At 40.0% G+C, this 60,948-nt stretch overlaps 2 protein-coding genes across 2 annotated transcripts; both read left to right on the plus strand.

The window, feature by feature from the left end:
- The first annotated feature begins 21,394 nt into the window (after positions 1-21,394).
- dpp4 (dipeptidyl-peptidase 4) lies at positions 21,395-32,020 on the plus strand. Its single transcript, XM_042080131.1, has 26 exons — positions 21,395-21,609; positions 21,873-21,960; positions 22,119-22,211; positions 22,567-22,667; positions 22,780-22,854; positions 22,973-23,025; positions 23,179-23,245; positions 24,067-24,187; positions 24,711-24,865; positions 25,460-25,557; positions 25,871-26,000; positions 26,274-26,312; positions 26,495-26,593; positions 26,728-26,798; positions 26,915-26,962; positions 27,379-27,503; positions 27,844-27,888; positions 28,043-28,141; positions 28,239-28,308; positions 28,397-28,591; positions 29,657-29,711; positions 29,802-29,901; positions 30,029-30,087; positions 30,167-30,239; positions 30,832-30,905; positions 31,493-32,020. The coding sequence occupies exons 1-26, from the start codon at positions 21,607-21,609 to the stop codon at positions 31,583-31,585; spliced, it is 2,229 nt and encodes a 742-aa protein (XP_041936065.1). The 5' UTR covers positions 21,395-21,606; the 3' UTR covers positions 31,586-32,020.
- A 979-nt stretch (positions 32,021-32,999) lies between these two features.
- LOC121698228 (glucagon-2-like) lies at positions 33,000-36,775 on the plus strand. Its single transcript, XM_042080148.1, has 6 exons — positions 33,000-33,080; positions 33,302-33,404; positions 33,724-33,879; positions 35,378-35,494; positions 36,009-36,152; positions 36,365-36,775. Exons 2-6 carry the CDS (start codon positions 33,310-33,312, stop codon positions 36,387-36,389), a joined length of 537 nt encoding a protein of 178 aa, XP_041936082.1. The 5' UTR covers positions 33,000-33,080; positions 33,302-33,309; the 3' UTR covers positions 36,390-36,775.
- Positions 36,776-60,948: the final 24,173 nt, after the last annotated feature.

Genomic DNA, 60,948 nt, shown 5'->3' on the forward strand with positions numbered 1-60,948 from the left:
AAAGAATATACAAAAAAATACTGATAAACGTGAACAACATAGGCATAAAATAAAACAAGATAAAAATATCAGCAGTAGGAAATGTGTAACCCTTAGCTACCTCTGAGTGAGTGAGAGAGCTAACACAGTGAAACAGAACATATTTGTTTGTTAATATAGCCCTCAGCTGAGCAGTCGAGCCAGAGGCAGAACAACAGAGCCTACTGTGAGCCTTGCCCCATGGGTCGTGAGGCAGAGGAGCAAATGCCCACCATGGAGCAACATGTGACTGAGCAGCAGGTTCCACAAAGACGGAGAAAGAGAGAGAGAGAGGGAGAGGGAGTAAATAGAGGATGAGAGTACAGAGGAAGAAAAAAATGGGAAACTGGGAACGGAGAGAGAGAGAGGTAGAGGGAAGTTGACAGAAAATGGGAGAGAGAAAGATTATAGAGACAGAGGGAGAGAGAAAGAGGGAGGAGACGTAGAGAGAGAGTGTAAGTGAGGGAAGACAGAAGTGATCACTGTTCCACGTTTGTCCCCATATCTCATATTTATATTTGACAGATGTGGCTCTCCTTTGATAGAGCAAAGTGGGCTCAAATGATCAAGAGTTCGAGATTGCACTGATGAAACTGCCAGAAGAAGTGGGCATACTGTATATGTGTGTGTGTGTGACTGTGTGTGTATGTGCGTGTGTGTATGTGTGTGTAAGAGAGAGAGAGAGAGAGAGAGAGCAAGAAAGAGAGAGTGAGTGAGAGAGAGAGAGAGAGAGAGAGAGAGAGAGAGAGGATACCGACATGCCCAGCTGTACATTCTGACTCCTTCCATGACCCATCTGGGATGGCAGCTTTCCCGGTGTGTGTGTCGCCTTGCCCTGCGTGGAGCATACAAATGAGCAGCTAGCGCAGTGGAGGACCAGAGCTGGCATCCAGAGAACTCACAAGGCATGCTCCTATGCTCCCCAGGGCAGAGCCCACAGCAACATGAGTGGGAGTTGTTGTGGGCAGAGAAATAGGATCTGACTTAATGAGCTCAAGATGTTAATAATGCTATTGGTCTATTTCTAAATTTCTGTCCTGAAGATGAACACTGTTGTGTGAGTGAAAATGTGTTTGTATTTGTTTGTGTGTGTGTGTATACTGTATGCATATGTGCTAGTGTGTGTGTGTGTGTTTGCATGTACTGTACATACAGTAGGCTGGTCACTCGGGTTCTCAGGATAGTTGGATTAACAAAAGTGAAAGCAAAACAACTGGCTGAATACTGTTCAATTTCATCCATTATTAATTTATTATTTGGAGGAGGTGTTGTGTCTATCCATAACATCCGTTGGCTGCTTTGTTATTGTCAACAGAGTCCCATTTGTGTCCTTACTTAATATTTATTCTTGATTGTGGACACAAATAAATGAGTAAAAGGTTTGTAAATAGGTGCAATAAACATTAAAATTACTTTGATACATTTGTAATGCAATCTCCAACATGATAAATCTTAAAGGCAAACTATGCAGGTTTTTTAGCTTAATTTACCTTAACTTAACAGCTTCGGAGTCATTGGAATGGCTATATGACTTTTTTCTGGTTGAATGGTGCCCATCTTGCTTCCCCCTAGCGCCCGTGAGCGGAAAAAACACCCTTGCTTTGGGCCGGCGGGCCAGCGGCCTCAGTGTCAGGAAGTATAACGAGTGTAACAAATTGCTTTACTGCATTTAAATACACATACAAGCCAGGCACCGGCTAGAACAAGGTAGTGGTGGAGTTTCTCAGACATTCATCATGACAGAGCCAGCGAAAAAGAAGCAAAAACTGAGGAAAACAGCAAAGAAATTGCCAATACTGCAGTTTCTCTTTAATTTGTCATTAATAATAAATTCTTCACGGACCAGTTCTTTCGTTTTGTTTTATTTGCTTGACACTGCAAAGATTCAAAATATTCAGAAGTAATTGCAATACAACACCTGTGTTATTCTAAGGTGGCAAAGGTTTGACCACTTGGTGGCAGCACTTTCACCTTGCAAAAATGGATACTTGTTCACACTCATATGCACTGGATCACATTCCTGCAGTTACTCTCAGTCTCAGAGGTATATATGGGCAGTCACCAGTAGTGGGCCCCCAGTCCGGTCTCCAATAAGGCAGTAAGAGGGGCTAGAAACATGCAGATAAACACCTGACATTCCCACTGTGTACTGTGTAATTACCAGTGTAGTTATCAGTGCCACATGTTGGTGTTTTGAATATACTGAATGTACATTGAATATACATTGAATATACTGGGATGTTTTTTGCAATAATAATAACTGTTAACTTAAGCACTACCGTTTTTGTCCATTTCAATATTATTATTATTTATTAATATATACTGTATTTTCAAAAATATGCTGTAAGAAGTACATTATATGATGATACAATTTACTTAAACAGATTTACCCAAATTATATTAATCCAAGGACACTACAAACACTACAGATAGACACACATGAACTTAACCTAAAGAACCTACATACTGGAGGTGCTTCTTGCCACCATCCTGATCGTCATCTAGTGAAGTTTGCTTACGACACTGTTCTCTTTTCCCTTTATCTGGTTCTGTCCAAGGTAATGGGTCCTCAGTGTGTTTGTGGAATGATGTGATAGCTCCTTTTTGGATCTAAATGTTACAAAGACCAAGGAGATGTTGGAGAGATTGACTTCGCCAAGCATGGAGGATGCAGGATGCAGCAAAAACTGCAAAAGAAATCCAGTAAGCTTTAGGAAAATTTAAAACATAAGGCACCAGGTAGAGATGGATTTCCAGCTGAGTGGTATAATAAACTTAACCAAGAGCTAACTCCACTATTTATCATTACCTTCAACTGTATTTAAAAAAACAAAACATATTCCCCCATCATGGGAGGAAGCGATCATCACTGTGTTCCCCAAAAGCACAAAAGAATAAGGAATTATGTCACAATTATACAGTAGGCCAATATCTAGTTAACAGATTACAACAGATTATAAACAATTATTATGGGATTATAAGGATTGTCAAAGTTTTTCCTAAATAACTACCTGCCTACCTACCTACTATAATCACTCATTTGTGATTTGCACCCCTATCGCCCCTATCTTCAGTTAAGATGTTCAGAACTGCACCAAATTTTATGTGTATGATTGACCTGGCATTCTCTGGGGATATGCCAAGTTTCGTAGAATTTCATCCATGGGGGGGTCTAAAAAAATTAGGTTATGTGTACATTTAGTGACTGTACACTCATTGGCCTGTAGATGGCGGTGCACACACACACAGGCACCCACATACTATCGGTATTAGAACGGCCAATACATAATTACAAATTCAGTAGGATTAAAAGAAAGCCAAAATAAATATTCATCATCATCATCATGGCTGCATTTCCAGTATTGGCGATAAGTAGTCGTTTGTCCACTAGATGGCACATCGTTGCAGTGAGACATAATTTTGTTGGAAGTTAAAAGTGGGTTGGAAAAACAATGGACGCTTCCTACAAGGAGTGTAGTTTACCGCAGAGAACGTCTAATAAGGATAGGATGATGTTCACATGAAATGTAATTTCCATTTCTTCTTGAAGCCGAAATAAATCTGAGGATGTTTATCGGACATGCTTGGTTTTTACCAGGGCTTGAAAACAAAATAATTTTTCAAACGTTCCGTTCCGAACGGTTCAGGTAGGCCTATGTTTAACGTTTTCGTTCTTGCATGCGTTCCGCCACCAACATATCGGTCCTGAACCGGTTCGGAACGCAAAATATCGTTCGTTCTTAAAGTTCCGGCAGTGTTTGGCGGGCCTATCAAGTCTATTTTTGTGGACTTTAGAATAGACGTACTCATTATTTCCCCTTGATTTAGCCTATACCGTAGCTATGCCCAAAAATAATAAATCACAGGCGGCATCCAAAAACATTCAGATGGGCTATCCATCCCATAGCCTACAGACTTACTGTAGGCCTAACCTATGCCTATAAATCATTTCTTATCAAATAAAATATTTCTGGATACGTGCTAAACTCCTTACCTGGTTGTAGCCTAAGTTTTGCATATGGAGATCTTCAAAGGCTTGCGCTATAATTCCAACCCTGTTTATAAACGAACCTGTCTGTTGCTGACAAGGCCTATCTCAAATTTCCCGTTAATCCCGTTTGCATAGAATAGGCTATAATTGCGCAAACATTTCAAATCCCGACTTTAAAACGACAAGGCGTGGACAGGCAAAATAGGCTATTACGCATAGGCTACAAGCAATTTCCAAATCAGTTTCAGTAGCCTACGCTACGAGCTGGCCTAAGATCCGAAGTGGCAGACGGATAGGTTACATTACAACAGCAAGACAAAATATACACATTTGGACCAAATGTCCATTTATTTGGGGGGTTTTTTTCAAACTGCAGAAATCAAATGATTAGGCTGTTCGCCTACAATCAAACGAGTAGAACACTTAGGATATGCTTTTGTGAAATTTTATAAAATATATAGAGAACGAAAAAAAACATTATTAACCGGTTTTGTGGATTTCAGAATAACGTTTCTGTTCCGGAACAGTTGAAGACCATTTTGTTTTCGTTTCCGTTTCCGCTCCTCGTAAAATTCCGTAAAATTCCGTTCGTTTTCGGTTTTCGTTTTCGTTCCTTGAACCGGTTCGGAGCCCTGGTTTTTACTGCAGGTACGTTAATCTTATAATATCAATAAGGACCTAGGTATGTTACCGTTAGCGTTGGTTGAGTGATGGAGGCCAATTTGATTGATTGCATTTGTAGAAAACTATAAATGCGGTTATACCAAGCAAATGTATAGCAGCACTGTTTGTATCTTTCGACTGTCATTTATTCTTATTATTATTCATTATTATAAAAAACATTCTGTGCAATGGAAGATTTACCAACGTTACACCGGTCTGATACAGTTTTGCCTATACATGCGTGAGACTGAGACGCCTGTTTATTTTGTTTTAAGTGCGTGCAGGGTGTGAGAGGGGAATCGATGTGCTTTGATTCCAGCTTGGTAGTTGTAGTCTGTGAAATTAAAAAGCACGTGTGTGTGAAGTATCCAATGACACCTTCATTTCATTATGGCTGCTTTAGCAAGTATAGTGCTAGGCAAGGAGTGCGCTTTACTGTTTACTTTTTGGCGCAGTACTACTAACTGGAGCAAGTATAATTCCGCCGCTGCTAAGACACTAGTCCCTCAAAATGTAATGCGATCGTTGAAATGCAAGGATAGAATAATGTTAGAAATAAAACTATCAATACAGACATTTACATCGATAGTCTGGCGTTATAATTTATTTGCCTTGGGTGTACTTTGGAGTGGGTAAGACTGTTTTTAGTGGCAGGCTAGCACATACCGTTGACTTGCGCTAGCCTAGCACCTGCGAACTCTGCAATTAGAAGGACTGGATGAAACGTGTTGAAAACGGTCTCCACTGATAAATATCACACTTGCTTACTTGGAAATGAGGTCCTATGTCCAAAATCCTGAACCATCCCTTTAAGCTACTGTGTAGTGGGTCCCATTTAGAAGTGGCTACTTCATTCGCGCTTTCCTTGACTCATGGAGCTGCGTGAATTTTATTACAACTTTTCGCCACGATATGGCAGTTTAAGTCCGCTTGATACTGTAAGGCGTAAGCCATTGGTTTCCAAAGGAGAATTTATTTGTGTCGCCAGCATAGACTATTGACAATTTATGTTGTAAATAGGCCTACTTTATAAGCCTACCTGTAGCTTAGGGAAGCTAACAGCTTTCTATTAGGATCTAGTTTCTTAGTTACAGTTTTGTCATAACTCCCTGATGCATTTTTGCATTTAGAGTAGCCAGAGCGTGGATATCTCAATCGGAAAATTAAACAATATCGGGTGCCTATGGACTAGGCTGGGTGAACCCAGCCTGATCTGCCCGCTATTTATTTTTTGATTTCTTAAAAGATTGAGCTTGGTCTGGTGAAAGCCAGACTAGCCATGGACCTCAGTTACACAATGCAAGGGAACATGAATCAGCCTATATTTGCACGAACAATAACGGACAACAGCTCTTCAACTTTGGCCCGTTAAAATGTGTACAGTCTAGCGACGCATTTCATCAAGGCCCATTTGGACATGTCAGTTATTTGCACCACTGGTTAGATGTAAAACAGCATTTCGTTTCAGACTACTGTTACTTAATTTGTGCATTAACAATAACGTTTCAGACTACTGTTACTTAATTTGTGCATTGACAATAAAGTATTACATGAACTAAAGATGACTAAAATCTTATGTAGAAGAAGAAACATTCACAAAAAATCCATCCATCCAAAAATGACCTTTGTTTTTGATAGCTGTTGAAAACGGCATGGAACTGACAGAGATGTTTTTGTTTATAAATAAATAAATAAATAAATACATTATGCTGATACCTTTTGCTTTTCCCAAATACAATGTAGCCTACAGGTGTAAGTGACCTTTCATCAATCCAGTTGCAATGGATGAACTGTGATGAACTGCCCTACTTGTGATTGTTTAGAGATTTTAAAGGTTTTATAACAATGCTACATCTTCTTTGGCTATTCTACAATCTATTCACCTTTTCAGCACCAGTAGGCTACTTTCTGTGCAGCCGCACACACACACTCAGGCATGCCAAACAAGCATACACAAAAGTTTTAAGAGTGGGGGATAGAGTAAAATATGGAGACAAATTGAAGTGTGATTTATTTTCGCGGAACGAATGTACAGGACTGAGCGGCGGTCATATTTTGTACCGCTATGCGGTACATCTAGTACCTGATATTATTGATGAGAACCAAACATCTTTTGTTAGAGGATGTCAAATCCAAGACGTTATTAGAAGATTGTTGCTTATTACAAATAAAGTTCAAAAAAGCAAGACACTTACAGCATTGATTAGTCTAGATGCGGAAAAAGCAATTGATATGGTTAATTGGGATTTTTTATATATGACATTGCAAAAAATGTGGTTTTAAAAAGAAGACTATCTATTTACAATGAACATACAGCGAGTAAAAGTAAATGGTTCTCTTTCTGGCAAATTTATATTAGAGAGGAACTAGACAAGAATGCTGATTGAGTCTCATATATTGAGCCTTTGTTCTGGCACATTTACTTACACTTGTGTCTGCCCTGTTCTTTCTTATTGTCCTTCCTTGTATATTGTGTTATGCCTTATATGTCACTCTGTCTGCATGATGAAATTGCCCCTTGTAGGATAAATAATGTTTTTTTAATTGAATGCTGGATGGCACAGAACTTTCTTCACTTAAATGACAAGAAAACGTAAGTCATTTTTAGACCAGCCTCCAGTAGCATCCAGTGTCAGCCCTATTCTTGTCCGTCTGTCTGCTAATTTGCACAGTGAGGCTAAAACATTTACCATCTTAGAAATGTCTTGTGAAAGTAAAACCGCTTTTAAAAAATACCTGGAAGTAGTTATCCATGCTTTTACATTTATTAATTTAGCAGACGCTTTTTCCAAAGCAATATGCATATGTCAATTATATTACAAGAGTAACTCGGGGGCTAAGTGCCTTGATCAAGGGCAAAATGGTGGCAAAGCCGAGAATTGAAACCACAACTTTTCTGGCTACTGTATGCTAGCCAGCTTCTTAACCACTGCACTACCACTGCTTTTATTATCTTTAGGCTGGACTATTATAACTCTCTTTACCTGGGGTTGACCCAATTAACTATCTCGAGATTACAATTGGCTCAAAATGCAGTAGATAGACCTTTAACTGGAAATGATAGCTTCAGCGAAAGTTCTACTAGGAAGACTCGTAGTGTAGCTTACTCCTCCCATGCTTACACGGAGCCAATCTTAGCGTTGCCTACTTTCGGGAAAGCCCTGCAATCTGATCATTCACTCATTCAATCAGCGCTAGCCTATAGGAATTCAGTGGGCTCTTTAAATATGTACCACCTAACACTGCTTCTGCTTCTCAGTACGCTGACTTTGACGTCCCCTCCACCTCTGCCAGCAGTCCACGTCCATCGGGCACGGTCTGCCTACCACATCTTCCTTCAGCCACCGCCACCAGTTGGTCCCCGTCTCGTCGTGGGGGGTAGGCTCCCCGCCCCTGCCTTCATCCATCGGCAGGAGACGAGATCCTCTCATCGCTGGACGGATCCGAGACGGGGCCTACGCCAAAGACTGTTACCTATTCAGGACTCTATCATGCTTGCATCCAATCCGTTCCTTTACTAATTAAATTGTTAACTGATTCTATTCTGTCTACTGAGTCTTTCTGGTAGAACTAAGAAACAATCACAGCACATCACTCCACATCACCATTGATAGTTTTAAATCAAATTCAAAGACCCTCTTGGTTTCAGTTCAGTCTGAAGTTTTTTTTTAAATGGTCCACTCATATATTATTCTATCCTGTTCTGAGCTTATCATTTATTATTTGTATTTATTTTATTTAATTGTAACTAGTACAGTGCCCGCTCCTGTACCCATAACCCATAGCCCAATACATGTCTACAGGTAGGCCTGTTTTAAAAATAGAATGATATGGGGAAAACATCATTCCAGTTAAGCATTTAATAATGAATGTTGAATATGTTTATATTATATTATAATAAACATGCAGTAAGCAGAATTTAAGCATTGCTGCAAAATGACAAAGGCCTAACAGTAGGCCTAAAAGATGTTTTGAGTTAAGGCTATGTTTAGCCTAATTGAATAACTTGATGATAGAGAAGACACTATTTTGTGGAATGATGCATGGTCATATGAAATTTGCAACGGTGTGTCTAGCAAGAACAGTCTCTGATGCTCTGGCACTCTGTCTAGTGGGAGTGGCTAAAGTAGACTCCTTTACATGTGTGACATTCTGAAACTGTTCTTAAATCTGGGGTATCATGGGCTCGCAAAAGCAAAAAGTACACTAAGAGGCGCGTAACTGAAGTGTTCCGTTCGTGATGCGTAAAATCCATTTTTAGAAAAATGGTCTATTTTTTTAGAACGTACTGTATGCACCGCTATCACGTCTGGTGTAGCTACTTCCATTGATTATAGTGGAAGCTAATTGTTGCAGCAGACCCAACACGAACGGAACTCTTCAGTTACCTGCCTGATGCAGCTTCCCTGTAAGAACAACAACAGAAAAGTATACAAAAATGACAAGACAGGAAAAACAGAATACAATTTGACAAGTTCAGACATAGCAAACAATAGGATAAATACATTTACAGCTACATTTAACAAAAGATAAATACTTATATAGACAAAAGGGGACAAAAGGGTTATTGAAAACAGTTATCTGACTTAAGTAACTTAAGTAATTGTTTAAAATGTCCAAATGGAATAAAAATGGAGAGTTTTGTTTCTTTTTGTTGGAATTTCTAGCACCAGGGGGTAGAGTAGCAGAAAGCCATTTTTCCTAATTCTGTAGCAATGTGTGATATGTTAAGAGCCGGTGTTATTGAAAACGGAGATTGCATTTATTGTGATTCCAGATTAACAGGCTAGAAAGATACAAGGGAAGTTTACCACTGATAGCTTTATAGATAAAAATGTGCCAGTGAAACCATCTACGAAGACCAAGAGAACTATAACCAGTCACCTCGTAAAGACGGAAGTGACGAGTATGTGAATTGGCATTTGTGATGAAGCGTAATGCACCATGATACACAGTGAAGTGCTTGCAGTGCAGTTTTTTTTCTTATCCCTGCCATATATGACTACTTGCAAGTATCTCCTTGCTCCTCGGCTTTTGGCCGCGACTCTTATAGACTTGGAGTTAAGCTTTTGTTTGAGAAAAGAACAAAGAACGGCACTGAAGTCATTCCTAAAAAAGAAGGATGTATTTGGAGTTTTGCTGATTGGATACAGCAAAAGTTTGATCTACCAACTAGCTCCACTGGTGGGAAAACACATGGGACTCATGGGTTGTAGTGCTATCCTATTGTGTGCAGAGAGAATTTGAAAGACAACCGCCCCTTGGATTGAGTCCTGCCAATGGTGTGTTCCCAGACCCAACATCTTGATGTGGGTCTGGCTTGCCAGGCAAATTGTTATACATAAATATGCTATATCAATAAAATTACTTGACTTGACTTTATATATTTATATCAGATAATGTATTCAAATTACCCATTAACTATGCACAATACAAAAATGTCCCAAGCAGAAATGGATTCTACGTCAAACAATACAACAGGATCAACTGAGAAACATTTGGTCGTGGCCATTATCAAATTGTTTTTGGTTTTGCCCTGTCTATAACAGGACGCCTTGCTTCAGTAGTAGTAGTTTACATGTGCCCAACTATGAATGTCCAGTGGTTCAGACTTCACAGTTCAGTATTTGGATTACTGGTACAAAACTGTGTTGCTGAATCTGTTGCATGCTCCTTGGTTATTTTCTGTGTACTTCATCTTTTGACTGTAGAAGTATTTCAGGATTAATATCACCAGAGTGTGCAAAAGAGTCATGTAGGTATGGAACACAAGGAAAGAGGGTTCAACATTTAAAGGACTTGAATTAGTACTAAGATGATTGAAACAAACAGAAAATAAACAGAAATTTGCATAATAATGATAGAGCTGTAGTATTCCTCTTCAAACACAAACAAATGCCTATACACATTCCACTCTCTAGTGGGGTCAAAATCCTGTTAATCAAAAGCACCATATGTTGTCTCGAACTTCGTTGTCTCAAGACTGGAAGTGTGCAAACATCATCAATGCTACATTAACCAGACACATGAGAGACATGAGTGACCCTATCAGACATCAGAGAGCCTCATCGAATTTTGAGTATCTGAGTGAAAAAACAACACACTATCAGACAAATGGGTGTCAAACCATGCATTTTTTACACACACACACACACACGTACACACACATAAACACACACACACCACACACATTGTAGAGAAATAAAGGTTAGGGTTCTGCTTTTTTTCATATGTAACGGGCAAAACTTTACCCATTAAGGAACATTAACAATTTAGCATTTAGCCTACTGTTCTTACTCTATTCAGGGGGCAGGCTAGATAGCTATGTGGCCGTGTCAGTATTGTGTGAATGTGCACCTACCTTATAAATTCCCACCCTTCCACTCAAACCAAACAGACTAGGATATTAACTGGTTAAGTAGCGAATTTATTTGCACTTCACCCTCTAGTTGAATGAAAAATGAAAATAGAAAGTAATAAACAAAACAACAACAAAAATATATATATATGTATACTAATAATCACAAAAGAAAAGAGGCCTTTAGTGAGCCCCAAAATACCTGTAGCTTGCTCAGTATTAACTTGTAATTATTTACCCTGCTAATAATTACTCACACCGGTGGAGTGTTAGAGAATAAGTTTCAAAGTCACCATTCAAAGTGTCCCGGGAAAATAACCTTATCAATATTCAAAATAACTTTATATTGTTAACATTTTGAATGCATGACAAAAACATGACAAACAGCTTAAGGCTGCATTTATTGAAACAGGCTACTAAAATGTTGAAACTTAAAACCAGCCTGTAAACTCAACCCTTCCTTTTAGCACAGAAAATCTTAACAAACAAAATCAGTCCACCGTAATGCATATGACTGAGAAGGCTAGTTTCCCAGCATATATTCCGTAGTGTAGTTGCAAGGCAGTTTGTGTAGAAAAGTTTGTGTTTTTAAACGACAACAGCAATGTCCGTCTCACTTATTATACAAACACAAAAAGGAATGGATGTCAGAGCTGTGATTCTATGAAGATCTTTCATCAGCAAATTGCAGCAACAGAGGACCTTAGGGTTATGCAGAACACATCCAGACATTGGTATGCTGTACACAAGATAAAATGAAAATCCAACCCTTTTAAGGTCAGTTCCAAAAGCTGCATAAGTCACTTAGATCAGAAATTCCTTCCTACTGTATGCTATGATCTCAAACGATAAGGTGTTTTCTTTACAGAAAACCACAGCCTAAGCTTCCAGTCAGAGAAGCGTAAACAAAGAGAGTGTGAAAGCCACAGTACAGCCCTTATCATCTATTATGTTATCTCTTCGAAATGCCTCCAATAAAATACAGAATGTGCGCAGGGGTGACAACTGTACTCAATTTCATTAACAGCCCTTGCTGCTGGCTTGCCTAAAGGAAAATAAAATGGAGGAGTGGTCCATCTAATGTTGCGCACTACATGGCACATTAGGCATCAAAGAGTGATCTGACTGTTTGCTAAGGAAATCCGGACTGAGGGAGATGACATGATCCACACTGCTTGTTCACTGACCATAAAGAAAGGCCTGATATTTGTGAAGCTTTTAGCAGGCTTTTAGGGTTTTATCTCACTGGCTGGATCTCATTGAGTGTGTCTGCTCAGGTTTTCATTGACCAAATCCTGTGTATGTGACAATCGGCAGATGTTACTGTTAGATCAAAAGTCCTTGCAAAGCTATAATAAAAGACATGACATAAGACAAGTGTCTATTATCTCAGAAACAAGTGAGATGGATTCAGAGTCAGTCAAGTTTACAGAACCGGTATACCATTTTCTTGTAAGCCCATCAATCTTCAGCCATCATCAAAGTACAGATTTTACTACTATAATTCTATATGATTCTATGTAAGTAATTAACTGGTACACTTAATAGGTTTATTCCACTGTATCAAAGAGTAACAAGGTTGTAGCAGCACAGCTGTTACATGTACACTGAAGACAATAAGGCCTTGACTGGAGCTAAGAATGGTTTGTATATCAAATCTATCATGACCAGATTTACCCCATCCAGCAGGTCTCAGGTCAGCTATTTGCCTCTGATGAAAATGTAGGCAAATTGGCAAAGTTTTGTAAAAACACTCAGTATTACAATGTAACAACTATATGTAGGTACCCACAAATACATAAAGGAAGTACAATGATAGTACCTGATAGTACATGATGTTACACAGGTACACTGTACCTAATTAGGTAGGTACACTGTAACAGCGACACATTAAAACTAGAAAAGCATTTCCTGAAGGAAATACAGTGCATGAAAATGCAAAAATATGAGGTAAAATATCATACAGAGTAAAAACAAACTATGTTGGTTGCTAGGTAGATGAGGTTTAATATAGTTGGAATGACTGAACAGTTAAATAGGTGGATAGTTTAAATAGTTAAATTATTTAGGTAGATAGTTGACGATAACTGACAGTTGGAATGGCTCTAATGTTTGCTAGCAGTTATGTTAACTATGTTAACAAAGATAATAATGCTAACCAAGTTACTTAGTTAATTAAGCTAATATTTTCTAGCAGTTTTTTTAAAGGAACCGTATGTAAGAAATGTATTTCAATTAATCATAAAATGGCCCTGATATGTCACTAGACATTAAGTAATCATGTTCATTTCAAATACTTATATCACTGACAACAGTAGTCCGGCCAGGATATTGTCATTTAAAAAGTGAAGTTGCAGCCCTCAACTGATGTTGATGTTGTGTTTTGTCATGTCATGTTGTGTTTTGGCCTGATGCGCCACCCTCCACCTATCTACTAATCACAAAGTCGGTAGTGTTTCGGCATCTGGGTTGGCAACCTCGAGTCAGGGGGGAGGGGGAGGGGATACATCGCTCTACAGTAATTTGAAAGTGATTGCAGTACCAGTTTTGGCCACAATCTTACATATGGTTCCTTTAAAAATGCTAATGTTAATGCTGTTAACTATGCTAGCAATGCTAACTATGTGACTTAGCTAACTTAGCTAATAATTTATAGCAGTTGTGCTAAAATACTAAGAATGCTAACATGCTAACCATGTGACTTAGCTAACCTAGCTAATCATTTTTAGCAGTTTTGCTAAAAATGCTAAAAATGTTAGCAATGCTAACATGTTAACTATGCTAACCATGCTAACTAGCTACAGTGGGTAGGAGTCATACTTGATGACAAGTGTTGACATAGTTGATGACAAGTTAAAAGTTGTTGATAGACAGCTAGTTTAATAGATAGTTTAATAATAGTTTAAAAGTAGACTGTTTAAAAGTTGAATGTATATAGTTTAAAAGTTTAAAAGTTGAATGTAGATAGTTTAAAAGTTGTTGATAGACAGCTAGTTTAATAGATAGATAGTTTAATGATAGTTTAAAAGTAGACCGTTTAAAAGTTGAATGTAAAAAGTTCAGTAGTTTAATGGGTTACATTGTTTAACAGTGGATTATTGTAGTGAGGACTTTTATTTTAAAACAGTTTTGGGCAGAGGAAACAGTTGAATAGGATGTGTAGTCTTAATTGACCCAGATTGTATGCTTAAAGCCTGAGGCTAGTTTCAAAGTCGAAAAGTTGAAAAGACATAGCAGCTTGGTCCGTTTGAATACCTACGTTACAAAGTTTGAATGAAGTTTCTAAGTTAAACTGTTCAAGAGAAATTGCGTACGGAAAAAGTGGTAAGCGGAATAATAAGAAGAAGTTGTTGCCTAGGAAGAACTGTACAGTGCATTTTCATGCACTGTAATAAAGTGTTACCAAGTATAATTTGCCAAGCGTTTCCTAAAAATGTAATTGAGTAACCACTGTGGTAGCCGTGGGGAGAGAATGGGTCTGTCTTTTAATAGCCAAAAAAAGCATCTCTGTGCCAGGCGCATAGGTCATAGGGTTGTTGTAATGTTTTTTAATCAAATCATGTCTGTGTTTTGGGCGAAATATCTATCTTGACCAAAATAAAAGGGACTCAGTTCATTTTGTATTCACATTATGAGTTAATTTGAAATAATCTCTTTCTGGCGCACTTCGGCTCTGATAGGGCCTCAGTTTCCTTCCTGTTCACACTATACATTCTCCAGGGGTCTCAGACCTTAGGCGACTGCTTTAGATTATGAGCTATGTAGTTGCTCATTTCCATCATCATTCATTATCAGGTTGAAATAATTATTATAAACCATAATTGGTGTGGTGATTTTGTTTCATACATTCTTTTTTTTCTGAAAAATATATTTTAGGACTGTCAAACGAAAAAAAAAAAAAATGAACTAATTAATCTCATATTTTGGAATTAATTAATCTAGATTAATCACGATTAAAAAGTAAATTTTCTCCCTAAAGACTAAAGCTTCTTAAATGGCACCCACAATTTGGGGAATTAGGTTCATTTTCCACCTCCCCTCGAGTTAAACAATTGATTTTTACCTTTCTCCAGTTCATCTAGCTGAGTCTGGCGATACCACTTTTAGCTCAACCCTAGCATAGATCATTGAATCAGATTAGACCATGGATTCTGAAAATAGTCCCCGTAGGCCAGGGGTGGGCAAACTCCGGCCCGCCAAGCACTTTCATCCGCTCCGCCGAGCATTTCATTTAGTTATCAGGCTGCTCGCTATTTTTTTCCTGCGATAGAGACGACGTTGGTTAGCTTTACTGCAAACTGCTTTTCACTCTCCTTAGATAACGTTTATAATGTCAATTGCGGCCCGCCGGCCAATTTTCAAAACCCAATGTGGCCCTTGAGCCAAAAAGTTTGCCCACCCCTGCCGTAGGCTGTAACTTCCAGCAACAAGTTTGAGGTGCAGCAGATTATTACGCCGAAATGAGAGTATAGTTCCATGTCAAATCAGCCTAGAAAATCGCCACGTTTCATTTTCCGTTAGTCTTATTACACTTTCTAACTTGAGAAGAGACAAAGTTTTAAGTAGGAAAATTACCAGAATTCTTAGTCACTTTTTAGCGTGATGCTAGCAGGCGAGATGATAATGGTCTAATCCGATTTAATGATCTAGTCTGGAGCTAAATGGGGTATCGCCAGACTCACAGAACGGCTGGATGAACTGGAGAAAGGTAAAAATCAGTTGTTTAAATTGATGGGAGGTGGAAAATGAGTAATTCCCCAAATGGTGGTATATCCCTTTAAATACAACATAAATCACAAAATTAATGAGTAGGCCTAACCAAAAAGGTAAAAGTAAAACACTTTTATATTATTTAATTGATAATAATGACACAGTAATTTTGTTTTAAAGTATTAATTCCTTAAAGGGACACCAGGCAAGCCTGATGCTTTTTCTCTAAGCTCCCCCTAACGTCTCGGTCTGAAGCTCTTTTCCTTTTCTTTGCATCTTCCGTCAAGGGTTTTCGCTGCTTCTTCGCCGGCTCTGCCATTATACACACGTTTGCAACAATCGCTAGCATTTCGTTAACTTGCCTCTGTGCTGGGGATGCAGGATGTAAACGGATCCTGCTTCTCACGATGTCTGAGACTTTGTGAGACTGAAGGTCGGCGGGTACGATACACCGAACTTGTAAAGCGGGATATTCCTCCTACAGGCAGTAGGGGCAGGCGAGAGAGTCTTTATTCGCCCTGTAATGAGTCATTTAACCATATACCGACTTACGAAGATGATTAATTAACACAAAACGTTGCCTGGTGTCCCTTTAAGAAATACTACTCATTTTATGCTGTTTAACTCATTTGTAAATGGTGCACTGTCACTTTAAGCTCACTGTGTCCACACGTTGTCATAATGATCTTTTTTTACCAGCTCCATTCAAATATAGGCTAGTCCACATACTCTAACATTGTTTGTACCAGCACAATATTAACAATGATAAGCATGATATTAAGTTGGTATAGACAGTTTTCATAGAAGCATCAAATAGAAGCATGTATGACATGATGCTAGCTAGACATGTTCTGTTTGCAATTAAAAGTAAATTATGAGCCTGGTAGCCAGTAGCCACCTAGCTAGCTGAGTGGAATGCTTTCAATCGGCATATCATGTAACTTGACTCTCGCCAGATGAATTTCGTTCCGCCTATTTCCACTAGCTCCATTGGAGAGGTGTTTCAGAAGGCTGGGCTTTATCAAAAATCCTTGCATATGATTGGATAAGCCACTTGTCCGTCATCTTTATTGACGTCCTACTTCAACCACTCCTCGATGCGAGCCGCCATAGACCTCTCCAGAATAAGTCCCACCTCCGTAACTTCTGTTTCCATCCAACTTCCTGGCGTCGATTGTCTATGGGAAATAACATGGCGTTTCGAAATATCATACCGGTAAAAAGATTGCAACTGGCTTTCACTGTGTTAGTCTCTGCAATCAGTTGTTGACATGTTCTCCAGCCAAGCTCATATCCTACATTCCTGTAACCCCATAGGCTACGTGGGACAAGCTATACATGCACGGGACTGACTGATTCATGGGGAAACCCTACATTTAATTAAACTGAACTTTCTGCTGAGATGAGGAGACGAAAGGAGAGTTTACTTTCAATCCGAAATAAAGATACCCAACTACCTAAATGTCAATTTATATCAGGCTCCGCGGGTTTTTTTTCTGGCCGTCGATTTCCCTATCGAGTTCACAGGAAAAAAGACTTGACTTGAGGTAGGCTATATTGAGTCAGTAATTAGCAGGGCCGGTTCTAGCCCTTTGGTTGCCCTAGGCGAGATTGAGATTTGAGAATTCTGGCAGGGTGAAATATGCGTAGTTACGCGTTTTTTGACTTTACGCACGCACTTAGTGTTTTGTTGTGCCTATACAGTGTTGGGAGTAACGCGTTATAAAAGTGGCATAATGTAGGCCTAATGGGCCTAATTTTCTGTAACGTGGTAGGCTAATGTAAGGCATTACAAAAAAATGGTAAATATTTTACTCGGGAGTCGGGATAAACTTCAGTAACGCGCGTTAATGCATTTTAACCCGAAATTAAGTGGTATTTTGTTTTTATAAGCATATACAAATTCGCCAACAACGTCGCGAGATCAACAGAGGAGAAAAAATCAGTGTAAATTGTAGAATGTTATCTCCTGTCAAGCCTAGGCTAGGCTACTTTCAAGATGATTGTGGCTGCAGCAAGTCGGACTCTACATTTGCGACATGGACATAAAGGCCTGCTTGAGCATATGAAGGCAGAACATTCATTCATATCACAGAGGGTAGGCCTCTGACTCTGGGTGGACTGGGTGGAATGCCGCCTAGATTAAAAAAGTTAAAGCAGATAGGCTACACACCTTCCAAAATCGCCTGTTTTCCGTTGTATATTGACAGTTGCTGGACGGTGGAAGAATAAAGATTTTTTTTAACTCCCAATTACTGTAACTGTGTCACGTCACCCTGGCGTTCGTTAGGTCCGTAGCCTACCACTGGAGGAGGGACCGCTCAGGGGCGATTCTAGATCTAGAGCTTTGCTCCAACTCCCAATAGCCTACAAAAAAAAATGTGCGCGCAATATGAAATAAATGGCTACAAGCTTCAAAATCATTATTGTCACTGTCATACTGTAGGACCAGCACTCTCCCTCAATTGTTGTAGCAGCCACTATCCAGCAACATTCAAACACACAGGCATAAGTAGGCCTAAACTCACTGCATGAATTTAATAGGCTTTCCTACTAACACAAGGGAAGCTTATTTTTTCAAAATTGACATATACTTCCCTCCCAGGTAAGGGTATAGTCCTGGCAATACTGCAGTTCTTTGTAGCTTAAATAGCCTACTAAAGCCTTCATACTGACTTTTGGTGATAATTTCCAAATGTATCCTATAATAATCTGCACAGAATCAGAGTAGCCTACATTTGCAAATGCAGCAAACTTATTTAAGTTTGCCATTAAACCATAGATCAAATCACAGCACTGGCTACCAACATAAATGTTAATGTTACCGTTAATGTGGGCAATTATCATACCTCCCTCATCCTCCTTATCTCTCCTCACTGTTCCTCTCCCTCTGCCTCTGTTCAGGAAGAAATTTCTAATGTCCACAGGGTTGCCAACTCTCACGCATCTGGCGTGACACTCACGCTTTCAGCACCAATCTCACGCTCTCACGCACACTCACGAAATGTCACACCAATTCCATTCTTTTTTTTTGCAATTTTTTGTTGATGACTAGACTAGACCACAGCATTGTTTCTAAATGACAGGATACGAGTATATATGTCTAGACCAACAGCAGGTAGGTCTAATATCCGCCTACAATGTTCTCAGCGCAGTTTTCTCTGATTGTTCGCTGACTGTTATGCTGCGATAAACGGTTCGCGAGAAAATTAACTTTCAAGAAATAATCATATTAGGCTACTATAGCTCTGCGCTCATTTCAATTCATATAGGAGGAATATTTCACAAACTTTTCGTTCCACACATACATACACATACAAACCGTAAACCAGAATAAACAGCAGACCTTACCGATCACAAAGGTGTAATGCAACCCCCTGTACAATAAGCCGTTCCAGAGTAATCCGGTTTTGAAATGGTAGCACATTTCTATATGGTCTCCAATTTTGGGCATTAAGTTTCTTAAAACTGAGCTGTGCTTAAATACCTACATATGTGTTAATATTAAAATCAGAGGATATACAGCTCATGGCTAAGAGTTTGTCGATGTAGCCATAATGATTTGTTTTCACAAAATGCTAAGCATGCATGTATTTAAGTGTCTTAAAAAAGTGTGCTTATATTGGTCAATGCATAATTTCATAACAGGCCAAATAAAAAATAAATGTTAAATGTTAAATATAGCCTAGACATAATATTAAAATCAGATGATGTAGGATAGTATAGAGTTAGATAAAGTTGGATGGCTCCAGAACTCACACCAGTGAATTGGGTCTTAAAAGAGCCACACCACTTTTATGACACTATAGCTGTATAGCTGTTCTGTTGACCTTTAGATTTGTTGCTACTGGGCATGAAGGGCAGGCCAATTATGAGTTCTGTCCAACATTGATGGTAGGTTTAGAAAAAAAGTCAGCACATTTTAATCATATTGCATATTTCATCAAATGTTCATACTGTATCTCTAGTGGCTGGTAGACTTTGGAATCCACCAGCCACAATGGTAGGTGGAAAAAAATATTTTAGGCTATTTCCATCCCTGATACATATGTACACTCATACACACATTCATACGTCTCAATCTGTCCATTTCTTTCCACAAAACTAGCCAGAAGTCATCATTTAAGGGGTTATTTTTCATTTTTTCTACTGAGCTACTACCTTTTACAGGTGGGCAGGGGGGCCCTTTTCATGTCTGTGCCCAGGGGCCCAGTGGCTCATAATCCTTCCATGCCACGGGGTTAAAACACTGGTCTTGTTTTCAAGTGCAATCAATAATTTAATTGTACATTTTGAAGAAACTTTTCCATTCTATTAGGTTTTTTTTAAATAAAAAAAAACATAAATCAGGGATTATACTGTACATAGCAAAAAAGTCAGGTGACAGACATTTTTAAAATTGGGTTTAGGGAAAACTTTAACGAACACGCACTATGACTTCACAAAATCTCACTCCAGCCAAACACCCAAAGTTGGCAACCCTGTGTCCATCTCTGAATAGTTTATCAGAAGGCTATGTTTAGTTTTACAGTAGGACAGCTTCACAAACAGTATACACGCTACTTTTACAGGACTCTCTCTACAGTATACGTAAATCATTATTAATTCTCCGCATGTGTGCATGCAGCCTACGCATGGTGTGAGTGTGTATGTGAGGGAAAGAGCACAAGCTGGTAAACTGTTGCTAAATTTAGGCTACAATGACGCTAAGCATTGAAAAACAGATGCTAATTATGTGGGCAACATTCTCTAACAGCGATCAACTTGTCATTTTTTTCTGTCAAACAAGCTGTGAATTTGTTGTAGGCCTAACATTAAAACAGGGGACGACTTACTCTGCGCTCAAAGTGATGTGATGAGCTCCAGCAGTTTCCACAATACAACGAAACACTCGGAAGAATCATGTGAACGATTTTCATTGGTTGTTGCGTTCAATCTTACCCAGCTACAGAGGTGCTATTTTCTAATTGGCTATTATGGCAACTTTGTTTTTTTCCTTTTTTATTTTTATTGGCTGGTAAGTGACAGGCTCGAGTCATGACTAAAGCACGCACGGAGATGCGCTCATGAATGCCATTTCCAGCGAGAGCAGTGCTAGAAGTTTACTGGGGCACTGGAGACTTTTACTAAGGCACGTGCCCCAGTGAATAAGGTCTAGTGACGCCCCTGGGACCGCTCATAAACTCCCATTAATTGTTGCAAATATAGACTAGATATAGTTGCGACTTCCGAACAGTTTTTGTGAGTGCTACTTTGTTAATATTTGGGGAAATTGCGAGTAAGGGGCTGCGACATGTAGGCGATGGCGCAGCAAATGAACTTCAGAAACAATATATTTAAACTCACGACATTCAGACAGGCACAAAAAGTTAACGGCCCACCGGGAATCCTCCCGCAGCTCCCGATAGCCACTCCGGGGCGCCCCCAACACATTTGTCGCCCTAGGCAATTGCCTAGCTCGCCTATAGCAATCGCCGGCCCTGGTAATTAGTAATGAATCATCTGATGTAGCTACGACAGTTACACCCTAAACAAAGCGCACAGGACCTGTACAGTATATTTGATATGCAGGATATGTCTACTGTGCTGAAAGCAGAGCAAGGTTGTCCATATCAGCCCTGTTGGTTAGCCAGTTTTACCTGGGCGAACTTTAATCTATCGGAATTTTATTGTCTAGGCTACTTTACAACCGATGTTCAGATAATATGTAACACATTTGTTAGCTGTGCTCGTGTTTTTTTTTTTCTTTTCTTTTTTTGACGGAGTACCCTAGGTTGGAAGTAACTGGCTACTTTTCATGTCCACAGTGGAAACACAACATAAGACGTGGATTTGACCTAACCGACCAACAACCCTATCCACCGCAATGGTCAGTATTTTGAAATAAAAATTCAACCAACTTTGATACAGCCTTGCGTAGATATACTAGCCTATTTCCTTCAGGGCTGCTTCAACGACTGTCCTAACGCAATCAATTTAAACGAATTAATGAATGATTGAGCAACTGAATGAAGGAGCAACTTCTAGTTTTCTAATGAGCAAAAAGGAAGCAAACTATGTTAAAATAGTAACCTGAAATTTGTAGACTTGATTTCTTGTATTGCATAGCCTTTTTATTTTTATATCGCACAGAACACTATCGGCAAGTGGATCTTGGGAATTTTTGGGTTGGTTGTCGTTGTCGTCTTGATAGCTGTCCCCACTACCATATTTTTGAACGGTAAGTTCCAGTCTGCACTAGATAGGTAATTCAGTGGTGGGATTACTGTAGCCTAAATAAGATAACCCAGTACAGGTTCATGTGAAGTTGATTTGGTAGTCTATAGTTTGCTGCCAAAACTAGAAGAATCTAAATGTGTATTTGTATGTGCTTTTAAGAGGAGAAGATAGAAGCCCAGCGGACATTTACTTTGGAGGACAACTTCAACAGTAGCATCCGGGCAAGGTCCTACAACTTGCGCTGGATCTCAGGTAGGCCTGCATCACACTTTTACTCTGTAATATTTCCCAGACAGCATACACGTCACAGCTTCTTAGCATCTCCTTCTCAACCAGTTTTGGTGAACCAGTCTTTTTGAAATTGAATGTTGAAGTCCAACACACACACACACACACACACACACACACGCACACACAGAGAGAGAGAAGTTGTCCCTCCAACAACCCCCCCCCCCCCCCCCCCCCCAAATTTCAAGTCAGTTGTTTGTAGCAATTAAATAAACTAAACTGTTCTCCAAAACAGGGAAGGAAGGAGGTCATACTGGGCATACTCGTTTTATTTGCTTATAAATGTTAATTTGATGTATTTTTGTCATCTTTTGAAAAGACATAGATTATGTTCACAGAGGAAGTGATGGCAAAGTCTACCAGCACAGTGCTGCAGCTGTAGACAGTGGAGGATTTGTGTTTCTGGAAAAAGACATATTTGTAAGATCATTTTTTTTAAATATTATGCTAATTGTACCATATTGGTGTGTGTTTGGTTGTGTGTTTTTGACAGAAACAAATAATTATTGTTTCACATTCATTTCCTCATTAGGATCAAAAAGAAGCCTTTGATTATATAATTTCTGGGGATCATAAGTATGTTGCCCTCATGAGTAACTACTCCAAGGTAATGACTCCAGTCAATACATGATTTATATGCCCGTCCAAGCCATAATGTTATGATGACCACAATTACACAGTGATTTTGTCAACACAAATATCTCACCAACCTTTTAATTCTACAGCTATGGAGACACTCCTACACAGCATCCTACCACTTCTATAACCTTACTTCAAAGTAAGAAACTCATTCTTAACCTCATAAATATAGCTATAGCCAGCCCAATGAACTTTAAAGATCGTATAATAGTACACTAATCATTGTATGTCAGCATTTTTAGGAAAATTAAATCTTCATGTACGGTCAGTGTTATTGTCTGATTCCATTTAGGATTTTTGTCAGCCCAAGCCTTCATGAAATCCAGTATCTGGCATGGGCACCAACCGGCAATGCACTGGTATGTATAAGCATTGAAGTACAATATGCTAAAACTTCAATGCAAATCATTTGCACTTTAACATAAGATACTAATTATTTTTTATGCAAATAATGTAATCCAAAGATGTGTATCTCAACATCTGTGTAAATCTTTCAAGACCTGTCATGCACACATATTCACTAGTCACATGGCAGGGTCAATGTTATTATATCTATATTACTACAGTGCTTAAAGCCATATCTCTGAGTATTTCACTGATCTGCTGATACTTGTAATACTCACATGTAGGGAGGAGGCTTCATAAAAATGTACTATCTGTACGACTATGTAATGACTGTACTATCTCACTGGATGACTTTATGGCTGCACTGCAGAACATTCGTTTTGGGATTTCTTAGACATTTTCTTTGGTGTGTTCATTGTGTGGGGATGTATCATGAGTGAAGTTGTAAAGTTAGTGTGAATAGTGACTGTGCGATTTTATGATGCAACTTTGGCTCCCAATAAAGTGAGTAAGTCCACAAACTGGACTTGGATATCATGAATATCTTCACATGAAGTATCCTCTAGTATGCTCTAAGATGTCTGGACATATAATAGCTCCATTAAAGATAGTTAAAATATATGATTGTATAATGAGGATAAATAATCAATATTTGCACGTGTGCTCATAGCCATGCATCTGAGAAGATAGATCCATTGAGATAACTCACAACATGTCTTTTGATGTGGCTGGTACCACATGGCCTAAAATGAATATTTAAACAAGGTAGCTCAAACATACAGTAGTTGACAATAATGGTTATTTGCTCAATACATCATATGGATTCTACCTCCAGGCTTATGTGTGGAAGAATAACATTTACGTGAAGGCCAGCCCAACCGGTGAAGTCAAGCAGGTCACCAGTAATGGAGAAGATAATCTGATCCTCAATGGAATTCCAGATTGGGTCTATGAGGGTTAGTGATGCCTGCTCATCCACATTAAACAGTACCCAAACTCAGTCAAAGCAAATGCCTTTCTATACTTTGTCAACAATTACAGACTAAGTCGTTGATCTGTGGGACTTGTGAGCAAGATCCCACAGGGTGAAAGGCTTTCATGTTTATAAGTGGTGTAGAGTTAAACGCCTCTGGAAAGCAGGCAGTATATGAAAATATATCAGGGTGGTGTCAAGTTATAGGTGAAGTCCTTGATTATGATTCACTTCACGTTTTGTTGCATTTTCAGAAATGTGTCACATTCCTCTTGATTTTCATATCCACTGTGTGTGCACTCAAAACTAACTAACTAACTAACTAACTAACTAACTAACAAAGTAGCTTGAACTCAGCCATTCATGTTGCTTAAGGAATTTGATTGGTTGGTGTGCTCAAATATCAACTATAGGCCTATGGGAAACAGGCCTGGTTAGAAAAATATCAAGCTAATGTTTGTTGTCATGTTAATGTGCTGTTTTATGTTATGGTGGTGACTCTGCAGAGGAAATGTTTTCCACAAACCGCGCCTTGTGGTGGTCCCCAAATGGCATGTATGTGGCCTACGCTGAATTCAATGACACTGGCGTTCCCATCATAGAATATTCCTGGTACGGAAAAGGGCAGTACCCAGAGACTGTCATGATTCCCTATCCCAAGGTAGGACTTTTCATACAAAGAACAATCATTAGAGCAACAAATAAGCGGTCCTACATTTGTCTAATAAAACCAAGTTTAGATGTTAATTGGAACAAAAAAAACAATGTTTTTAGGAACTTATTTTTTTATTTATGGTGTCCCACAGTCAGTACCAGTCCTGTCATTGTAAAACATCATTCACATTGGAGCTCTGATTTTCAGTGGCATTTTGAGACGGCTCATTATCAAGCAGAAAGAATTCTTCTACAGTAACAAGGGCCAGGCTAAATTAAGTTTTCTGTCTGCATGTGGACTCTGAACTTGATGTGTGCAGAGTAAACTCAAAGGTCAAACATGACATGTTTGTGTGGGTAACACACTCAAGACTCAAGTCATGCACTTTGCACACACTGCTTTCATCAGTAGTTTTTCCATTAGTGATATAACTTCTCTATTTGAGAAAAGAGAATCTGAGTCGTATACCTATTGATTACATTGAATCATGTACATATTGGTTCATGTGAAAACAAGTACCATATGTTACTGATTTGATTGGGTTTAGTCTGATTTATATTTGTCTCATTATTTTTGTCTCCTTTGGGTTTGTGCCTGAAGCCAGGAGCTGAAAACCCAACAGTCCGCCTGTTTATTGTTGATGTGTCGAACACATCAACAAATATTGAGGTTGTCGTCCCAGGCTCTGTTGGAGCAGAGTAAGTTAACAAAATAGTTGTAAAACATGCATAAATAAAACATCACCAAAGAACAATAAGACAAAGAGTGGATTTAATTTAATTGACTTTGTTTTTGTTTTAACTGCAAGACACAATATGGCATTTAAATGTTCTTATACACAATGGTAAATGAGTTGCCATGGGTGAGTCTAAGGGATTGCACTGTAGATGGTGTAAATTAACTAGATGTGTTGTATACAGTAAATGCCTCCACTGCGCTAAGAGGCCCCTCACACTTATAATGGTTGTCTGTAGCTCTGAATTATTCTTTGATGAACCTTTTCCCAATTAGTGATCACTACCTGAGCACTGTTACCTGGGTGTCAGACATACGCATAGCTGTCCAGTGGCAAAAGAGAGACCAGAGCCATGTGCTTCTGCAAGTCTACAACCTTAATGGAAACAGCTTGGTTATGGGCACAGTAAGTGACCTGTTACTTACTGTAATGCAAACAAGGGGAAATGTGGGACCTATTTTTATACCGGTAGTTTTCAGTTTAAAGGACTTTGTTCCATTTTTATTTAATTAGAGAGAAAATGCCAAATGCCAAATATTTATTTCTAAAGCAAACCATCATATGGGCTTGCACTTTTGGAGAGAAACACTACAGTATACTCAGGTCATACACTATACTGTTACCATTGAGTGGGTGGAAAAAATGGGTGGAAAATCAAATAGTCTTTTTTCTTTCCAGAAACATGAACAAATTATGCAAAATGGTTGGGTTGGTCGGGTAAGTGTTCTGACTTGTGAAGACATACTGACACAAGCAATACTCTTACCCATATTGCATAGATTTCACCTAAATACTATACCATTGATAAGTTGTTTTAATGTACCAATACTACAGGTAATCTACATAAATAATATGTGTGTTGATGAAAGGCCTTGATATCAGAATTCCTTTGCCTTTAGTTTTCACCATCAGCACCCGTCTTTGCTGCAGATGGGAACAGTTTTTACCTTATAGAGAGCGATGCCAATCACTACAAGCATATAAATCATGTCAAGGGAGTAAGTGCTCAGAACACACACACACACACACACACACACACACACAAACACACACACACACACCAAACATACAACAATAGAGAGAGGACTGAATGATCGTCTGACTAATTTGATGATGAACTTCTTTGGCACAGAACATCAACACATTCATCACAAAGGGAAATTGGGAAGTCATCAGTATTTTGAAAGTCACTTCAAACACCATGTAAGCAATTCACACTTGCATCTCCCTGTTACCTCCTGTGCTTGTTACTGCATGCACATATAACTCAGTCTAGAAGAGAATCCTTGTTATTTTTTCATTCTTACTTTTTGCTGCAGATTCTTTGTTGGGAACGAAGGACATCCTGGGCAAAGAAATGTTTACAAGTAAGATCCACATCTCATATTAGTCTCAGAAAGCCCTTACAGCTATGACTTAGAGAAAAGTGTTTCCTATGCCTTTATGTTGACCTGTTGTATATTCACATTACTGTAACTGACAGATTAGAAAAACAGCTTGGAAGTCTCAGGCCAATCACTGTTATGTCATCTCTTGCTATTTCCCATGATCGCAGCATAAACAGGAAGTACTCGCTCTGACTCGTTCTTTATTTTTCTTTCTCTCTCCATCCCTCTCTCTTTCTGTGATTCTCTAAATGTGTATGCTTGTGTATTGTGCATGTTTGCCTGCATGCATGGTGGTGCTTCTGTGCACCTGCGTGCCTGTATTTGTGTTTATTTGTGTTTGTGTGTGTGTTTGTGTGTGTGTACTATATGTGTGCGTGTGTGCGCGTGTGTGACAGGATCACAATCTCAACCACACATTCCAGTCCAGAATGTCTGACATGCAATGTGAACCAGGAGAGGTGCAAGTACAACTCAGCCAGCATCAGCTTAGGCGGCTCCTTCTATCGCATGGATTGCTCTGGTCAGCTTTCCAGTTCGCTGGATATAAACATACACATACACACACACACAGAGAGAGAGACTCACAAACATGTACATGGCACTCAGTTTCTGCATGCTTGCACAGACCAAGCATACAGTAGCTTTCAGGGTGCTTTTCCAATGAGACAGTGTCAACTATAGTACTGTATTTCATAGCTTTAAATGCTTCAGAGTGTGGATACATAAATCAAAAGCAATGGGGCAGAGGGTGCACACACATTTTACATCACACATGCCCAATGTCCCTAACTTAGGAGTGTGTGTATGTGCGATGAAACACTGATATGTTGTAATAAGCTGATGTTCATGTGTCTCTGAAGGTCCTGGACTTCCTCTGTACACCCTCAGAAATACCACTGGTGCAGGTGGGGGAAAAACTACTCAGAAAATATGCTTTATCATTTGTATTATTTCTAAATTCTGTTGTCAACTATATTTTTGTCAAATAGTACCCATCATTGACCAATCATTTTATTTTCATATGCATACATGCATTCTTTTCTTTTCTCATCATACCAGAAATCAAGGTTCTTGAAGACAACCAGCAGCTGGATGACATCCTGAAAGATATTGCCATGCCCTCAGTTATTCACGATACCCTAAAGATTGACAAATATGGTCAGGCTGATGTAAAATGCTTTAAAAATTAGGCTAAGTTAATTCCACACTGCAATTCTCACTTAAGTGAATGATTTATTATTGTACTATTTTATAGACTTATGGTACCAGATGACCTTACCTCCTGGTTTTGACAAGTCCAAGAAATACCCCCTCCTCATTGATGTGTAAGCATTTGTCAGGCAGCACTGAACTGGACCACACACGTTGTGATTGCAGTGATTTTATCTTGATTTGATGTGATGCCCTTTCCAGCTATGCAGGGCCTTGTAGCCAGAAGTCAGACTTTCGCTTCAGGCTAGGCTGGACTACCTACTTGGCCAGCACGGAGAAGGTGATTGTCGCCAGCTTTGACGGCAGAGGAAGTGGTTACCAAGGAGATGAAATAATGCACCTCATCTATAAACGGCTTGGAACCTACGAGGTGGAGGATCAGATAACAGCAGCAAGGTGAAAACAGCTCTCAAACAGCTGAGAAAACTGTGTCAAAACTAGAACCTTTCAAATCTAGAAACCCAAATCTTGAATCTCTGGGCTTCTTTGGTTTATCACCACTATAGAACATTGAAGGCCGATTGTTCTGAGGTTTTTATAGTGTTGTAATGGCATTATATTATTAGGTTATCATTCTCTTCCAAATGTAAATTTGGGAAAAGTAGGCTAATATAAAGATCCTCTGGTTTTCTTTTGAACCTGTTAAATTGGCTTGTCCAGATTTGTCCCAGTGTTAAACTGTATCAGTCAACATGATATGGACATGAACAGTAGTGAATCACCATTTTCTGGCGTTCTTGTTTTGGATTATTATACTGTTATTTGATTGAATAATTGAGAGTAAGACATACGGTACTGCCATACTATATTTCCTATTGCTGTTCTATCGCCCTCTGTGGACTGGTAGTCCACATTACATGTAGTACTGCAAGACATTTTGGTACTTAGTGACTTGACTACTTCAATAGCTGGACACAATTTAGATTAGGCTAGCTAAACGTATTGCTTCAATAGAGCCTTGGATTTGGTATCCAGTATCAGGCCATGCTAACATTCACATAACCAAGAACATTCTTATTGAACCCAACCTTATTTTTGAACCCAACACTCATTAATGCCACCCTCCTATAACTAAATGTACTGTAACTTTTATGTTAAGAGTTTTTGTACCTTAAAATAATGTTTCCAAAATCGTTTCAGTGGTTCATCAACTCGTAATAGGGTGAACGGCACTTTCTGCATTCGCTTCGCGGCCCTCTATCGGCTATAACCGCACTATACTATAAGTTTGCCGGATCGGGTAGCGGATCAGTAGTTCGATGGAATGAGACATGAGAAACTACAAATTTGACTTGCATCTGATGTTGCAATACATCGTACTTTCATAAAATCATGCAACATATTCTACATTGTCTGTGGATTGTTGTGCATTGTTATTTGCAAAGCTGGTGCTGGATAAACAAGTGCGTGCGACAGAGGAAAAGTTCTTTGGTGTTGCTTTAATAAGATATTTTCTCTCAGACGATTCATAGATCTTGGATACATTGACAAAGAGAGGATCGCCATATGGGGCTGGGTAGGTAAACCTTAGAATAAGAATTAATGACTGCCATTGTATGTGTCTGTGTTTTGACTTGATGAACATATGTGTCCTCTTCTTTTTCAGTCTTATGGTGGCTATGTCACCTCCATGGTTTTAGGTGCAGGAAGTGGCGTTTTCAAGTGTGGCATAGCAGTTGCCCCTGTGTCCAAATGGGAATATTACGGTATAAATAGAATAGAAAAATAAATAGAGATGAATCAAATTAAAATAAATTAAGTTTCACTGATGTACAGTATAATGCATACACAGACTTTTTAAATGTATGTCATTTTCGTTACTGAATCCCTTAGATTCAATCTACACAGAGAGATACATGCAGCGGCCACAAGACAACCAGGCATTCTATGATGTAAGTTTATCATATTAATAAATGTATTTCAAGTGTTTAAGAGTGAATTCAGCATGGTGATTGCAATAATTTTCTACAGAATTCAACTGTAACTGGCAGAGCAAAGAACTTTGCATCTGTCCAGTACCTCCTGATTCACGGAACAGCAGATGGTGAGGTTTCTCATTTGACTGACATTTACTTAAGCAACCATAATTATTACAACCTTAATTAAAACAGACTTATCACCGCTTTTATCACCCGGAGAGAAGAAATACTGTTTTCTGATTAGCTGGTGGGTGGCTATTAATTCTGAATAACATGACACCTATGACGTACAGTAGATCTGATAAAAAAAGTTTAATCACCATTCCATATCAATGCTTATGAATGGCAACTTTAACAACCACAGTAGGACGACAGTTGAGCCTAGAAACAGGCTTCACAACAATGGAATCAACTGTAAACAAGCTATCTGTCCACTGCTATCACTGTTAGGGCCAAAGAAAGTTGTACAACAAATTGAACAAGTCGGCTTCTTTTTAAATGGAACAGCTTGTTTCCTTTGTGTGCTATAAAGGCATGATTATTGCCTATAGTGGCAACCGGGTGATAAGCGGGATAACGGATGCTGAGGTGTCCTGTTATACGGAATTAATGACCTTTTTTTTTAGTGGAAGTCATCAGAATGGGCAAAAAAAGCTATGTTGATATTTTTACAATGTTTTTTTGTTTGTTTATGTGCTTGTTTTTTGTTTACTTCAGACAATGTGCATTTCCAGCAAGCAGCCCAGATCTCCAAAGCTCTGGTGGATGAGCAGGTGGATTTCGAAGCCATGGTAAATATGAAGGAAAGAAAATGATCTGGATCATCACAACCCTTAACATGCTTATGTTAAGGGTTGTGATGATAATGACATTGCAGCGACGTTGTGACCTGGTCAGCTGATGATGTTGCATTTTGGTACTGTGAAGAACGGTGCGTGCCACACCATTGTGATCAGGTCAGCTGATGGCATTGCCATTTGGTACCATGAGCAATGTTGCAGCAACGTCCTTACCTGGTCCACTGATAATGTAGCCAGTTGGTAATGTGAATAACATTGCCGCAACGTCATGCTATGGTCACTTGGAAAAGTTGCTATTTGGTACCATAAGTAATGTTGCCGCAACGTCCTGACCTTAATTAAACTCAGCTCAAATTTTTGGTCATTAAATTACGTTGCAGCACGTAATGGCAACGTAACTGTGGTAGCTGGGTAGCCATTATGATACTCAAGGGTTGAAGCATCCGAGGGCCCATCTAAAATGTAGCCTATATAATGATGACAAAATACTTTCATGGTCAAATGCCTGGTCATACCGTTTACCATTCTCTCTACACCTTTTGCAAATCTGTCTCTTTATCTCTCTCTCTTTCTCTCAGTGGTACACTGATGAGGATCATGGCCTTGGAGGCACAGCCAATCACCATGTCTACACTCATATGAGCCATTTCCTGAAGAGATGTTTCGCTTGAGACATGGCATCTGCCTCCCTTTTGACATATGCTCTACCCACAAATAAGGGAATTCTATCATTTATATAGTCTCTCACTCGTATTAAACTGCCTAATAGCACTTTAAATGTAATTTCCATATTTCTTTATTTGAGAGATGTACTGTAGGTTGATAGCTGTGTATTGGTTGATTTTTCTGAGAACGCTGTCTTATGTGGAACAAAACATTATGCAGTTGCAATGTTATTCATGTGGCCTGGATGACCTACAATAAAATAACATTTAAAGGAACCACGCCATACACTTTTCAACTAATTTGAACATTTCCTGAGATGCTTTTGTAAAGTCTGCAAGTCTTTTTATTGAAAAAATGCCTTGACTCAGTTTTCTCATTATGTTGTAGCACCTAAGCTTTTATTTTGATATTAAATTGAGACGGATATGTCTCCAATCACATTGACATATCTTATTATTACATATAATATTGTATTAGCCAACATAAAAAAATGGTTTCCTGTGGCATGACCCCTTTAAAACCGAGACACAATTATTTATGTAGTATTTCATACTGGTTTAATTTGTGAAATTATACACTGATATCACACATCTTCTTTGTGTAATATTGTTTGGAATGACTACAGAATTTTTATAATTGCTTAATGAGCATACATTATGAGTAGTACATATTTATTTTATTTACTTAATTTATCATTTACAAGGATTCATCTACTTCAATTGATTCATGTTGTTTACTTTACATGTTGATAATAAAAGTGGTATACACAAACAAATTTGGAAGAGTGTGATTAATTTATACCACAAGGGCCCATCATAGCTACATAGCAGACATTTGTATAGTCAAAGACACCATTGTTTCAAATGAGGTTTCTCAGTCTAACACACATATATCTCTAAGGAAACAAAAGCCTGCATAAGCATATTTCCTCAGGACAAACATTCTGTGACTAAAAATCTACAAATACTGACTCAGTGAGTCAGAATTTGTAAATTTTACTGACTCTTATATTCTAGACAGATAGATACTTTATTGATCCCCAGGGGAAATTCAAGAATTGTTCTTTATTGATTATTCTATCACATAACAAAAAATTACCCAGTTTCGTGCTGAGCTGGCAGAAATAACTTTCTCTTTTCCTAATTGACAGGATGGCATCCTGTTTTTCCATAGCCGACAGAGCTCTTATCTTTGCTTTCTTGCAGTCTTGCCTCCTTCTCTTTCTCTCTCTCTCTCTTTTTAAACAAACAGAGCACCTAAATTTACCTAGCCCATCGAAACCGGTCCCGGTGTAATGGGTTGGGACTAACGCGCGAGTTTAACACGTGTGCGTGTGGACCATGCCACTGACTTTGCCTTGCCCACCTGTGGGGACTATAAAAGGGATCTCTCTGCAAGGAGACAGCCACGAAACGGCCAGGGAGGACAACCTCAGGACACTGCGAAGATCTCAAACTCCTGTCTTCACTCACTCAAACTCTCTGCTCCGCACTAAGACAGGTGAGACTAATGTGGGGAGGTTTCCACCACTTGGCTGTAAAGGTTTCTTGCTACCAGTGGACTTTTTATAAAAAAGGAAATACAGTATCATGCACCCAATGGATGTAAAATTTAAGAGGAGAAAAAAAAAATAGATCATATTCTAGTGAGGCACAAAGTGAAGAAGTGGTAATTTTTGTGTGTGTGTGTGTTGTGTGTCTGTTCATCTCTTGTTGATGAAGGTGTCATAATGACAAGCATGCACTCTCTCGCTGGTCTTCTTCTTCTCATCATCATCCAAAGCAGCTGGCAGATTCCTCTGCTGGAAGACGGGGGGAACTCTAGGTAAGGCTGAAGTTGTCTATTAGTTCTGTCCTTAGCTGCTGTTAGCACTGTCATTAGCTTCTGTGAGAGACTACTTTATTGTGACAGACTACTGAGGCATTAGTTCTTTCTTAACTGGTAGGCTAATAACTGAATTAAGAAATTATACATTGTTCTTGGTGGTAACAATGATGGACATGTGGAAGGCAGCCATGATTGAATATGCTCACTGGAAGGACCTTAGTCCCTATCGATCATCAGAAACGGCCACAGCTTGTGTGCTGTTAACAAAAATATCCTTAGGCAATCGGCAGTAATTGTTTCCTTTCATTTTTAACAGCTTGGAGCCACAGGATACCCTCATAGAGGAGCCAAATGAGGTTCCCAACATGAAAAGGCATTCAGAAGGAACATTTTCTAATGACTACAGCAAGTACCTGGAGAACAGAAGAGCTCAGGATTTTGTACAGTGGTTGATGAACTCCAAAAGGAGTGGGTGAGTGTGACAGAGAGAATGAGAGGGAGAGGGAGAGGGAGAGAGAGAGATAGAGATAGAGAGAGATCTTGCCTATCTTGCCATAATGTTGAACAGAACAGGTTTATTTGCTGTGTGAAGCCCTTTGAGCTTAGAATGTATCTTGATTGTGACTAATGTACCTTGATTGTGACTAATGTACTTCACACAAATCATCATTAAGGGACAAATGACACCTTGTTCTGCTTCGTTAAAATATAACAAGGAGGGAGAGAGGGAGAGAAATAGAGAGAGATCTTGCTTACAGTATCTTGCCATAATGTTGACCAGAACAGGTTTATTTGCTGTGTGAAGCCCTTTAAGCTTGGATGTATCTTGAATGTGACTAATGTACTTCACACTAATCATCATTAAGGGACAAATGACACCTTGTTCTGCTTCGCTAACATATTAGCTCTGCACTTATGCACTTGACCAAAGACTGGTATGTCAATATTCCATTACACATGTATCCTTTGATATGAGAAATTCCTAATATGTTTTCAATCTATACAATGGTTATGGCTCTAAAAAAAGAAAGCCAAGCAAAGAACAAATTGCAGTGGCACAAATCAGATAGGCCTATGACAAATTCCTAATTATTCATAGGCTAATTTAATAACTAGCTTAATAAAATATTGACAGCATATAGACACAAGCAACATGGGCGGATTATGAACTTTCGGGCCCCTAGGCCCAGATGTATTAAGGGCCCCCCACTAATTGTCGTATATGTGGGAGGGGGGGTTTGGGGGTCCTCCCCCAGAAAAAAAATAATTAGTTTGATGTGATTTCCTAGCCTGATGAGCCAGACCCACATTAAAATGTAGGGTCTGGGCACTCACCGTTCGCAGTGCTCAGTCCGAGGGGCGGGATAATCGGTTGTCTTTCAAATTCCCTGTGCACGCAATAGGACAGCGCTGAGTCCCATGTGTTTTCCCACCAGCGGAGCTAGTTGGCTAGTTCAAACTTTTGCCATCTTAAAACAAGCTTAACTCGTGTCACACTGTTGGCCAACAGCAACATCCATCTTCTTTGTTTTCAAGTAGCAGGGAATTCAAGCCAAACCGTTGCAACTCTGCCATCAATCATTATGTTAAGCCCGCGTAACGACTCTATACACGATTTGATTGGCCTGATAGAAGTTTAATTTTTCGAGCTCACAAGCCAACGGAGAGTTGCTAGACTAGCCCTGGAAGCAAATGTAATTTGCTGCCGCTAGAGTGCGTCTAGATTTCTAGGCTAGTGATTTCCTGTATTCTGGTGCATTTTGTGGATGGCCAATACTAAATTCAATCAGATTCATATCCTACATCCTGATTTGTTGATAGTGAGGCAATGATTCCATGCAAAGGCTTGGGCTTCAGGGCCCCCTGACCCCTTGGGCCCCTGGGCCCGGTAGGCCCGTGCAGTAATCCATCCCTGACAAGCAATGGATGCTCTGAACATCAATGTATCCCATATGACTCCTTTCTTACAGCGGCCCTTCCAGACGTCATGCAGATGGAACGTTCACCAGTGACGTCAGCACCTATCTCCAGGACCAGGCGGCCAAAGAATTTGTGTCCTGGCTCAAGTCTGGACAAGCAAGAAGAGAGTAGGCTCTCGCCCTACACACAGTATTAGTGACAAGCCAAGAGAAAAAGAGAGAGAACCAAAAGACAAAGAGAGAGAGAGAATCTTCACTGCTGTCATACTAATCCATTCACCTCCATCAACAGTCTTTCTCATATTACTCGTGTGTTGTTCTTTGAAATGGTCGTGCTAATAAAACGCCATGAAATTAAGATGCTATTCACTGATATTTTGACCAGAAATGACAATTTGATGTGTGCGAGAATTTTGGGATGAGTGGACACATCAACATTCAGTATATTGTATCCTACAGCAATCAACTACACATAAATCTTAGGCCTACATATGGTGTACATTGAAACATGTAAGGTATTACACCCTAATGGTATTTCTAAAGGTGCAAAACCTAACACAGGCACAAGCTAAATGATGCTTCACCACAATGTTTCTCAGCTGAGTTACGTGCATGTGTTAGTTGGATGAAGATGTGCACTTGTTGCTACATGATGTTCACATTGTGTTTGCTGTACACTCAGACTTGAAGAGCCTCTCCACATAGAATCACTGCAGAGACGACATGTAGATGGGAGCTTCACCAGCGATATGAACAAGGTGCTAGATAGCATCGCTGCAAAGGAATATTTACTTTGGGTGATGAACTCCAAACCCTCTGTGGCAAGGTACTGTGACAGCCAATGCACAATATCAGTGTTTTGATTTATTTTCCACTGCATTTCAAAATAGTTTATAATTAGAAGGATCAACAAGAAGACAAAAGGTCAATTAACTGTTTTATCATTGCTTCACATGCTATTTTTTATATCTTATATCATAAGTAGTTAAAACTGTATTGAGTCAATGTTTCCTTAAAGTATCTCTCCTTCTCTTTTAGCAACAAACGAGATGGAGAACAATAAGTGCTTCCTTGTTCAACTCAATGATTCTCTACCACAACTTAAAAGAATGCAGTCTAACAATCTTTAAAAGCCATATTGCTTAGCCAACAAAGATGCTATGAAGATCGTAAGCCATATTTTTATTGTATGCACTGTGGCATTGAAACAAATATCTATTTATTTTCCAACAAAAGAGGAACACCACAAATATTGACTAATGGGATAGACTATTTTTCTAAAGATATACATTATTTTCTATAGTTGTTATTTTGGAGGAATACTGTAATATGCTCAGGTAAAATGCCCATGTCTGAAGGAGTTGGTGTGGAAATGTAGTTTACAAATGTTTTAAAGTGCCATTGATAATGGTGTCATGCTCTGCAAAATAAACTCATTCAATATGTTCATGGGTCGTGTCACTATCCTATTTTCTGTGGTCATTACATTCATGCCATTATGTTCCTAACTATGATTCAGTGGCAAAGGATTTAATGGCCACTACTTGACTAAATGAGTACCAAGTATGCAAAACAAACAAACAAATGAATGAATAAATAATAATAATAATAATAATAATAATATTAATAATAATATTACAAGTGGTAATTGTCAGGGTTCAAGCAAAATTGCAAGGTCACAGAGGAAATCTGTAGCACTCCAATTTCTATGTTAATCTGGTTATGCCGGGATATGCTTCTCTGTGTTATGAAGCCCTATGAAGTTTCATTAGGGAGGGGCATATACAATGGCATATATTGACAATGGAAATTAGATTGGCCGTTGGAGGCCATTTTGAAGAATGAGTCAATTGGCAGAATAGAAAATGTGATGAAATGATGGCAAGTGTAAGTGTGCAAAATTTCACGTTTTTACGTCAAACAGAAATATGACAATGTAAATGTGCATATAGCGATCCCTTGTGGCCAATTTGTATTATTTGATGCATAGCTTCTCTGTGTCATTATGAAGAAAATGAAATGTGTTGTTCCTATCTGGACACAGAGAGTGTTAAAAAACAATGCAAGTTGTGTTGTTTTCAACACATATTGTGTAACAAATAAAAAAGGAAACAGCACAAAATGGGGTAGATTTACTAACACTAGCACAGTTTGCACTGCATCTGTCGGTATTAGCGGACATTGTGCTTCCTCATTGTGTGCAGTATTTATCAAACCTGCAGCTCATCTGATAACTAACCTTTCTCCGCCCTCTACGAATTTACGATACTTCGATCACAAGCGCAGTTGAATGAAGTTCGCTGATGACAACATTAAAACGAATCAAACATTTAGCGATCATGAAACATTAATACAATACATGATAAGATGTCAACAAGCAGGGAGATAATGAAGAGCAGTTGTTCTACTCAAACTACTTGTGGTAGGCTATGGAAGATTGGTCAAATCTAGCTAGTTCAAGTGGATAACTTGAAAGTGAAAGTATGACATTCGAAAGCCCAATGAAAATTAAGGTTGCTTTGGATAAAGTGCAATGCAAAAATGGTGCTCTGAATAGTGATTCTGTTGTCTTTGAAAATTCCTTTTCTTGACGCACCGTAATTTGGAGTAACACCTGCTTCTACCAGGTAGAAATATTTCACTGCAAAACAGATGTGCGCTTTCATGGGCAGTTTTCGTAAATACAGGGGTATACCTAATTAGGCGCATTTTGCTCTCCTCCTACTTTTTAACACAAAACTTCCACTTTCCCCTAACCCTCCTCTGAATGCATATGCATGACACGGCAAAACGCAATTTGCCATTTTCAGCTCCTGCAACAGGCAGTTTGCGGTTTTACTCAAGTGTGGCCAGTTTGTAAATAGCTCGCATCAGTTACGTCAGTCTTTGCGAACAATTAACGCAAATGGCTTGATAAATCTAGCCTACTGTGTTGTCCTTATCTGGGGCCTGTTGCACAAAAGCAGAATTAAGACATCCGGGATAAGTTACTGAGCTGCGCTCAATTAATCCAAAACAAGAGTGTACAGGCTTAATTGGTTGCACAACGAGGAAACCAGGATGAGCAGACACGGATTCATCAAGCCAGGTGAAACCTATCCTGGATAAGTGCGCGTTCAAGGCTCCCTCAAATAGACCCCGCCACCGATCACAGATTCACTGATTCACCATGGCAACTAGAGTGGCTTCATTGCTTCTTCTACGGTGTGAAGTAGGTAGCGATAGCCTTTTCACAACAGCAACAAACAGCAACACCTCTGTTTAGGAGAATATTGCAACTAGTTACGCGACCACCACGTGCGAAATGGTTAGGCACTCCTGTGACGTCACATTGTCGCATGACAGGTCGGGAATGCCGAGTATGTAAAAGTTAATTATTGATCAAAAAAGTTTAAATAATGACAGTGGGTCTAGGTATATGTGATAACAATGTGTAGTGGGCAGTGGAATAACTATTGGTTTCCGTTTGTGGTGACTGCTGACTGAGATAAGGGATGAGATTAAATAGATCCTGGAACTTAGCCTGGTCTGGAGCAGGCTAGCTCCACAGAATAAATCGCCATGGTAACTTATACCATAACATATCCTGCTGCCCCCTATCCCGCTTTTGTGCAACTGGATCACGGATAAATTGAGCCAGGATAACCAAGATATCCCGGCTTAATCCCTTATCCTAGTTTTGTGCAATAGGCCCCAGGACACAGAGATGTGTTATAAACAATGCAAGTTATGTTGTTTCAAACACATTTGTTTTAAGAGTGTATGAAGTTTCATGAGGATCTGCCATTTACATTTGCCCCTTTCCCAAGTTCTTCCATTTTTGCATATTTGTCACACTAAAATGTAAAATGTTTCTGATAATCAAACTAATTTTAATATTAGACAAAGATAACTAGAGTAATCGCAAAATGCAGTTTTTAAATAATGATTTAATTTCTTGAAGGAAAAAAGGTATCTAACTCTACCTGGTGAATGTGAAATGTGAAAAAGTAATTGTCCCCTTAGTCACTAAATTAACCAACTAACCAAATTGAATTTGATAACAAACAAAGTCATTGAAATCTATGTCTGGAAAGGATTACAAAGCCATTTTTAAGCCTTTTCGGGTAATATTCTGTGGACTGATGAGTCAAAAGTGGAACTTTTTAGAAGATGTATGTTGTTACATCTGGCGTAAAGCTAACACTGCATTCCACAATAAGAGCATCATACCAACAGTTAAACACGGTGGTGGTAGTGTGATGGTCTGGGGCTACTTTACTGCTTCAGGGCCTGGGCAACAAAATTAAGGTTTTGGAGTGGCCTAGTCAAAGTCCTGACCAGATGCACTGACTGGAGAGCACTTTAAATTCCATTGTACTTGTGAGAATGACAATAAAGACCTACAGTATTTCTATTCCTATTCCTTGAAGTCAGGACTTTGACTAGGCCACACTGTATAAGTATATATACTCTTTTGATCCTGTGAGGGAAATTTGGTCTCTGCATTTATCCCAATCCGTGAATTAGTGAAACACACTCAGCACACACTAATCCCGGCGCAGTGAGCTGCCTGCAACAACAGCAGCGCTCGGGGAGCAGTGAGGGGTTAGGTGCCTTGCTCAAGGGCACTTCAGCTGTGCCTGGTCAGGGTTCAAACCGGCAACCCTCCGGTAACAAGTCCGAAGTGCTAACCAGTAGGCCACAGCTGCCCCCAACTTTATTGTAGACACTGTAGGTCTTTATTGTCATTGTCACAAGTACAATGGAATTTGAGGTGCTCTCCAGTCAGTGCATCATTCATTGAGTCTATAAAAATATAATTTAAGTGCTAGTCAGTGCACACAGTCATACACATCTAGTCATTGCATAAAAAACAGTATGAACATACATCTACAGACATGCATACTTTCTGTCATTGCATTAATCTATTTCACATCAACTTCCATATTGCACATTATTTTTTGCAGAATTGAGGGTGGTTATTGCAGTAGGATAAAAACTGTGTTTGAGTCTATTTGTTCTTGCATTGATTGATCTGTACCGTCTGCCTGAAGTCTACAGTTCAAACAGGGAGTGACCAGGATGGTGGGTGTCCTTTATGATGTTCTGGACTTTTTTAAGACAATGGAAACTGTGTAGTTCTTTCAGTTTGGGGAGAGGACAGCTGCCAATCTTTTAGGCGGCGTTGATGACCCTCTGGAGCGCTTTCCTCTGAGCCGCTGTGCAGCTGGTGTACCATACGCACATGCAGTATGTTAGCATACTCTCAATGGATGCACGGTAAAAGGACACCAGTAGTCTTTGTGTGATGTTATTCCTCCTGAGTATTCTTAGGAAGTACAGTCTCAGCTGGGCCTTTTTCAGCAGCTCAGAGGTGTTCACGCTAAACAGATGACCACAGCGCTGCAACATTGGAAGTCCGGAATCAGTCAGTAAACATTGGTCGTAGTGTTATCCAATTGCGTTGAAGTCCGGAATCAGTCAGTAAACATTGGTCGTAGTGTTATCCAATTGCGTCGATGTCCGGAATCAGTCAGAGTAAACATTGGTCGTAGTGTTATCCAATTGCGTGCAGTGAGATTTTCAAATGCATGCTTGGTGCCGCCCCTCGAGTTGGGCCATTACATAATTCGTGGTCAGACCCTTAATCTTTCTAGATTACCAGGGTCTGGATTCTCCAGGCTACTTTGGACCCCTAATAATACAAAATTTGTTCTCACACTTTCAATTGGTAATTTCACTCTGCTCACCGCATAAAAGAGCAACCTGTCCATCTTTCCCTTGAGCATATAGGCTAAGCAGGGCCACTGCACTACACCAAATATTATACTGTTATGTTACGGTTAAAAGTGTGCACAGAGTTCTTAAATGATTTGCCTAATTGCCTATGGTCATGTTTGTGATGTTATTGTATCACTGTTGCTGAGTGCTATCATGTATAATCTGTGTAGAGTTGTGTTGATCTGTCTTCTGACTGTAAGGAAAAGATGACAAAAGGGAATTTCACATTGTTTTCACAGCAGTCGGCCTACATATTTTAAAAAAGGAAATATTCAGAATAATGAATGATCTATCACTGAATAATTTGATCAGTGTTCTTGCACTGAGAATACTGAGCCACACTATCCTGCCAAAGTGAAAGGCAGAAAATACAATGTACAAGAAGCATGGTTGAAGGTGTCCAGCAGGGGGCAGTCGTGTATTTAACTATAAAGGATTGGCGCTTACTGTAAATCTACAAGTACCCCACACAACCCACCGTAATCATAGTAAAAGCAAGATAAGCTTTTCAGCCCTTGCAATATATTTGATATAACTGCAACACTGCCTGGCAGCTTCGTCCTGCTTTTACAACAAACAAAAGGTTGGATATAGGTATAAGTATATATACTCTTTTGATCCTGTGAGGGAAATTTGGTCTCTGCATTTATCTCAATCCGTGAAGTAGTGAAACACACTCAGCACAGTGGACACACAGTGAGGTGAAGCACACACTAATCCTGACGCAGTGAGCTGCCTGCTACAGCGGCGCTCGGGGAGCAGTGAGGGGTTAGGTGCCTTGCTCAAGGGCACTTCAGCCGTTCTTGCTGGTCGGGGTTCGAACCGGCAACCCTCCGGTTACAAGTCCGAAGTAGGCTACAGCTGCCCCCAATGACAAATATGTGCCTGTGTTGTTCTAATAATCTAATCATCAACACCTGATTCCTGATTCCTTTTAATGTGAAAGCAAAGGGGACTTAGTAAAAGAAGAGCATTCACTGGGTTCACCATAGAACTACATAGAGCTTAACCTCGTTTTTGCTGGAGGATGAAGTACAGTCACCATTAGTCAAATATAGCCGTAAGCGGCAATGGTGGGCCCGAGCACCTGCGGCCCATGACCCGTGACGTTTTGGAATTCAACAATGCACTCAGATGTGGTGCATGCGTCAAATGCATGTATCTGATGTGTGTGCTATTTGTTTTTGCAAGTTTTAGAGATTGGAAACACTTACTTCCTGTTGGATCTGATGATTTACACCGATGATATTCACTATGTGGCGCTACAATTTCAATTTCATTTCACTTATAAAGCTCCAAAACATTACAAATGTCTCATGCCCCTTTACAGAGTGTTAAATAAACTCATGAGTAACAGGGGCAAGGAAAAACTCCCTAAAATTGGAAAAATATAGGAAGAAACCTCAAGCAGATCCACGACTCAAGGGCCTGACCCATCTGCCTAGGGTCAGTTACAGGGTCAGTAAGGTCTGTATACATGATAAATGAATAGGTTAGTTAGGTGTAGAGAATAGAACATGGTGTTTAAAGCCACCTGAGGTATATGTTACAAAGAGGTAGGATGGTTACATAACCAGGTGTGCTACACCACAAATATGTAGGGTACAATAATGTGCTTCCAAGTAACCAATTTCTGACATACATTTTGTGATATCCAGTGCAACAATTGACAATCCTAAAAATTGTTATCCTAAAAACTCCTTTCAGCCTTCCCACTTGGGGGGGGGCTCCCCTTATATTCGTCTTAGGGAGGTCCATATTTTTTGTGTGTGGGTGAAAGTATTTGCTGACCACAAGACTCAATGACATAGGGGGCACTATGGAGTCCAAGGGCCACACTTGGGGCCAAATCTCTGTCCCAGAGTAGAAACTGTGAGGGATGACATGGTTGCCAAATTTCACCCATGGGAACCATTGATTTCAATGCATGACACCCTCCCCCCATAATATGAAATTACGCCACCTGCGAGTTCATACACTACATGTAAAATAAATCTGATAAAATTTCCAGGAAAGGTATAGGTAAGACCTGTCAAATAGCCATTTTAAGTGTTGCCAGACGGTGGCGCTATGCCATACATACATGTTGGGCATGTGAATATCATCATTATCATACTAATCAATAAACTGTGAAGTTTCAGCCAATAAATTCATTATGACAAAACATTATGACAGATTTTGTTCTTATTTTCTTCAAATTTATTGCGTCACCATTTTGGTACTATTCAATATCAACAACATCTATGTCATGTCCTCTAATTTTCACATGATTCTAATGGGCCACCTAGAAGAAAGTGCGTCAAAATTGATCATGTGCCACCAGAGTTATATGCTTTAATAATTTGAGTGCCATTTTGAACATTTTCAACATGAATAGGAGGGTGAGGTGGTAAACCTGCTGTCGCACTACATTAATTTACAGTGCCATACAATTTAAGCTGCTTTGATAATCTTGATGGCTTGACAAACAACCTTGAGGGCTCTATTTTGACGATGAGAAACATGGTGCAAAGCTTATTCTTAGCGCTACAGAAAGCTTATTCCTATCTTACATTTGAATTTTGCACCATGCACTTCACTTTTATTAAGTCTTGCGCCCAGGGTGTGGCAGAAGGTGTGGTCTGGCGCATTGTTCAAAAATCACTGTCTTACACCCTCTAAAAATCATTACACCACTGACCAAGAGAAACCTGGTCTATAGCGAAAGCCACATCTAAAGCACAGCCGAAGACGCATTGTCACAAGATGTAAGTAGCCCTTAGCAGATCTAAATTTTCTAAGCTGATTTGACATGGAGATAATACCAAGGCCATAGTCATGATGTCAACATTGGGAGGGGGGGCAACTTTATGCAGAGGCTTGGGCTTCAGGGCCCCCTGAGCTCTTGGGCCTAGTAGGCCCATTTAGTAATCCATCCCTGGACATAGACCTGTGGTATGACTCCATTTGTCTCCAAAATGTATATTTTAAAATAAATTACAAACTTTGTCTTTGTTATCTTTGTTAAAGGAGAATTCCGGTGTGATATTGACCTAAAGTGTATTGAAACATGATACCGAGTGTGAACGTATGTCTCATAGCCCATCTCGGCTTGTCCCCTGCACTCCAAAATCTGGCGCTAGTTAGCCGATGCTACCAACAGCTTTTTCAATAGTGGTGCTTCGGCATTGGGCTAGCCATGCAAATAAATCACTGTTTTACACCCATTTACGAGGCTCAATGTATCTCCACACTTCATTGGTAGACATCCGAGGGCCCTGACATTTAAAACGAGACATTGAGAACTTTGAAAAAGCACTGGTAGTTTACTTACAAGACGATTTATACAGACAGTATCTTCACAAAGTTTAGCGTTTGCCACCATCTTGAATTTAGTCACGATAAGTCGAGCGACGAGTAAGAATGAACAGGTATGATAAGGGATCAGATTCCAAAAATAATTCAGTGGAAATGCATGGATTCCAGTTGCTGCTACTGGAAGAAACTGGAATCCATGCATTTCCACTGAATTATTTTTGGAATCTGATCCCTTATCATACCTTACCTCACGTTACCCCATGCATTATAGCCTGGTTTCTGACAGAAATTACGTTTTGTGCCAACATATGCCAACGTATAAACACTGCTACAGTTTTCATTTGAATGGAGGTGCAAATTCCTTTCTTTGATTATTGTCTGCGATTCACATTAACTGTAGGCTATCACCGCTAGTGCATTGTAATTGTTTTTTCCTAAATTGTGTGCCGTCGCCACATTTGATAAATGTAACATGCAAGATGCAACAACCATTTCTAAAAGGCATATAAATAAGTTAATCTCTGACATTACTACTAGCATATGAAATTATGAATGCATTATTTATGTTGTAAGACATGTGAAAGAAATGACTGACAAATTCTTCATTTGAACTAAAAGGGCACTTTTGCAAGAAAATAGGCTACAATATGGAAAATGCTGGGTCTGATCGGCTTCAAAAATTAATGGGATTTCCGTAGCCTGTGCTACACCTTTCCAACAAGTTTTGTGAGAATTGTACCGGTAGCTTTTGCGATATTGTTTACAGGCAGAGGCCTACCGTACCGCAGTATGGTGCAGTAAATGGAAGCGTTTGATAGCCCACGCCACTAACAAATACGCAAAACCACCAGGACAAACCATTCAGGGGTGTACTCTCGAACCATCACTAGGTTACTCATATATGCTCATACATGGACTGTTAACACTCAATATGTTCTGAAGAAGTCCAGACAACGACTCTACTTCCTTCGTCAGCTAAGGAAATTCAAAGTTTCTACATCCATCATGAAGGCCTTCTACACTTCAGCGGTTGAGAGTGTTCTAACTGGTAGCATCATCACCTGGTATGGGAACTCCACAGTTGGAGATTGTAGTACTCTGCAGAGAGTAGTGCGCTCAGCTGAACGTACTATAAGAACTCAACTCCCTGCTCTACAAGATATCTATTCCAGAAGAGTACTCCTAAGAGCCCAAAAGATTCTGAAGGACTCTTCTCATCCTAACAATGGATTATTCCTACCGCTGAAATCAAGAAGACGCCTATGTAGTCACAAAGCCAGAACTGAGAGACTCAGGAGAAGTTTCTATCCCCAGGCCATCCGAACTCTGAACTCACACTATACTGACTTTGCACACATTCCCTCCTCAGAACTCTCAAACATTTCCCAACTCTGAACTCACACTATACTGACTTTGCACTCATTCACTCCTCAGCACTCATGACCCCCCCCACACCCACACACACACCCACACACACCTACAAGACTTTTAGCACTTTTACATCCCTCTCCCTATGCTACAGACCTTTTATTTATTTTCTTATTTCATCACACGTCAAAACACACACACACACACACACACACACACACACACACACACACACATATCTGACTTTCTCCAAATTTTGCACACTTTTTATTTATTATTTTTGATTTCTCCTCCATCTACCCATGTCCTTGATTGCCACAGTCACTGCTCCACTCCCCTCCCGCCCACACACACATCTTCACTGTCATCACTCACATACATTACATACAGTACTCTGCTTGCAATAGTATGTCCCTGCCCCCCCCCCCCAACACACACACTTACATCATCACTGTCATCACTTCACATACATACAGCACACTGCTTGCTACAGTAAGCCTCCTCTACATACTTGCTGCACACTGCCCCCCCCCCCCTACATACACAGCACATTGTCTTCAGGATCTTCTCCAACACACATCCTCTACATACTTACAGCACACTGCCCCCACCTACCCACACACACATTACACACACACACACACACAGTCACTGCTCCACTCCCCTCCCGCCCACACACACATCTTCACTGTCATCACTCACATACATTACATACAGTACTCTGCTTGCAATATTAAGTCCCTGCCCCCCCCCCCCCCCCCCCCTACATACACAGCACATTATTTCATCAGGATTCTTCTCCAACACACATCCCCAACATACTTACAGCACACTCCCCCCCACCCCCCCCCCCCCCACAATACACAGCACATTGTCTCATGAGGAAGCTTCTCCAACACACATATTGCACACTGCCCTCTCCCCACATACACAGCACACTATCCCATCTCCCCTGTCATCCCCCCAACACACACACCAAGACCCCTGGCAGTTGGGTTAGCCCCTTGAGCCGTGGATCTGCCCAAGGTTTCTTCCTTGGTAAGGGAGTTTTTCCTTGCCCCTGTTGCTCTTGGGTGCTCCTTGTTGGTGCCCCCCACCCAATCCCAATCCTCCCCCACCTTTTTTATGCAGCCCTTGCCACTTAATCTACTAAACCCCTCTTCTACTTACCCCCCCCCCCCCCCCCCCCATTAATGCACAAATAGGCTGACACCAGACATAATTTCACTGCATTTCTTACTTCCAGTAACTATATGCATGTGACAATAAACTTCCTTGTATCCTTGTATCCTTGTATATGCGTTATTTACGTTTGATTATATTTCAGACGGTGGTGCTTATTGGTTTCCTGTAGTAGCCTATAGCATTTTTTTCTTTCAGTATAGTATATTTGGGGGGGGGGGGGGCATTTTGGTCATATCTGAATATTGGGGGAATGTATATGGTGACAATGGCCCTGACCTCATTCAGGCGTAATAATCCAGTCACTAACCAATTTGTCTCCTGCAGCTCAAACTTGTTGCTGGAATTCGTCCGCTGCTAACAGCCCTCGAACCCGCCACCTCGACACAAACCGGCATGGGAGTCAAACGCTCTAACTACTGAGCTAAAAGCCCAGGCTTCCAACTCAGCGGTTAGAAGCGTTCTTAAGGTTAGGGGTGTGTGGATTTACACAGGCAACTAGCACGCTAGCTCAGTTCGCCTCCGTTACACTGGCGTGCTGCGTGATATCAATGTGCTGCTGCGCACATGGTAGGCTGCTTTTGCAATGTTCCTTGATTATTAGCTGGAATGAGAGTATAGTTCCATGTCAAATCAGCCTAGAAAATCGCCATGTTTAATTTTCTGTTAGTCTTACTACACTTTTTAACTTGAGAAGAGACCAGTTTTAAATAGGAAAATTACCGAAAATCTTTGTTACTTTTAAGAGTGATAGATGCTAATGGTCTAATCCGATTCAATGATCTATGCTAGGCTGGAGCTAAAAGTGGTATCGCCAGACTCAGAGAACGGCTGGATGAAATGGAGAAAGGTAAAACTCAATTTTTTAACTTGTTGTTGATGTTATTTTATTGACTTCCAGTAAAATTGCCACTAGGCACAATGTTTAAAATGGAAAGCAGCGGCTTGCTGTGGTGGTAGAGAGCTGTCTCATATGACATGACTTTGGATTGAATGTATCTTTTAAGAATGATAGTTTCAAACAGTATGACACATTTCCTGTTTATGTAGTGAGATGTTTCAATTCATCATATCGCCATTTCAGCATACAACATATCAAAAAAAGATTCTCAACTTAGAATCAACAATATCTTGATATATGTATACCATATTTGACATAAATTGATAGTCTAGGAGAAGTACGTCAAAATTGACCATGTGTCACAACACAACAAAATCCCAAATATCTCACTTCCTGTGGTTAATGAAATGTAAAGTTGTTGGTCTTGGGGAGTTACACACCCCTACCAAATTTATTCAAAAAAGGCAAAGCACAACAGGATATTCCCGACTATAATAATGATAGTCCTCACAGAAACAATAGGGCCTTGCGCCCTTTGGTGATCGGGCCCTAACCAGTGATTTGATGGCAACATGACACATTAGGTCAAGCGAAAGCTCCCAGGCGATGGAGGATCATGGTGCTGAAATTTGCTTCTGGCTGGCCGGTCCGCTGCCTCTCATTTCTGCACTTTTGTGTTCTGCCTTGGACAGAGAAATCCCATGGAACTAGAACAGAGAATTCCTACACAGACAGAAAAAATAGCTTTCCTTAAGATCCCTTTTTTAATTCCTAAAATAAAAGTGCAAATCAATCTACCTCAGAGATTAATTAAAACTTAGGATGACCCCTATAATTACTGATCATGACAAAATCTTACACCAAATCTGACTGAGTATGCTGAGAAGTTTGTAGTGAACAACAACCATCAGTGTAGTAAATTATAATTAGCATCCAATGTAAATGGTACAACATGTCCCAGACATGCCTGATACTTAAGTGATCGTTCATCACTAGCTGGCCAGACCACTTGCCTTCCATGAGTGGCCTGGCTGACATCTGACATCACAGCCATTGGTTGTATTCACAGCGCTGCCTATCTGTCATTGTAAAGCCCCCATCCCATGTAAAATAAGCAGTTGTGATGGGTTCCTGAGGTCTAAGTGCGATCAAAATTCCAAGACAAACGATCTCATGTCTTTCTTTGCCATATGCATGATCAATATCAGAAGATTTTTAAAGACGTTTTTGGACGCAGCTTATAGCCCACTTAAGAAAGTGAAAAAACGTATAGCTTACTTATTTCATAATATCTAAAAAAAAAAACACCAAGACGTACAATAGAATGATTGAAACATTCTTACAGGTGATCTAGTAGTGTTCTCACCAATCTAATATTGACCATAAAATGTCAAATTGCCCTCGTTTAGGAGAGGAAAAGTACATTTGTGCCAGGGATGTAGTGGTAAAATAAGAGGTGGGTGAACTATGAATTCTGCAATCTCGGTGAGGTGGACTGCGCCATGCGATATCGGATTTTTTAAAAAGGCATTCAGAACATGTTTGATAATGGTGGAGGTTATTGTACAATATTGGGAATATAGGATAGTATTGGACAATACAGTTTTGAATGTTAAAAGTGAATAAACTCTTTTGAGAGGTGGATAAACTCTAATAAGAGGTGGGTGAGCCTAAACTCTATTTCTGGATAAACTGCGTTTACTCGCGTTTAGCCTCCACTACATCCTAATTTGCGGTCATAGGACTATTCCCAGCTTCGTAACAGAACGGTAATTTTTTAATGTAAGCTATACAATGTAGGCTATAGATATTCTATATCATATATAGCCTACACAACTAAGGGACGGAAGTTATCTTCTGAAAGCAAGGCATCTTCATATTTAGTGTTGCGTCGGAGTTGCGTAAAGAGGTGCAGAGCGCGCACCTGTTTGCTTTTTTTGACTGGCAGTGCCCAAGATCAGATGACAGTACGTGAGTTCAATAATGTAGGCTAAAATATAAAGGTAGGCCTAAAGTAAACAATAAAGGACAATGTTTAAGCCATTGGACATTATTGAAAGAAAACGATAGCAAAGATACGAAAGCAGAATGGATGAATAATGACCGGCGAACTAGGCTACTTTTTCAACAAAAACATAGCCTATCCTAAAAGAAACGTTACCTACATGACATATCACGCTTAATTTAGTCCTCTGTTTTGTAGACTAAATCAGCATATTACCCTGGGTCATATTGGAAACGTACAGTAGCCTACCATAACGTACAGGATTATGCTGTAGGCCTAGGTCTTTCCTTCATAAGGTAGGCCATTTTTTCTTCTACAAAGTAGGCCTAAACATAGGCTACTAAATGTTGATTATTCACATTACTGCAAGCAAAAGGAATGAAAGCGAGCAGAGGACAATGGACATGGATGCATACCGTCGCTTTCCAGAAAGCTTTGCTGGAAAAAACATAATTAGTTAAGCTATTCGAACTGACGCATATAGGCTAGTTAACATCAGATGGCATAGGCTAGGCCTATACAATGTTTTCAATATATCATTTTATATAGGCTACAGCTTTTAGGCCATTGATTTCATTAAAATATATGCTAATGATATTGATGAGGGGGTGTTTACAAGGCGGAGACCTAAAACCATCCGTCTGCGCACAAGTTGACGTTCATTTGTGATTTATAATGGGCACATCTGGAAGGGTGGCGTACGCACGTTTTTTTGTGCGTACGTTCGTGTTCTCTGAATCACACGTACGATCATTTCAGAAATGATCTAAGATCAAATGAAGGATGGTTTCTACGCACACAGATTTGATCTTAGACCGTGTGTACGCTCAAATCCATGCCAACGCTCAGATTTATAAAAACCGTCTTTGACGTGGAAAAGTGCTTATCTCCACGTCAGGTTCAAACTTGACGTACGACCATTTCCTTGTGGTAATGCCGGGGTACTGCAAGTAATTTGAGGTCTAAGTGCGATGCATTTTCATTGGTGGAGGTTATTGTGCAGTATTGGGAATATAGGATAGTATTGGATAATACAGTTGTGAATGTTAAAAGTGAATAAACTGTTTTGAGAGGTGGGTAGGCCTAAACTCTATTTCTGAAATGTCAGAGGTGGATAAACTGCGTTTACTCGCGTTTAGCCTGCACAACATCATAATTTGCGCTCATAGGCCTATTCCCAGCTTCGTAACAGAAAGGTAATATTTGAATGTAAGCTATACAATGTAGGCTATAGATATTTTATATCATATATAGCCTACACAACCAAGAGACGGAAGTTATCCTCTGAAAGCAGGGCATCTTCATATTTAGTGTTGCGTTGGAGTTGCGTAAAGAGGTGCAGAGCGCGCACCTGTTTGCTTTTTTTGAATGGCAGTGCCCAAGATCAGATGACAATACGTGAGTTGAATAATGTAGGCTAAAATATAAAGGTAGGCCTAAAGCAAACAATAAAGGATGATGTTTAAGCCATTGGACATTATTGAAAGAAAACAATAGCAAATATGCAGAATGAATGAATAATAACCGGCGAACTAGGCTACTTTTTCCAGCAAAAACATAGCCTATCCTAAAAGAAACGTTAAACCTACATGACATATCAGCTTATAATTTAGTCCTCTGTTTTGTAGGCTAAATCAGCATGTTACCCTGGGTCATATTGGAAACGTACAGTAGCCTACTGTACCATAACGTACATGATTATGCTGTAGGCCTAGAGGTCTTTCCTTCATAAGCTAGGCCTACCCATTTTTTTTTCTACAAAGTAGGCCTAAACATACTAAATGTTGATTATTCACATTACTGCAAGCAAAAGGAATGAAAGCGAGCAGAGGACAATTGACATGGATACGATCGCTTTGCTGGAAAAAACATAATTAGTTAAGCTATTCGAACTGACGCATATAGGCTAGTTAACATCAGATGGCATAGGCTAGGCCTATACAATGTTTTCAATATATAATTTTACATAGGCTACAGCTTTTAGGCCATTGATTTCATTAAAACATATGCTAATGATATTGATGAGGGGGTGTTTACAAGGCGGAGACCTAAAATCATCCAGCTGCGCACAAGTTGACGTTCATTTGTGATTTATAATGGGCACATCTGGAAGGGTGGCGTACGCACGTTTTTTCTGCGTAAGTTCGTTTTCTCTGAATCACACGTACGATCATTTCAGAAATTATCTAAGATCAAATGAAGGATGGTTTCTACGCAACCCTTTTATAAATGAGGCCTGGGGCCTCATTTACAACGCGTTCTTACGCACAGATTTGATCTTAGACCGTGCGTACGCTCAAATCCATGCCAACGCTCAGATTTATAAAAAACGTCTTTGACATGAAAAAGTTCTTATATCCACGTCTACGGCAAGCCGATTGAGCATTTATTCAGATATCTTGATATCAGGCATAATTGTCATGTACATGTAAGCCATTTCTGTCCACTAGTTAACTAGTGAGCCGTTTCTATGTGAACTAGTTAACTAGTGACAGCCAAAATTCTCTCTAGTTAACTAGTTCATATGTTTCATATCTTACTAGTTAACTAGTAATGCTCAGGATGTTCACTAGTTAACTAGTGGACACTGAAATGTGCACTAGTTAACTAGTTTAAAGACTTCTATATTTTACTAGTCAACTAGTAAGGTACAAAAATGTTTACTAGCTGACTACTGAATGTCAAATTCCCACTTGTTAACTTCTATATAATTTGGCCAGCCGCTTGGGCAACATGCAAGCCATTTTTGTCAACTAGTTAACTAGTGAGCCATGTTTGTGCACACTAGTTAACTAGTGACAGCATAAATGCCCACTAGTTAACTAGTAAAGGCCAAAATGCATACCAGCTTGAAGGCTTTTGGGTCTCACTAGTTAACTAGTGACAGCCAAAAATGTGCACATGTTTACTAGTGAAGGGAAAACTCCTCACTAGTTAACTAGTTGGAGTAGGTCAATGTCACTAGTTAACTAGTGAACCATAAATGGCTTACTAGCTAGCTAGGTGATGGCAGCAGGCTCACTAGTTAACTAGTTGATGCATCCTTTGTCCAAACTAGTTAACTAGTGAGGTCATAAATGTATACTAGTAAACTAGTTGAAGCCTAAATTCACACTAGTCAGCTAGTGGCGCAGAATTAAAATTAGGAGGCGGAGAACTCTGGAAATTGAGGCTTTCTATTGGCTCCCTATGTCCAAATAAAACATGACAACCAATCACAGCGCAGAATTTCACAAAATCCCACCCACAACATTTGCATGTGGCACACAAGTTAACATGCTGGCCAAAGGAACTTTAACTAGTAAACTAGTGGCTTCAATGTGACACTTACATGTAAACTAGTAAAGGCAGAACTGCTCACTAGTTAACTGGTGAAGACACAAATGCCCACTAGTTAACTAGTGAGGTCTAAAAAGTGTCACTAGTTTACTAGTGTGCACCAAAACACCCACTAGTGAACTAGTGATGGCAATTTCCATTCAACTAGTTAACTAGTGAGGTGCAAAAAGTGTCACTAGTTTACTAGTGTGCCCCAAAATGCCCACTAGTTAACTAGTGAAGGCCATTTCAGCCCCACTAGTTAACTAGTGAGATGTCAAAATTGTCACTTGTTAACATGTAAAGGCCAAAATACCCACTAGTTTACTAGTGAGGGTGTTGTGGGCCTTCCTAGTTAACTAGTGGCATGTATATTTTGTTCACTAGTTAACTAGTTACACCTAAAAAGAGAAACAAGCTGACCGTTTTTGTCCACTAGTTAACTAGTGGAACAATTGAAGTCTCACTAGTTTGCATGTGTGGCAGTGAAGCAGCTCACTAGTTAACTAGTGCCTAATGAGAGGGTGGGTAGAAGACTCCTATTGGGTATTATGTAAGAATCCCACCCAGTCTAAATGTAAATTTACTGTTCATAGCCTCACGATCAGGTCCTGATGGGTGCCCCTAGTGGCTAAAGTGACACACTGCTCTGCAACGGTACTTCAGTATAGATAGTAAAGCAGAGCCTGCAGTAGGCAGTATCTCATATTCTGTCAAAATGGTTTTTAATGATAACAGGGAAACCCCATGCTTTAACAAGTGAGCTCTTAGTGATCCACACCAAAGATTCAAGGGATCGATTTTAATATTATTCTTTGTTTATTGTTGCTAGGCAACCACAGACATAAATGTATCCATTCAGTCAAGGATACAAGGATACAAGGAAGTTTATTGTCACATGCATATAGTTACTGGAAGTAAGAAATGCAGTGAAATGTCAGCCTATTTGTGCATTTATGGAGGGGGAGGGGGGGGGGGGGTAAAAAGTGCAGTAGAAGGGGTTTAGTAGATTAAGTGGCAAGAGCTGCATAAGAAAGGTGGGGGAGGATTGGGATTGGGGGGGGCACCAACAAGGAGCACCCAAGAGCAACAGGGGCAAGGAAAAACTCCCTTACCAAGGAAGAAACCTTGGGCAGATCCACGGCTCAAGGGGCTAACCCAACTGCCAGGGGTCTTGGTGTGTGTGTTGGGGGGATGACAGGGGAGATGGGATAGTGTGCTGTGTATGTGGGGAGAGGGCAGTGTGCAATATGTGTGTTGGAGAAGCTTCCTCATGAGACAATGTGCTGTGTATTGGGGGGGGAGTGTACTGCAAGTATGGTGAAGGGACTTACTATTGCAAGCAGAGTACTGTATGTATGATATATGTGAGTGATGACAGTGATGATGTGTGTGTGGGCGGAAGGGGAGTGGAGCAGTGACTGTGTGTGTGTAGTGTGTATATGGGTCGGTGGGGGCAGTGTGCTGTAAGTATGTAGAGGACGTGTGTTGGAGAAGATCCTGAAGACAATGTGCTGTGTATGTAGGGAGGGGGGGGGGGGGGGTGGGCAGTGTGCAGCAAGTATGCATTTCCCTCAAACCTATTCGTTTAACCTCTATTTGTGTATTAGCCATTTTTGTTCAGTGTTTTGTTCAGTGTTTTGTTCAGAACATTTTTGTTCAGAGCTCTGTTCTAGAATCTTTGCTAATAACTGAAAAACTAAAGATTGTAGACATTAACTGAAGGAAGATTACAGCAATACACCACAACTTTGTCACTAGACATGTTATCAAAACATATTTTTATGCTCAAACGATCTTAGTTTATAAAAGTTTGCTCTTAAAACAGCCTGGACGAAGTCAGCCATGTTTTCTAGGTTTCTGAGTCCTAAATGGACCAATCAAAATCCTTGTTCCGCCTTTTCATTTGCATGCAAGTGCGACATTGCGCACTAATTAACTAGTGGCCAATGTTATGTCCCACTAGTTAACTAGTTGCACAAAATGCCAGCCGTTTGTGTATTTATTCAAATTCCACTAGTTTACTAGTGTGAGGGGCATTTTTCTCCTGCTAGTTCATTATGGACAGTGTTTTGTCTTCACTAGCTAACATGTAAGGCTCAAAATGCCCTCTATAAGCTAGTGAAAGGCATTAATAATGCAGATATGCTCACTAGTTCACGCTAGTCTAACGCTGTCTACATTCCTCCACAAGCCAACACAGATGCTGCGGTTTCAGAATTGCAAGAAGTGTTAAATAGACAACAACACACGCACCCTGAAGCTGCGCTTATTGTGGCCGGTGATTTCAATCAAGTACATCTGAACCGGTCCATGCCTGAATTTATTCAACACATTCACTTCCCTACACGTGGTGACAACACACTGGATCACTGCTACACACAGTTCAAGAACAGTTACAAAGCGAAGTCTCTACTAGCTTTCGGAAAATCAGATCATGCCGCTGTTTTCCTACTGCCTATGTACAAACAGAGAAGTCGGACGGACCCCCCAGTGACGAAGGAGGTCAAGCGCTGGACTGACCAATCGGAAGCCAGGCTACAGGACGCCCTTAGCAACGTTGACTGGGAGATGTTCAAGACGAACTCTGCTGACATCAATGAGTTTACGGAAGTATCATTGAGTTACATCAATATGCTAACTGATTCCATCATCCCAACTGTAAAGATCCGAAGCTTCCCTAACCAGAAGCCATGGGTGGATAGAGAAGTGAGAACGGCATTAAAGACACGCACCATGACTTATAATGCTGGGCTTATTTCAGGGGATATGACGGATTACAAAGCAGCATTTTATAGTTTACGTAGTGCTATTAAAGATGCTAAGCGGCGCTATAGAGACAGAGTTGAAGCTGATTTCTTGGAGGGTGATCCAGCACGAGTGTGGAAAGGACTCCGAACCATCACTGGCTTTGAAAGAAAGTCCCCTCCTATGATGAATGTGAGTAAAGCCCTCCCTGATGAACTTAATGCTTTTTATGCTCGCTTTGACATGAAAAACACAGACTATATTGGACTAGCTGCAGCATGTGAAGCAAATGAGGATGCACCTTTCTGTGTCTCTGAGGTCGATGTGAGCAATGCCTTTAGGAGGGTAAATTGTAGAAAAGCTACTGGACCGGATGGAATTTCTAACAGGGTTTTGAAATCCTGCGCTGCTCAGTTAGCTCCTGTGTTCACTTATATCTTTAACACATCATTGGCTCAAGAGACAGTTCCTACTTGCCTCAAGCAGTCTGTTATTGTTCCAGTACCGAAAAACAAAAGTCCATCATGTCTGAATGACTACCGCCCAGTAGCCCTGACGTCTACAGTGATGAAGTGTTTTGAGAAGCTTGTGAAAAACATTATCTGCTCATCCCTCCCTGCCTCCTTCGACCCCCTCCAATTTGCTTACAGAGCCAACAGGTCTACAGAGGATGCCATCTCAAACCTCATGCACACCACCTTAACTCACCTGGAGGAGGGGAATGGGAATTATGTGAGGATGCTGTTCATTGACTTTAGTTCAGCATTCAACACGATAGTACCTCTCACCTTGGTCACAAAGATGAAGGCCTTAGGACTGAACACCACCCTGTGTCACTGGATATTTGACTTCCTCACCAACCGTTCCCAAGTGGTTAGAGTGGGGGGTCTGACATCTGACTCATTAACCATCAGCACTGGTGCTCCCCAAGGCTGTGTTTTGAGTCCACTGCTGTACAACATCTACACACATGACTGCAAAGCCAACAGTAGTCATACCTCCATCATCAAGTTTGCAGATGACACATTGATCTTGGGCCTGATTAGTAACAACAATGAACAGTTCTACTTGGATCAGGTTGATGAGGTGGCACAGTGGTGTCAATCTAACAGCTTGACACTGAATATCAATAAAACCAAGGAAATGGTAGTGGATTACAGAAGGCAGCAGCAGAACTACAGTTACACCCCACTAATGATCAGCGGGCAACCTGTAGAGAGAGTCACAAGTTTTAAATACCTTGGTGTCCACATTACTGAAGACTTAACATGGACTGTTAACACTCAATATGTTTTGAAGAAGTCCAGACAACGACTCTACTTCCTTCGTCAGCTAAGGAAATTCAAAGTTTCTACATCCATCATGAAGGCCTTCTACACTTCAGTGGTTGAGAGTGTTCTAACTGGTAGCATCATCACCTGGTATGGGAACTCCACAGTTAGAGATTGTAGTACTCTGCAGAGAGTAGTGCGCTCAGCTGAACGTACTATAAGAACTCAACTCCCTGCTCTATAAGATATCTATTCCAGAAGAGTACTCCTAAGAGCCCAAAAGATTCTGAAGGACTCTTCTCATCCTAACAATGGATTATTCCTACCGCTGAAATCAAGAAGACGCCTATGTAGTCACAAAGCCAGAACTGAGAGACTCAGGAGAAGTTTTTATCCCCAGGCCATCCGAACTCTGAACTCACACTATACTGACTTTGCACACATTCACTCCTCAGCACTCTCAAACATTTCCCAACTCTGAACTCACACTATACTGACTTTGCACTCATTCACTCCTCAGCACTCATGACCCCCCCCCCCCCACACACACACACACCCACACACACCTACAAGACTTTTAGCACTTTTACATCCCTCTCCCTATGCTACAGACCTTTTATTTATTTTCTTATTTCATCACACGTCAAAACACACACACACACACACACACACACACACACACACACACACATATCTGACTTTCTCCAACTTTTGCACACTTTTTATTTATTATTTTTGATTTCTCCTCCATCTACCCATGTCCTTGATTGCCTAGCCTTTCCGCCACTAGTTGACTAGTGTGAATTTTGTCTTGAACTAGTTTACTAGTATACATTTATGACCTCACTAGTTAACTAGTTTGGACAAATGATGCATCAACTAGTTAACTAGTGAGCCTACTGCCATCACCTAGCTAGCTAGTAAGCCATTTATGGTTCACTAGTTAACTAGTGACATTGACCTACTGCAACTAGTTAACTAGTGATGTGTTTTGCCTTCACTAGTAAACATGTACACATTTTTGGCTGTCACTAGTTAACTAGTGAGACCCAAAAGCCTTCAACTAGCTGACTGGTATGCACTTTGGCCTTTATTAGTTAACTAGTAGACATTTCTGGCTCTCACTAGTTAACTAGTGAAGCTAAAATGTGTTGACTAGTTAACTAGTGAGCCTTTTGGCTCCCACTAGTTAACTAGTGTGCATATTTTGGCCCTCACTAGTTAACTAGTTCACACAAACATGGCTTACTAGTTAACTAGTTGACAAAAATGGCTTACATGTACATGACAATTATGCCTGATATCAAGATATCAGAATAAATGCTCAATCAGCTTGCCATACACGTCAGGTTCAAACTTGACTTACGACCATTTCCTTGTGGTAATGCCGGGGTACTGCAAGTAATCTGAGGTCCAAGTGCGATGCATTTTCAAAATTCCTAGACCCTCGATCTCATGTCTTTCTTTGCCATATGCATGATCAATATCAGAAGATTTTTAAAGACGGTTTTGGACGCAGCTTAATGTTTCATGGTTTGGCATAAAACTGCTAATGAGAACTATAGCCTCACGTAAGAAAGTGAAAAGACGTATAGCTTACTTACCCTTTTATCATTAATATTTGGTAATCAATATAGGTGGTGTTTCATTATTAGTTTGGGATGTGATCACATTTTACCTTCTTTAATGCATTGACTTCCCTATCTCTGTACATGTGAGGACAGTAGTTGGTCAGTCTGAGTGCTTCTAATAACCCTCAGTTAAGGGACGACCCCTGTCTCAATGTGTTTCCTGTTATTCCTCTGCATGCTCCCATCCATCTCAGGGCAGGTGGAGTGAGAGGGATAGCTGATGGAGTAGCCTGGGTGAGCCCATTTGTTCTGCAGACCCGTCTAGCCACCTTCCCATTGAAGCCCTTTTCTGAATCACCAAAAACGCTGGGGCCTCATTTATAAAAGGGTTGCGTAGAAACCATCCTTCATTTGATCTTAGATCATTTCTGAAATGATCGTACGTGTGATTCAGAGAAAACGAACGTACGCACAAAAAAACGTGCGTACGCCACCCTTCCAGATGTGCCCATTATAAATCACAAATGAACGTCAACTTGTGCGCAGCCGGATGGTTTTAGGTCTCCGCCTTGTAAACACCCCCTCATCAATATCATTAGCATATGTTTTAATGAAATCAATGGCCTAAAAGCTGTAGATTATGTAAAATTATATATTGAAAACATTGTATAGGCCTAGCCTATGCCATCTGATGTTAACTAGCCTATATGCGTCAGTTCGAATAGCTTACCTAATTATTTTTTTTCCAGCAAAGCTTTCTGGAAAGAGATCGCATCCATGTCCATTGTCCTCTGCTCGCTTTCATTCCTTTTGCTTGCAGTAATGTGAATAATCAACATTTCGTATGTTTAGGCCTACTTTGTAGAAAAAAATGGGTAGGCCTAGCTTATGAAGGAAAGACCTCTAGGCCTATATAATCCTGTACGTTATGGTACAGTAGGCTACTGTACGTTTCCAATATGACCCAGGGTAATATGCTGATTTAGCCTACAAAACAGAGGACTAAATTATAAGCGTGATATGTCATGTAGGCTTAACGTTTCTTTTAGGGTAGGCTATGTTTTTGCTGAAAAAGTAGCCTAGTTCGCCGGTCATTTTTCATTCATTCTGCATATCTTTGCTATCATTTTCTTTCAATAATGTCCAATGCCTTAAACATTGTCCTTTATTGTTTGCTTTAGGCTTACCTTTATATTTTATCCTACATTATTCAACTCACGTATTGTCATCTGATCTTGGGCACTGCCAGTCAAAAAAAGCAAACAGGTACGCGCTCTGCACCTCTTTACGCAACTCCGACGCAACACTAAATATGAAGATGCCCTGCTTTCAGAGGATAACTTCCGTCCCTTGGTTGTGTAGGCTATATATGATATAAAATATCTATAGCCTACATTGTATAGCTTACAGTCAAATATTACCTTTCTGTTACGAAGCTGGGAATAGGCCTATGAGCGCAAATTAGGATGTAGTGGAAGCTAAACGTGAGTAAACGCAGTTTATCCACCTCTGAAATTTCAGAAATAGAGTTTAGGCCTAGGCCTCTTATTAGAGTTTTATCCACCTCTCAAAAACGTTTATTTACTTTTAACATTCAAAACTGTATGATCAAATACTATCCTATATTCCCAATACTGCACAATAACCTCCAACATTATCAAACTGTTCGAATGCCTTTTTGAATGCCTTCCTCTCCTAAACGAGGGCAATTGGACATTTGATGGTCAATATTAGATTGGTGAGAATACTAAATATACTAGATCACCTGTAAGAATGTTTCAATTATTCTATCGTAGGTCTTGGTGGGTTTTTTTTTTAGATATTGTGAAATAAGTAAGCTATACGTCTTTTCACTTTCTTACGTGGGCTATAGTTCTCATTAGCAGTTTTATGCCAAACCATGAAATGTTAAGCTGCGTCCAAAAACGTCTTTAAAAATCTTCTGATATTGATCATGCATATGGCAAAGAAAGACATGAGATCGTTGGTCTTGGAATTTTGAAAATGCATCGCACTTGGACCTCAGATTACTTGCAGTACCCCAGCATTACCACAAGGAAATGGTCGTACGTCAAATTTGAACCTGACGTGGAGATAAGCACTTTTCCACGTCAAAGACGGTTTTTATAAATCTGAGCGTTGGCATGGATTTGAGCGTACGCACGGTCTAAGATCAAATCTGTGCGTAAGAACGCTTTATAAATGAGGCCCCTGGTCCATCCTACTTCTATCAATGGTCCTTAAAATGCTTCTGAGTC

This window comes from Alosa sapidissima, chromosome 23, assembly GCF_018492685.1.
Source record: "Alosa sapidissima isolate fAloSap1 chromosome 23, fAloSap1.pri, whole genome shotgun sequence".
NCBI classification, from domain to species: Eukaryota; Metazoa; Chordata; class Actinopteri; order Clupeiformes; family Clupeidae; genus Alosa; species Alosa sapidissima.

Coding starts and splice junctions, on each gene's coding strand:
- dpp4 (XM_042080131.1), top strand. Junction 27,889..28,042: donor CAGAAATACCACTGGTGCAG/GTGGGGGAAAAA, acceptor TCATCATACCAG/AAATCAAGGTTCTTGAAGAC. Junction 28,142..28,238: donor CCTAAAGATTGACAAATATG/GTCAGGCTGATG, acceptor ACTATTTTATAG/ACTTATGGTACCAGATGACC.
- LOC121698228 (XM_042080148.1), top strand. CDS start 33,310: ATGACAAGCATGCACTCTCTCGCTGGTCTTCTTCTTCTCATCATCATC. Junction 33,880..35,377: donor ATGAACTCCAAAAGGAGTGG/GTGAGTGTGACA, acceptor CCTTTCTTACAG/CGGCCCTTCCAGACGTCATG. Junction 35,495..36,008: donor TCTGGACAAGCAAGAAGAGA/GTAGGCTCTCGC, acceptor CTGTACACTCAG/ACTTGAAGAGCCTCTCCACA.